The following is a 72,089-nucleotide window of genomic DNA, read 5'->3' as shown; positions in this document are numbered from 1 at the left end:
AATTTATGATTTGTTGGTTTTATTTTAACGTGAAAGGAGAAAGTAGCAGGAGAGAACAAGATGAGAGAAAATAAGCAACAATTGCTGCAAAGGATAAATTTTATTGATGCTACTTAATTATTTAAATACACTTGAAATTAACGAAATAGAAGATAAGTCTCCATTACTTTAGTGACTGACTCACACCTAATCATAATAAAGAGAAAATATCTTATCTCTTAACAAACTTAAATCTAATATCTTAATAAATTTAAAAACTCAAACAGCTACTGAGACATAATCTCAACAATGATAAACATTTTTCTGATCTGGTAGATTTCTACAATCCCACACACACCTATATCCCACATATCTACCTCTCGTATTTCTTTATTTCCCATTCCTTGCAGTTTGAGGAATCTCTGGGCAACATTATTAATGTTGGGCTAATGTCTTGTACTAGTGCAGGTCGTTATGTGTGTATAAGTGTTTGCAATTAATAAACTATTGTTTTCATTAAGATGTACTTTATGACTTCATGTGTAATATATATATATATATATATATATATATATATATATATATATATATATTGTATTGAAGTTTCGCGCTAGTGACAATCTTCATGATACAATTCGAGTAATATCTTAAATAGTTGATACTACTAAGTTTATATTCAAACAGAATTAAGAAGTAATATCAAAATGCTATATTTTTTTTTGATATGCCAAAGAAGATGCATTATAAGGGAGTGGGAGTACAAGGGGTACTCCAACCCATAATACAAAAGGAACAAAAAGGATAAGAAAACACATAGAATGCTATATAAATATAACATACATGCTGTTGATCTGAGTTGAAAAGTTACATAAGCAACCACCATGGTATTTGGTGGAAGATAAACTCAGTCCTTTTGTATTGCTTTTCTCCTTTTGATTTACCAGTTCTTAGGTCTAACATGAGTTTAATACCTATAATTTTGGTTAAAGTTTGCTGTCTAACAGAAGTTTATGTGTTCCTTTTTACTCGTTTCTATATTAGAGAGATGTACCTGCACGATATCTTCTCCGACTTGGTCAAGGAGAACATGAACTAGAAACTGATCTAGATTTTAGTCGACAAGGTCGTGTTAATGCAATGCTTGTTAGACGTCTAGAATTGCTTAGTGAAGTGGAGAGGCTAGCAAGGTCTCTTAATTTGCCAGAGGATGTGGGTTACACTTGTGAAACTGCAGGATACTTCTGGTTGCTTCATGTTTATTCACGCTGGGAGCAATTTCTTGCTGCTTGTTCTGAGAATAACGAAAAGCCAACATTTGTTCGAGATCGTTTTCCCTTTAAAGAGTTCTTCTTTGACACACCACATCCTGTATTTACCGGCGAATCTTTTGAGAAAGACATGCGGGCTGCTATGGGATGCTTTCGTCATCTGAAGACTATGTTTCAAGAACTCGAAGAGTGCCGGGCATTTGAATTACTTAAGTCAACAGCTGATAGGGCTAACTACTTAATGACCAAGCAGGCCAAGATTGTGGCAATGACTTGTACTCATGCAGCTCTGAAGAGGAAAGATTTCCTTCAGTTGGGTTTTAAGTATGACAATTTGTTGATGGAAGAAAGTGCTCAGATTTTAGAAATTGAGACTTTCATACCAATGTTACTCCAGAGGCAAGAAGATGGTCATGCTAGGCTTAAACGCTGCATTCTGATTGGTGATCATCACCAGTTGCCTCCAGTTGTGAAGAATATGGCTTTCCAAAAGTACAGCCACATGGATCAGAGTCTGTTTACTAGGTTTGTCCGTTTGGGCATTCCTTACATTGAGCTAAATGCTCAGGGAAGAGCCAGACCAAGTATAGCTAAACTCTTCAATTGGAGATACAGAGATTTGGGAGACCTTCCTATTGTAAAGAAGGAAGTCATATTCAATAGGGCAAATGCTGGGTTTGCTTATGATTATCAGTTAGTGGATGTTCCAGATTACATGGGTAAGGGGGAGACAACTCCATCTCCATGGTTCTACCAAAATGAGGGAGAAGCAGAGTATGTTGTCAGCGTCTATATATACATGCGTCTGTTAGGGTATCCTGCTAATAAGATATCAATTTTGACTACTTACAATGGCCAGAAACTTTTGATCCGTGATGTTATAAGCCGGAGATGCACTCCATTTGACTACATTGGTGCACCAAGCAAGGTATGCTCCTCATTCTTTACTTAATTAGATCTTAGATTAAATTTCTAAATGATTTCTTTGATGTAGTTGGTTTCAATTTATTATAGAAATTCTAGTAGTAGTAGAACATTAGAACTCAACAAGACAGATTATAGCAATGTTGTGATCTTAATCAAGTTATCTTTGTTTTCTTTTCATTTGTGCTCTCAGGTTACTACGGTGGATAAGTTTCAAGGTCAGCAAAATGATTTTATTTTGCTGTCTCTTGTGCGAACTCGATTCGTTGGTCACCTACGTGATGTAAGAAGATTGGTTGTTGCCATGTCACGAGCTCGGCTGGGTTTATATGTTTTTTGCCGCCGTTCCCTTTTCGAGCAGTGCTATGAGCTGCAGCCTACATTTCAGCTTCTTCTGAAGAGACCTGACCACCTTGCCCTTAATTTTAGTGAGATTACATCATGTACTGAACGAGATGTTGAAGATCCTGGACCTCATATACATCTTGTCAGTGGCATTGAGGAGATGAGTAGTATCATAGAAAGGCTGTGTCAGGTATGTCACTTCTTGTGATAATAGACCTTCATTTACAAGTACAATATGACACAGACATGGTGATGTGAATAACTCAGAAAATTATAGGGCACAGACTAGGTTTTTAGTACAGTAATGTTAATATAAAATGGCAATGTCGAGACACATAATTCATGTTTTGAAAATTAGCATGAGACTGTAAGTCTTATTAAATATAATAAATGGCTCTGGTTTATCTGAATATAATGTTGTTTTCATATGCATTGGTATGGGCTTTGAAAAATGGAAAGACAAAAGGTTACAAAATGCAGCTAGGACTAGGTGTAACCCAAGTGTTCATGAATTGTCTAATTACAAATACATGTCAGCGAGACCCAAATTCATAAACCTTAAGAAGTTAATTTCATTTATTCTGATTCTTTCCCTTTTTTTATACAACAAATTCATTAAGACAGATAAAGTTACAAAATATCAGAGGATAAGGAATCTAGCTTAATGTAAAAAACTGAACATAGAAGAAAGTAAAAAAGAGAAAATTTATGGAGCAAACTGCATAATTCTTCAATACATTAGGGAAACATCATTGATGACGTGGTTTACACCAAATAGAATCCTAAATGTCCCCTGTCCCAAATCAAGTGTTATGCCATGGAAATATCCTAAATGCTATGTTTGTTATTATTATATTCCCCTTCCCGACGCATCGCACTCGATGGTAAAAGGTTGGTTAAAGTCTGGCAAAACCAACACAGGGGCAGTAGTCATACGTTCTTTCAAACTTTCAAACGCTGTCTGGGCCTCCGGATTCCATTTGAATCCATCCTTCTTAGTCAGCTCCGTGAGTGGCCTTGCAATTTTCCCATAATCTTTGACGAACTTCCGATAATACCCGGTGATTCCCAGGAAACCCCGTACCCCTTTGACATTCTTTGGTACTGGCCAGCTAGTAATACTCTGAATCTTCTCTGGATCCATGGCCACACCCTCACATGAGACAACATGCCCCAAATATTCCACAGAATTCTGGGCAAACGAGCATTTCTTATGGTTGGCCACCAGTTGCTGTTCCCTTAGTTTCTCAAGTACAGCAGCCAATAGAGAGAGATGGGAAGACCAATCTGTGCTATACACCAGGATGTCGTCGAAGAAAACTAACACCCCTCGACGGAGCAGACTCCGGAATACTCCATTCATTAGTGCTTGAAAGGTCGAAGGAGCATTCATCAGCCCAAAAGGCATTACCAAATATTCGTAATGGCCTTCGTGTGTGCGGAATGCAGTCTTGTGGACATCTTCCTTTTTGACCAAAACTTGATGGTATCCCGATTTGAGGTCTAGCTTGGAGAAATAGCTCGCTCCATGTAATTCATCGAGTAGCTCTTCGATCACTGGGATTGGATATTTGTCAGGCACTGTGGCTTTGTTTAATTCACGATAATCCACGCACATCCTCCAAGACCCATCTTTCTTCTTCACCAAGATAACTGGGCTTGAGAAAGCACTTTGGCTGTGCCTAATGATACCTGATTGAAGCATTTCCCTAACTTGTTTTTCTATCTCATCCTTGTGGTGATGTGAGTACCTATAGGGCCTCACATTTACTGGGCCGTGGCCTTCTACCAGAGTAATTTGGTGCTCTTTCTGGCGTTTTGGAGGCAAACCAATTGGTGCAGCAAAAACATCATCGAACCCTGCTAGCAATGTGGCTAGTTGTTGCTCCTGAACCAAAGTTAAGTGGGATGCCTTCTTCTCGGTGCCAGCAGTAACATGGGTAATCACAGAAGTAGCCCGGTAACTCTCTTCAATTCCCCACTTGTTGTTGCCCAAAAAGCTCTGCAAAGCCTCTCCGTCTTTCTCAGTACAGTCGAGCCCTCTGAGACAAATCCATTTCCCCTCATACAAGAATTTCATTGTTTGTTTTCCCCAATGTACCTTCATCTCCCCCAAAGTTGCGAGCCACGCGATGCCCAACACCAAGTCAATTCCATCTAAATCAAACAACAGAGCGTCCACCTTAGTTTGGTAGTCATCAATTCCTACCTCTAACTGTCGACACTCACCCCTGGCTATGGCTCTGTAACCATCTCCCAAACGGATTCGCAGCACTGGGGTTGATTGTACTAACCATCCCATAGTTTCCACCACCCTTCGCGATACAAAATTGTGTGTAGCGCCACTGTCGACCAGAATCACCATGGGTACACCATGGATTGCACCCTGTAACTTCATGGTTTGTGTCTGGATTGGTTCAGCTCCCAATCGCATGATACTGCACTCGCCGTCTACCTCTGCCTCCGTCGCGTCGGCTTCAGGCTCTGGGTCGTCTCCTCCTTCGTCAAAATCGTCAGTCAGCATTATCCTGAGTTGCCTATCGGGGCACTGGTGCAGAGGATGATATTTTCCTCCGCATTTGAAGCACAATCCCTTCTGGCGACGATCCAGAAGCCCCTGGTATGGTAGGTGCCTCACTCCCCGATCTCGTGGTGGTGTGCGAGGGGTACCCTTGTCGTCTCGCCGCTCTCCCTTGTCTTCACGGTTCTTGACCATGACCCATCCTTGATTAGAGCTTTGACCCGGTGGGCCTGACCCGGAATTGGACTGTTGGGCCACTCGGGTCAAAGGGCCCGATCCAAAACCTGAACGAGAACCTCCTCCTCTTGCCCCAGAAGTGGGGTGTCCTGGACCATGGAGCTCCGTCTCCACCGCTCTAGCAAGGGGAATCAACCGCGAGCGTGGCAGAGATACTAAGGTGCGCATGCTTCGGACTCTTGCTCGAATGTCTTCCCTAAGGCCATGGATGAAGTACACAAAGTACTGTTCATCGGGAAGATTTGGAGCTTGAGATAGCAAACGTTCAAATTCCAGCACATACTCATCAATGGTCCCCTTCTGCTGAAGATCTGAAAGCTGCTCGAACACATCTCCCTTGCTTGCTGACCCATAGCGTTCCAACAATTCGTTGGTGAGCTTTTCCCAGGTCAAACCAGGATCGAGATGCAACAAGGAATTGAAGTAGTGGATCGTTGATCCTTCCATACACAAGTGTGCTAGGTTCACTTTGACCTCAGGACTCGTGCCCATGACATGGAAGTATACCTCGGCTCGAGCAATCCATCCTGCAGGGTCATCTCCATTAAACAGAGGTAGCTCGACTTTCTTAGCCGATTTCCTAAATTCATCCAAGTGTCCTCCATCAAGCCTAGTCCATCCAGATACATAAGAAGGTCCTCCGTTCTCCTTCTCCGATCTGACAGGGTTGGGGTTATCGCGGTTACTACCAGAGTCTTCCTTCTCTGGCGTTGGTTTGCCCACATTCTGCGCCAGGAGTTCAAGCAACTGCGCTTGATTGTTGTCAGCTTTCTCCTGCATCAGGACAAGGGTGGTACGAAGATGAGCTACTTCGTCTTCAAGCGCTGCAACCTTTGCATCCATTTTCTTTGCTGTTTTCTGCGGTGGCATCAATCAGACTTCCCGCACTGGTATCAGTCTCGTGATAATCTGGCAGGTCGGACCAATTTGATGCAGACCAATAGAACAGTAAAATGGAAATGTAAATTTAGATGATGAAAATGCAATTTGATTAAAAGATAACAGGAAAGAGATACAGTAGTGAATACTACTCCAGAGCTAAGCTCCTATGAAGAAAGCATAATTCTCCATCCTCTCTTACAATAGCAATGATCCCAGATCCCTTTTTTACTAACAGAATTTACCCTTTATACAAATATCCCCATGATTCCCGTAACTAACTTCCCTAGCTCTATTTCTCACACTGCCAGCTCACCTTCCTTCTAGGTGCTTCCATGCTTGCCCTTCCTTGCATACACGCGCCACACCTTGGGCCTTGGACTAATTGTTCCAGCCCACTTCTGACTTGGGGCCCTATCAGATGGTACTAGAATATAGAGTAATGTTACAACCTGCAATTAGTAGGGTGCTGCTTAAGCAATGGGTTAACCATTAGTATAATTACTAAAACCAGTTTTGCTGTCAGGTGGGAAACAACATATTCAGAAGTCATTTTGATATCCATAATCCATTGTTTTGGGTTTCTTAATTAGAGGTTTATTAGATATGATAGAATTAGTAATAAGTTAAGTTTAAATAATTAAAATTCATTTGATTATATATTCAGTAGGGTCTGGTTTAAAATGAGTGAACTATTTTGAAAAGGTCTCAAGGGTAAGTAAATTTTTTTATCAGCGTCAAGGGTAAGTAAATAAACCTTGACATACACAATACATGCATACATGTATCTATGGCTTCTATTCTACAAAAAAATAAAATACATATATCAATGACTTTTTTCTTCTTTTTCTTTTCCAGGAAAAGTTGAGATATCAGTTTGAGCAAAATGGATCTCATTTTAGTCACCCAGAACCATCTGTTAACACAACAGATGTGGTGCAAAACAGGCAGCAGATTGTGGACACTGATATGCCTGAACAGACAGATGATGAAAGTGAGGAAGCTACAAATGTTGAGAACCATGTGACTGGAGACGTGCCACCAGAAGATAGTAGCATGGAGGATGTTACTACTGGTGGTGGCAGTGCTAGTGTTGCAAATGGGAGCCCAACAGTATAGGAGCCCTTCAACTATGCAAACGAGCAATAGACTAAGCAGCATTCATTGCACATGTATTTGTTCACTTTCCAGAGTGACATCCCTATGGAATTCGTTGCTAAATTGACAAGTGTAGCTATAGTAACTGAGGTTTTGGATATTCTAATGTAAAAGGTTCCTTTTATGTATGTACCAGTTGTTGCCATTGTTGGTGTTCTTATTTCAGTGCTTTAGGGTTTTTCTTACAAATTTTGAGACATGTATGATGAATCTTTACCAAAGATTAGATGTTTCCTAATCAAGAATTCGATGCTTTGAGTAGAAAAAATGGCATACCACATGTTATGTTGTACAGTATTAACCTAGCAGTATGATAAGGCGGTGTTTTCCAATGTAGTATTTAATTATTTTTGGGAGGTATTTCTTTGCCTTCAGGGAGGCATTTTTTTTGTCAATGTATTCATGAATAATCTAGGCCTGAAAACAACATGGGATTAATTTTTGTGAACACTGAAATTACTCACCCTAAATAATTTTCTTTTAAAAAATTCCTGACACCATTATTTCCGAAGTTAAAATTTTTGAGGTGATCAAGTTTTTCCAAGTAAATTTCCAGCTTTTGTAATTGTGTAATATTTATTTTCAGGGATATGAATTTTCCAAAGAAATTCAAATTAAAGTTCCCTTTTGGAACATCCAGGAGACGAATTTGTTTTAGATATAGGAAAGCGTAATTTTGTACTACGTGAATTTGATAAAAAAAAGTGATTTTTGTTTTATTTAAGTTTCGGAAGTTAAAAATATTTCACTAAAAGGTTTAAATGTAAATGTTTTTTTTTTTTCGTACATTGGAAAGATAAATTGCACTCTACAGGGTTTGATTATTGAATCTCCCTTACCCAACCCATATGTCCCCCTAACTCTTACTAATACTATCATCCGGGGATAATGTAAATGTTGTTTAAGTGTAATTTCAAAATAAATCATCTTTGAAATAAAAGTAATTTTAAGGAAAAAGTATATTTGAAGTGCTTTTCTAAGTGTTGTTATGTTTGAACAAAAAAACTAAGTAGTGGAACAATAATAATATTTTGTGTGTTGTGTTTGGTAACTCTAAAATCATTAGAACAAAACCATAATTTTAATTACATATATAACCTTGATAAGCTAATTTTTTTTTTTTGGTTACAAGGAGGGGTAAACCCCAGAAAGAGACACTAAGGAGGGGCTCCCATAGAAGGAGAGTCTAAGGGCAGAGCATCCCTAGCAAGCAACATATGACAATCACCAAAAGGAGAGTCGAAGGAGTGTGACCCGAAAGGAAGAAGGAGGCCCGTCTTGGCCAGATAATCTGCTACAGCATTCGCCTCTCTAGGTACATGCTGGATCACAAGAGCCCCATGAGCTTGTTGAAGAGTAATAATCTCCTCCGCAATATGCGCATATTGGTGATTCCTCTCCATCCCAGAGTTCAGCAGGTTCACTACACCTAGGGCATCTGATTCCACCACTACCCGTGGTAAATCAAGGCTAATGATCAGGTCCACGACTTCCTTGATAGCTAACAACTCTGTTAGGAAAACATTAGAGGAACTAAGGGCACCCAAGTTGCGACTGAAACCTCTCACCCATGCCCCACAAGAGTCACGAATAAAAAGGGTGATTTTTCATAAAGTCGAAACAAACATAAAAATGAAAAAAATGTTTTTCTAAAATAAATTGACACAAACGCACTCTAAAGTAGCTTTTCCAAATAATCTACTTTTAGATTTTTTTTAAAATAATAAATTTTTGAAAAGCTGAAACAAACATAAAAATGATTTTTTAATTAAACAAGTGACTTTCTGAATATAAGCTTAAACAAACGCACACTAAAGTAGCTTTTTCAAATAACTTGCTTTTAACTTTTTGTAAAATAATAGATTTTTGAAAAGCTGAAACAGACATAAAAATAAAAAAATGTGATTTTTCTAAAAAAATTGAAACAAACGCACTCTAAAGTAGTATTTTCAAATAATCCACTTTCAAAATAATTATTTTTTGAAAAGTTAAAACAAATATACAAATGAAAAAACTGATTTTTCTAAAAATAAGTTGAAATAAACGCATTCTAAAGTAGTTTTTTTTTCAAATAATCTGCTTTCAAGCGTTTTCTTCTAAAACATAAATAAAAATGATTTTTAAATGGAAAACGTGATTTTTCTAAAAATAAGCTGAAACAAACGCACTCAATTTGACTTTTTTGTCATTCCTTATAAAAAATTATTTTACTTTTGAAAAATTAATTGATTTTATTTTAAGTGATTTTTTGAAAAGCAAAAATTTACTTTTGTCAACAGATATAATAAGTGTTTTTCACTTTAAGAAGTGATTTTAAACTATTTGGATGTTGTTTATCAATAGTATTTGCTTTCAGATGATTATTATTCTCTTAATTCTACATGTTTCGTTACTTTTGTTTCGAACTATATAGCTGTGCTCTTTCAAAAGAGAAATGATTAATGATACGAAACTGAAAATTTAACGAATTGAAACATGGATAATGTTTATTAACCGTGTTTGCTTTCAGATGGTTATTATTCTCTTAATTCTACATGTTTCGTTACTTTCGTTTCGAACTATATAGTTGTGCTCTTTCAAAAAGAGAAATGCTTAATGATACGAAACAGAAAATTTAACAAAGTAGGCTTAAAAGCACTTTTGGCCCCTGATGTTTTAAGTTTGTGCAAATTCTGCCCCTACTCTATTTTTGTCGATGTTTCTATCCCTCATGTTTTCAAACAGTGCACCGTCTGCCCCTCCGTCAGTCAGACGTTAAAAAAATAACGGAATGAGCTGATTTGGCTTTTTTTATATATTTTTTGGACCTGCCACGTGGAAATTACAAGTGAAATTGGAAAAATGAGGCATAGGAGACTCAAACTCAAGACCTGTAAGTAGCAAAACATGCATTTAAACAGTTCAGTTACATACATAATTGATATATACATCAAGCAAATTTAATTTATATCATTTCCTTGATCATCATCAACTTCATATACTCCTCTTCATCTCTCCAATCCACTCAGGAACCTCTTCTGATAAATCCTGACTGACGGAGGGGTAGACGGTGCACTGTTTGAAAACATGAGGGGTAAAAACATCGACAAAAATAGAGTAGGGGCAGAATTTGCACAAACTTAAAACATCAGGGGTCAAAAATGCTTTTTAGCCAACAAAGTAAAACACAGATGATGTTTATTAATAGTGTTTGCTTTCAGATGGTCATTATTCTTTTAATTGTACATTTTTTGTTACTTTCGTTTCAAACTATATAGTTGTGCTTTTTCGAAAAGAGAAATGATTAATGATACGAAACCGAAAATTTAATCAAGTGAAACATGGATGATATTTTGAAACATACATGCATCCTACATAGAACATACAATTATCAGTAACTTACGTACATACGATATGTATCTCGATACGATACAAATTCTTGAACATTTAGACAAATGTGTCTACTCCACTAGTCTTTGAACTACTATTGTTAGAAATTATCATTAGTCTTTGAACCACTACTGTTAGACATTAAATTTTGCATGCAGGAAAGAATTTTCGTGAGATGAAACTTTTCAAGAAGAAAGCAAAATTTATGAGAGTTTGAAGGATGTAAGAGAAGTAGAAATCTCTTATGAACGTATGGATTGAATCTTTTCTTTACTAATCCAATAGGTTGATGATTTTATCCCAATGAAACAATTTAAATTTACGGATGTGGTAATTCATATATTTTTCTTAAGGACTTTTGTTCATGTAGTGAAAGAATGAATACTTACCAAGATACAAAATTAAAACCTACAAGCATCGAACGAGATGCTCAAAATGGTAGTGCAAAGGAAAACCCAAGTAGCTTCTGTTGCCACAAAGTGGCTTAGAGGATTGATTGATTGTAGAAAAGCTGCATTAAATTATATGCTTGGTTTGAAGTGCTCGATTCTTCATTCTTTCATTACCTACAATAAAAACGTTCAAGTAATTCATGTAAAAAAGTTAATGTTTTTCTTAACACTTTTCTGAACCGTTGGATTCATCCAACACCAGTAACTCTACAACAAAGAGATTGAGTGGGATGGCTGCTGTAGAGGATCCATACACTTCCCAAATCATTTTTTTTTCATAAAAAGTTGATGGGAGAAAAAGAACGAGAGGGGTGAAGAGAATGGGGCATACATGAAAAACGACTAGAGATTCGTACACCAAAAAGTGAAAATCAATTACAGTAGATGCAGAAGCTAAGGTTATCAACGTCATCTAGATTCGAGTTTGGGGACAAAGAATCAATTTTGATGAAAGCACCCAAACCTCATTTTTGGAGTTTAAAACCAATTTGGAAGCTAAGGTTATCAGCATTATTTTTGGAGTTTACTATATTCTCCTATATATGTAAGTATGTAAGTATATATGCATTTATACATGCATTTACAACATGGTACGTACCAAGTTTGAGGAGCCCATGTCCTATAAAGATGACCCTAATACTAAGTCAGAGATCAAGATCAACAACTTTCCCACTGCAAGAGTTTTATCTGCACAATAAACTCAGAATATTAATAGAATGAAAAAAACATTTGCAACAAATATTTTATTTTGAACTCATACCTCCGATGCGAATAATAAACCTCACTAGCTGTGGAAACACAAAATAAGTCTCGATGCATATCTTCTTAGGGACCTGTAAAAGATTCTAAATTGCTCCATGTACACCACTCCAGTATAAAAAAACTAAAACAAATTCAGAAGGTCAAACTTGAACACGACATTCAATAATGTCATCTTTCTTCCAAACTTCACCTCCTCTCCTTCCATAACCCGTTTTGTCGTAGGATCAATTAGGTGCAACAGCTCCACAATAACACAAGGAGCCTCTTCAAAATGTATATGAATATAACATTGGAAAGGAGCTACAATAAGACTCTAAAAAATAAGCAAATGTTAGAGGTTAAAACATGCTAATTACAAAGTAGAGGGTGAGGATAGAGATACCTCTTCAACAATCATAGTGAGCGGTGAACACAGTAACCGATGTCATAGGATTATCTGCAAAACAAACACAAGTTAACCCAGAATAAAGTAAAGAAAAACCAACAAAATAGAAAAACTTACTTACCAATACTGCACTGACGAAATCCAGATACATTTTCGGGTTCAAAACCAGCTAGTCATACTACTACATTTGGCCATGCCTAGCGGTTGAAACTGGGTCTTCCTCATTAAGCAGCGCAGAAACTTTTGCCTGAGTCTGTAAATAGATATATAGTTCACATAGTTAGAAAAAAGGATGGATCACACAAGAGAAACATTAAAATGATGATTAAGATATCAATTACAGCTATGATTTGTCATTCATCCATTGACAATGGTAGTTTGTTCAGGGACAGGACTAGACAAAAATAAGTTTGAGGCCTGAAAATATATAAAAAATGACTAATGTTGTGTGCGCACACACACGCACATGATTGCACGTGCACGCACGCGCACGTTTACACACACATAAACTAAAAAATAAGTTCATTCAATAATGCTTTAATGTTACAAAATCTTCTTTCACTAGATGCAAGAATAGTATGTGGCTTAATATTGTTGGTTTTTATTTTATCTCTCCCCCACCATAATTTCCAACAAACCCTTGTGATTGGTTTAAAACTTGGTTCTTACAATTTTTGCATGCAATTTTTCGTAGTATATTACATCATATACTCTAATACATTCAGATGGTTCCAAGCTTTACATCATTTACTTACTCTATATTTTGAATCTAAGGAAGTAGAGTTATTAAATTTAATTGTTTAGATACTTACATCGTTTATCTCATATTTGGAATATATTGCAACATAACTTCTTAGCCAAAAATTTCTCTAAAGTTTCTTGATATTTTACAAGCATCTGATCCTATATTATGTTTCATCAGGTAATTTCTCTTTTGAGTAAAGAGATTGAAACCGGTATCTTGAAAGGTGGACAAATGAATGAAATTTTTTAGATAGCAAAATGTTCGGGAATACCTAAACTTTTTGTTGTGGTAAAAAAAAATGGACCATCCAACTGTGAACTGACCAAGAGAAAGGTTCTCTTTCTCTCCAACCCTCCTTTGTTTTCTTTCTTCTGTGCTAATGAAATTGTAGTGAACTTTCATTGCCAATGTATCCTTAGATATGTTGAAATTGAAGCAAAGATGATTCTTGTCCTAAAAAGAGTTGGATACAATATAAAGCAATGTATTTACCTTTTAATTAATTGTCTAAGTAGCCTTATGAAAACTTACATTGGAAAGTGATATTTTATGTCTTTCTTGACCAATTTTTGGATTGTGGAATGGACTAATGTTATTAATTATTTTATTCAAATGTGTTGTTTTTACCTGCATCAGGGCTTATGGGATCAAACTTCATCACAAGACTGGAAAAAAACTTGTTCAGGGTGGAATGGACACTGCTTATTGGACGCGCTAAATATTGATGGCCCTGTCAAAGTGCTAATACATTTTGCTGTTTACTTTTCCTCTTTGTTAGAGAATGTAATGATTCATTTCATTGAATGAATATAACAATGCAAATAGAGGCTTACAATAGAAGCTTCCTATTCTAATATTACATGTGAGAAAACCAAGGCTGCAACTTAATTATTGCTCGAACTAATAAGCAAATCGTACAATTTTTGGTTAAACAAAGACTCAATCAATAATTTGCAACCACAATATATTATTTTCAAGGTTTTCCTGATTGAGTTATCATTGTATTTATAATCATAGATGTTACATTAATGACATTAATGTAACCTACTTCTAATATCATTTATAGTGACGTCTATTTGAAACTGTAATTAGAACTTTAATTTTTGAAAACCAAAAAATTACAACATATATTCGTATAAAATATACTCGCTCCATTAAGGTTTAATTCTAGGAATAACACCAAGCTTCATTCTTATTAAAAACATACACTTCACCCACCTCAACTAAATATATGTTAATTAATGAAATATTATCTTTAACTTAAAATTAAGTTATTTAAATAATAAATAAAATGACTAAAAATATTTATCTTTTTATGTAGAAAGGTGCCTCGACGATCGCGTTTGCTCTCCTCTGCTCTGCTCCGACAAATTTTCAAATTCTTCATTTTTCTCAATGAATGGGATACTCAAGCACGATGAGAGGTGGAAGGTTCTTGAGAACGACATTCATAAGATTTACAACAGTGATACTCATGATCTTAGCTTTGAATTTCTTTACCGGTAACTTGTTATTCTTGTTTGAATTGTCTGATTCAGTTTACAATTTTTGTCTTTCTTTGTCTATTTCCTTTTATGGTGTCTTTCATGTCCTTGAATCATGTTTCAATCTTTGTCTTTCGTTGTCTATTTCCTTTTATGTTGTCTTTCATGTCCTTGAATCATGTTTCAATTTTTGTCTTTCTTTGTCTATTTCCTTTTGTGGTGTCTTTCATGCCTTTGAATCATGTTTCAATCTATGAGAAAAGGTTTTTTTGTTGTTAACTTCCACTATAATTGTGAAGCAGTGTTTATTTGTGGTTTAACTAAGCAACCAATACTATTATGGTTGGTTCGTTTTGATGTTGGAATGTTCAGACAGACTTTAATGTCATTGACGGTTTGTTTCTCAAAAAAAAAAAAAACCTCCACTATAAACTGTCTTAGATTGTTATGTTTTTTTTTTTTAGTGGGAAGAATTTTTTTTCATGTTCTAAGATAAGAACTCCATATGAATTAACACTGATCTTTATGTAAAAACTTATCATTTATTCATAACTGAGCAAAAAACATTAGCTTTTTACAATTCTTTGAGTTAGATAATAACTATATATAACAAAAGAACATACATTTTCTGTGATAGTCATATAAACTAGATGTCTTATTTATAGTAAAAAAAATAGTATAAAAATTAAAATTTTTCCTAGGAAATAATTTTTGTATTGAAACATGCAAATTATATGAAAAACCTTCATATTCTTCAATATGAATTACATGTGTCTTATTTATAATCATGAGTATAGATTAAAGAAATTAATATTTTATCTTGAAAGTAAATATTTTTATTGAAACATGTAAATTCTTTGAAGAACCGTCATATCTCCCTATTTTTTAATATATACATAATGGATATAAAATTTTAATTATGAAATATATATAATTTTTGAAAATAATTATAAAAATAAATAACCTATAATAATTTAACACTATTACATTTATGCATCCTTTGATAAACTTGAAATAAATAATTTAAATTCACTAGATAAATAATAGGAATTAATTAGTTAAGTCAAATATTTAGTATTTATATCTATTTATAAATTAAATTAGTTCATTTTTACTATAAAAAAGACTGTCGTGTGTAAATGTTATTTTATGTCTGATTTTTTAGAAAATATTTTCAAATAATATATATTAAAATCATTTATAAGATATCTTAAACTTTCCAAATAAAAAATTAATTTTTTTTGTTTATTTTACTTTTTATTTAAATATTTAAATGAATAAATCTTGAGTTGAATGGAATATTTGTTAAGCTTCTTTTTATATGAAGTTAAGTTCTTAGGAGAAGTTGGTATGGAGGTTCAGAGTTTATTATCTCCACTCTTGAAATATTCTTATGGTCTTGGGGATTCATCTGCTAGGTTAACGAGGACGCTCCACTCTACTTGTATCAGGCGTACACTTATCTTATTTCTTGGAGGTTCAATTTCCTTATGGGTTCGAGAACTAATCCTTCCAAACTATTTGTTAAGCCTATCCCACAATCGACTTCAAAGAAGTTTTTTCATCCCCATTTTGTTGGATCAATCCATAGGTGTTATGTGTTAGGTATAACTTTAAAGAAGGAAATGAGTCTGGTTTGATCCTATCAAGCAAAGGTACTCCGAGACATTGAGTTGTTGTAGAAAATACAGTCCTACATAACCAGATATGCGAACAGTCATCTGGCTAGGATCACTTCATGTGTGTTTATTACAATTTAATGTTTGTTGTGTTGGGCGTACAACTTCCTTTTACGAAGTTTGAAATGCAAGTAGTGGATTATCTTGAGGTCGCACCCTCTCAATTTCACATGAATAGTTTGGATTTTATTAGAGCTTTCAAATTTTGTGCCAATATACAACACAAGCCATTTATAAAGCTTAACCCACAACTGAGCACATTTAACTGCACCAAGCACAGACTGCCAGTTCACCTTGTTTTTGATGTATGAAGCAGTTCCTAACTCATCACCAAGAATTTTAGTAACACTAGCTATTTGACCACGTGGAGATATGATTATAAAAATCATACTCGTATCATTAAATTAGATACTATTTATTTAAAAAATAAAACTATGTCATCTCTATAACGCCCCGATTTCTGGACGGTCACTTTAGTAACCTTTTCCAAAAACATGGGTGAATTTTTGTCGAAAATTAAAACTTTATTGAACATTAGTTTAACAACATAAGAAATAACTAAAGGAGTGAATGAACTGAATAATTTTATTTAATTAATAAAAGCTTGAGTACATTAATTCCTTCAATATTAAAGACATAATTATTAAACTAGTGTTCGACCACCTCCGAGCCAATACAACAAGAAGGTCTCTAGGTCAGGTTCGAACCCTACAAGACAACTCGGCTCACCCCAAGAACAGGCTCAATTATCACACCCAAAACCCGACTCATAGTCAACGCGCCTCCTCTATGGTTCGTAGTACGTCATATCACATCATCTGCTCTCGCCGATACCATATCTGAACCATTAGTCACGTGGTCGATGTCCTAAGTCATTCCTTCATCCATATCAAGTAAATACAGAGTCGTATCCCGATTGACCGCACGTGAGCTCGTCATTTGGGCGTTAAGCGCACCAAACAACAAAGAGCAAACAAGTAAGGGCCAACTTTTAACACTCTTCACCAGTAAGGTATACTACTCTATCATTCACAAGTCATTTCTTAAGCTAACATTCACAATTAAAGGGAAATATCTCAAGTTCTAAGTTGAGTTAGTCAATCCCCGTGCACATACATGCAGACGCTTTGGATATCCACATCGCCAATCCTCCATGATCGGGGTTGACTCCCAGCCAACGAACCGCTGTCCCACAACTCCACAATCAGGGTTAGCCATTGCTAACGCACTGCCCCTTCATGTTTTGTCCCTCGTTCGGGTGCTCCCCGACCCCCGAACCTCGCCACATACCAGCCCAATCCAGGTCACTAGTCATGTCCCCCAAGCCCTGTCCAAGACACTTGGTAAAGACTCATGCCATGCAAGTTAGTCTTCATCACAAGGGTCCCGCCTTACATGTTCAAATCTTGAACATTATCACAATTATAAAATAGGGCCTGCTCATAAACAACAGCTAGCATTTATCACATCAATGATCATATATTATCACTAACATATATAATCATACACAATTCTACTATCATGTTCATCTATCACATATATCATATCAGGGTCATGCACAATCACATTCAAGGTATCTAGGCCTTAGCCGAAGTGCCCTTACTAGCAGGTTCATATATCATATAGATCCATAACATTTCACAATCATACATACCAAACACAATCAAGATCTCTAGGCTGAAGCCGAAGTGCCCTTACCTGGATTCCAGGTTAAATTGTCCTTAAGACTTTGGATTTGACAGGGACTAATACACTCTGAATTCCTTATTCACACGGGCAGAGTAAGTTACTATTTTAGTCGGTTTAAAGCGATAATATACCCTTTACCCATAGATTTCCAAAAACCTTCCAAAAACCTTGAAAATCCAAAGCCTTCTCTATCATAAGATCAAAGCTTCTTTTCTGAAAAAATTTGTATGAACATTGAGGAACATCTCAAGAAAAATTTGAATAAAAACACAATTTTCACAAATTTTTCTTTGATACAATTAAATGATCATTCTCTTCTGGATGTGGAAGATCAATTTTACATTGCAACCACAGATAAGTTGATGATTTTTTAACGCCCCAATTTCTAAACCGGGGATCACATTAGTAACCCAAACAAATATGAGGACTAACTCGGTTTTTTTTTTCTTTTCCAAAAGGTGATGATTTTCGAAATCACAAAGCCCACTATCACCCAAGTAATGGCCCGAGAAGTTCCCGGGTAAGTTGGTCGGGCGCAATGCCTCATTGAAAGCACTCCTTACCTAGACAGAACAACCTGAGTTCCTTCTTGAACTCAAATGGGGTTTTTTCCAATATCATTTTCCAATCATTTTCAAAATCGATTCTTTTCTCTTCAAAGTTTCAAATCTCGTCGGTTGCTTTTATCTTATCCAATCCAAAACCTTATCATCTAGTAACCGATATCGATATTCAAAATTTAAACGAGATTGTTACGATCATAATAATATAAAATAACCCGATAAAACCTAATTAAGAACCGCTAGCGTAACTTCCAAATAAAAATATCGACGTACGAAAAAAATAAAAACCATGATTTAAAACGAAATCCATAAATAAAAGTTATGTTCTTCAACCAACCAGCCCAAGAAACTCCTCACGCAAGTGTCGATCTTTTGTGTCGCCAAGTCAACAATCCACACCCAACTCTTCGCTCTCGAGAGGTTAATTTCCACCACTTGGCTCTCCATCGTCTAAAGCGTTAAGCGCCCACATACTCAAGTAGCAACCATTAAGGGTTAGTCCCGAAAATTCAAAATCAAACAAGATAACAAATCCCAAATTCAAAATTAATGAGAATGACCAGCATCACCTTGATCAAGGAATAAAATAAAGCAAGAAAAACAAAATGAAGAAAAAGAGAGGGAGAGAACTCGGAAAAATCAAGTGAGGAAATGAGCTTGTTGATGAAATTCTCAAATGCCTAAGGCTCTTTATATAGGTGAGGTCTTAAACAAAGCATTTAAGTAGGAATGAAATGAAATTTTTTCCTCCTCTTCTCCTCTTCATGGCCGGCCCCTCTCCCCTTCCTTCTTCCCCAAGTTTTTCAAATTTTCTTCCTTGACTTTAACCCTAAACTTTTCTCTTGAAATCATGTTTTGACCCTCTTAAAAATCAGCTTTCATACCTTAATCTTTAAAGCTTTCAAAACAGCCCCAAAAGCATTTAAAACATGGAATTTTCTTTCAAAAATGATCCTTGCACAAAGATGAGCATTGAAGCTTAATCCTTCATCTTTTTAGTCAAACCTCATTCCTCCTTAATGATCATCAAATTAGCCATTGACCCTAGGAGACGCACTCCTTAATGACAATCCTTCACATTAATTACATGTTTCCCTCTTAAAGAATGTTGATTACAAATTCAAAAATATTTTCTCCTCTTCCTCATGTTGGTAGACCATCAACATTAAATGGGAAATAAAATTCTTTTATTTTCTTCTTAATCAAATGTTAAATTAAAAAAAAAAACTTAGGTTAAAATCATTTAAATAAAATCAATTTTAAATAAAACGATTAAATAAAATCCTCACTCAAATAAAACACCGTTAGAGATTCAAACACAAGCCCGAGGGAATATTATTTTCAAAAAGATCCTTACAAAATCAATGCATTCAAAAATAGGCCCCCTTCATAAAGAAAGTCAAGGAAACACATGATTAATTGCATTATCCACCATGTTTCCCACCTTAATGTATATTTAACTTTCAATTTGAAATTCAAAAACTTCTTCATCCTTATCTCACAAAGAATTTCGACCAAGCCTACATCAAAGCCCCAAAATTATTTTTTAAAAAATATTGTAATTGATGAATTATTACTTACTTTCCTAGCAAAAAGTAATTAGAAATGGAAAATATGTATAACACGCATGGATACAATTAACAGATATCCGAAAACAAATATTTATATAATCAATTGGCTATATTGGAATCTAATCATGCTTGATTATTATGAAACTGTTCTAATACAATTTGATTTAAATAGATTATTTTTTTCAATGAATGGATAGCATACTTAATAAAAATCGCACAGAACAATGTTTCGGTTCAATGAAAAATAATCTATTCTTTGCGGTGAAAGAATATACATGAATAACAAAATTGAATATAAATTTGATTTGTTCAAGTGAAACAATTAATCAAATAGAGTGACTAATTCAGGAAAAAAATAGCATATAAAAGAGTAACTCTCTCTATTTGTAGGCTGATAGGAATCTTCAGGATTAATTCAAAATAATTCAATTACAGTGCTCTTGGACTATAAGGTTATGAATCTTTCATGATTCATTCAAAATAATTCAATTACAGTGCTTCTGGACTGTAAGATTATGAATCTTTAGGATTCATATTTATTACTATGGTACTTCTGGACTCATAGATAAATGATTCGAAGAAGAAAGAAGAAGAAAAAAAATTTAAAATTATAACATTCCAGATGGATGTGGTACTTACCCTTTCATTTGGGAATTAGGAATTATGATAACGTGTTGTGAATAAAGAATACACAAGTATGTAAAGAGAGATGGAGAGATGTATGAGAGATAGAGAAATAATCTTGATGAGGATACTCTGCTAGGTGCAAACTTCCTTGTATTTATAATATTAGGTTTGGAGTGTTGAACAAGTATACATGTGGGCCTGACCCATGAACTCTTAACTCTGATGAGCATCCGAATATTCATAACATTTCAAAATTATTTACTTAATAAACCATAGGTTAAAACTAATTAAATACATTTTATTATTTAAATAAACCCCATTTTATTTAAATAAAATCCTCCTAAGGAAGAAAATGGAATATTCCCCATGGAATATTCTCTAAGTACACCCAAAACCTCCTCATATGATGTGGCCCGCGAAATTGTTATCAACGTGGAGAATTGCCAACTCATCGCCGTTGTCGGGGAATTTTTGACCTAAAAAGTCGTTGTAACATTACCTTGGCAATATTACAGTCAAAACGCTCGTAATGTCACGTACATAGACGTCCAAACATTATTGAGGCCTAATATTGCCTCTACCAGATAACTGCCCTTTTAAAGACATTATTTCTCACATAAGCACAAACAATTCATATTCGAGCTTAAATAAGCTTTAGGTCCCTGAAATTGTAAAAATAATCAAAATCAGACCCTGGAAAATTTTTACATGAAATGTTGTCCTGAGAATTATTATTTTTAATCAAATTGGGTCCCCTACGCGTGTTCCAATCTTAGATGGCTCGAAATTTACCTTGTCATTATTTCCACGTGATTTTTTTTAATTCATATGTCTAAATTCCACCATGGCTTTTATTAACACATGAAGTTACGTATAAAAAAAAATTAAAACCTAAATGAATCTCTAATCAAAATTAAACAAATAATTTTCATCTTCATAATTCTTGTTCAATCCTCAAAACCAAATAAGAATAAGCATAAAGCTACCATGAGATTAACAAAATCCAGAGAAAAACAGCATGTACTCCCTCACCAAAGTCGGTTACTAGGTCCAGTGTTCATTGCAACAATTACCTACGATGTTGATTTTTGCTTCCTTATAGTTTCTTAAAACTGCCGTTCTTGAAGCCAAGGACATGATATGCATCATACAAAATTCTCTTGATGAGCAAAAACAATTGCTAGCATTATCCATTCAACAACAAGAGGAAGTACGTTCCATTAGCAACTTCTATTTATTTGGTTTTGCATAAAAATATTAAAGCAATAATAAAATTAAACCCATAAAAAATGAGAAGAAGAAGAATCACTGTATCCAATCCCCATAACCAAACAACATCATCATCCCCAAAACCAAACCAAAAAGAATAACAACTAAACCCCAATTGCAGACCCAACAACCACCACTCCCAATCTTAGATCCAACAACCACTACCAATAACCCTAAAAGCTAAGCCCCTGCTCAATCAGATCCATCAACAAAAATCAGATTCTTGGAGAGGGAGATAAGAAAGGGGAAGAGAAGAAACAAGGTTTAAACTTTCTAGGTCATACTCATTTCTAAATCAAACCTGTTGTTCCTATTTTCTTAGTTGTCCACATTTTAGCTAAGAAATTTTATCTGTCAAGATGTGCGACCAAATGTTGGAGCATCTGGTGCAACATTTACCCCTGCTTAACTGTTGTGTGTTGCGTGTTTATTCTAGAAGCATTGGATTGATTGGCGTGATCAACAAGTTAGGGTTGTTGAAGAAGCTTCCGTGTGTATATCTGAAAATAAATCAAGTGTAATCAAATCTACTGAAGAAGATTTGATTTGGTTTAAAGTGTAGAAGATTATATCTTTTTGTGTTCAAATCTTATGTGATAAGATTTGTTACTGGTTTAAAAGATTTGTTCCAGATTCAATATGAGGTGATTGTTTTATTATGTGAACAAATCTTCTTATTTGTTGCTGCTTTTGTTTTTGTGGAGAAAATATGTTTGAGATCAAATCTTTGACAACACGATTTGTTCATATTTAGTTAATGGACTCTTTGTTCGTTCAACCCATTGAAGATTAAGGCATGCAGAAGAAAGACTATTAAAGGACTGTTAAAGGACTATTTGGGCACCGAATAATTGTGCTTTAGGGTTGTGTTTTCTGAGTCCTTATTGTGTTATTTTGTACACCACTCTACTGCCTCCATTGAAATTCATTAGACATAGAGTTGGTTTGTTTAGTTGAGTTGTAATATCTTCAAACCTGTATTGTTTTTTGTAAGGTCAATCACTGTGGCAGTGATTGTGAGAAAGTGAGAGATGTCCCATACTTAGGGGGGGGGGGGACTAAGTATTAGGCAGGAAGACATTGAACAAAGGACTTGTTCATCTAAGACTGGGTGTACCAATATTACTAATAGTGGATTTTCTTTCTTAGGTGAAAACACCCCAGATGTAAGTGAGGTTGCACCAAAATGAGTTACCAATTCTCTTTGTTAATCTTTACAATTTTGTTATTGTTATTACTGAACTGGAATTTCTGTGTCCCATATGTTGTACGCGTTATCCAAGACATGTGTAGAACATATGTCCTGAGCGTGTCCCAGAATTTCAAAACCCACCAAGATCTGTACTTGAAAAAAAATCACATATGAACATGAACGAAAAAAATGAAGAAGAAGAAGAAAAGGCATGCATACCCAAAACCCACCAAGAACACAAAATCTTCATCCACTAACAACCTCTAGGTCTAGGTCTGTCTCTAACTTCCACGAGTACATTTTCATCCACCAACAATCAACACAACAAACCCACAAACCCTATCTTCTTCAGTTGGGTCTCTTCCAGATCTGGGTCTTTTCATCTGAGTTCCTCCACCGAAAAAGATAGAGGCAAAGATAACAACCCTAAAGCGCGAGAACGCATAGAAGGTTGCGTGATTTTGGAGAAAAAGAAGAAGAAGAGAGAGGGGAGAGAGGTGGTGCAGTCATAATTATTAGAGAGTGAAGGGGAAGAAGAAGATGATAGAGTAGAGAAGAAGAAGATGCAGTCTGGAGATAAGGAAGAGAATTAGGTTTTTAATTTGGTTTAATTTTAATTTGTTAAAATTATTCACACATATGCATTAAAAAAAATAAGAAATCCATGTGAAAATGATAACAAGGTAAATTTCAAGCCACATAAGACTGAAACACACGTAGGGACTCAATTTGATTAATTTTTTTTCAGGGACAACATTTCATGCAAAAAATTTCTAGGGATTGATTTTGATTCCCTTTACAATTTCAGGGACCTAAAGCTTATTTAAGCCAAATTTCAAATATAAATTAGGGGCATGTTTTACCATGTAAGTTTTAAAGAGGGTGTTTTGTTCTATTCCCATCTATTCCACCAATTTTCATGGAAGCAAAGTGTTCCGTTTCAGTAGCTTTTTATCCTGTTCCATTCCATCCTAAAAACACGACAAAAAGAAAACATAACCCATACATCATGTTTCGTTCCCTACTTACTTGTTTACCAAACGCTACCTTAACATTCAAGATTAGACACAAAAACTATTTCCGGATCTATTTTTCTGAGACACATCAAGGAATAAATAGCACTCTTGGACCTTAAAAATAACATTCTTAGTCTTCAATTTTATCCTCTATCAACATTCTTGTTCCTTCCGTTAATTTATGACGTTTTTGTCTGATATCACACATTTTAAATGACGTGAATGCTTGTTAGGAGAGAGACGAAGTTGACTTGAAAACACATTTGATCCCCTACTTCCTATGGTGCAAACGAAGTCCTTAAACCTTAAATATACCAAGAACTTCATCATCTTCATCTCTTTTTTCAAACATTCTTCATCATCTTTTTTCATTACTACCAGGAAAAACCAAAATATAGTTCCAAAAAATTATTCTCTAATAAATGGGTTCAGGATCAAAATCATCAATCCAAAATAATCTTCAAAGAAAAGAAAAAACCCATAAATCCCCATGTCCAAATACCAAAAAAAAAAAAAATAGAAAGCGACGAGGGAGGGAGCAACAACAACACAATAATTCAAAGAAGAAGGGTTAGGGAAGAGAAGAACAAGGGTAAGAGGAATGGTTCGATCTCAATCATGAAGATGAAACCCTAACCCCTACTAATGAGTCCCAAATTTAAATTGTGATACCCAAGTCTTCAATTCATTCTCACTCTTGTTTGTGATGTTTGAGAGCCACAAAATCTGAAGCCACATCCGATGATTTTGGGTTGTTTTGATTTTCTGGGTTTGAGTATGAATATTTGTTGAATTTGTTGACTATGTGCAAATGATTGTAACTCATCACCAGTTTTGCATTAAAAATCAATTATAGCGCTGATTGTGAATTTGACTTTCTATGTAACAGATGCTAATTTTTTTGAATTTGCGTTAGTGAAAGTGCCAAGTGGGATGCTTTGGTTTAGATTCAGTTAAACCGCCGCTAAACATAGCATCAACCATTGTAGCTATTAGTTTAGGGAGACCTAACTCAACTCAAAAGCTAGCTCAAGAGTTGAGGGTTGCTCTACCCTTTATAAGCACTTGATTGGCCACATCTCTAGCCAATGTGGGACTTCTAACACACCGCCTCACGCTTAGGGTTGGACATCTGAAGTGTGGAATTAACATCAACAGGTGACCCAAATATAGGGATCGAGTCTCAACAACAAATGAATCTAAGATAAACTCTGATACCATATGAGAATTAGAGAGACCTAACTCAACCCAAAAGCTAGCTCAAGAGTTGAGGGTTGCTCTACCCTTTATAAGTACTTGATTGACCACATCTCTAGGCAATGTGAGACTTCTAACAGTAGCTAATATTAAATCATTAACTTCAAGTCATTTAATGTGAGTCACCATGCTGATACGAAATAAATATTAGCGTCAACTTAGCTACTTAGCATCAAGTGGTAGGAGCTGGAGACATATGAATTGGGTAGGGGAGGTCCAGAGATCGATTCTTGACGGGTGCAATTTATCTTTCCAATGTACCAAAAAAAAATACACTACTTAGCATCAGCCATACACAAATTAGCTTTTTTTAGTGATTGTAGTTGTTTCTTCGAGGATGTAACGTCATTTTTCTCTTGTTTTGCTCTTTGTGCCAAAAGAAAATTTAATTACCTTTTATCATTCATTCTAAGTGATTAGTTATTATAAGTACAAAAATATGTATGTGTTGAGGTTAACAATATTGTTATTACAAGAATATAACTCTATTATTATGATTATGATTGAGCGTGGAGAAAATGGTTTAATTTGTTGTTACATATATAAAGATGAGGATACTTTATCTTCTCTTTCGTCCCATTCTTTATTCCCAAGGAGACTAAACAACATAAAAAACAACATAAAAAACTTCTATGAAAATAGTTACACATTCTTCATCTAAACCCTCTATTAATTATGTAGTAGCTACCCTATTTGATCTCGACATATGTTATTCTAATTATTTACACATTATATATCTTCTATTCTACAACCAATGAGAGTTTCTTTTCATTCCCTTCCTTTTCCATGCAAACAAATATTAATGTAAGCAAAAACCTTGGCAACTTGCTGGGGCAATTACTTGTCATCAGTTATGCTACTTGCCTATTTTTTTTTCACGGACCACACTCCCACTTGCACCCATTTTCAACAATTTAAATCTGGAAAACATTAACATACTATACCCTTCAAATATCTACTCTTCAACAAACAGAAGAATTCAACTCTACATCAAGACCAATGTTTTCTTCCTATCTCACCCTTCAAATATCTACTCTTCAATAAAATGTTCCTACACTGAAATGTATATATGACCAGCTAGTAATGTAACAAACATTACAACGTCGCATTAAAACTATTCTCCCTCCTTCTGAAGTTTCAGAGTTTCCCTCTTCCTCTGCATTATATCTTCCAAAATTCCCCTTTATTACTCTGGAATTAATAGTCTATCTAATCAATTTTTCTCACCATGCCTGGAATACTAGCAGAAGTAAGTACCCCCTAGCCTTGTCATTATCCTATGTTCCACTTTCATTTGATCTTTACAAGATTTTATTGACATAGTTTTCTTTTGTCTATATAGGTCATGTGGCCTATATTAGTGGCTAACAAGATCCTCAACAAGCAAATTGGAAGCAGAAATTTCATAGCAGATTATCCAAGTTATGCAGAACCCTTATTGGGTATTACAAGCCATGATCACTCATCTCTGAGCACTAAAAGCATTCTTAATAATCACCAGGATTCACAGAAGTACAAGTAAGAAGAAAAACATCATCTTATTTGCTACCTTTTTTATTTCTATCTATCTGATACTCTTTTGCAGCATCACAATAATGATACTTTGACACTCAAACAAAATATATAAATACCCTATAAACACCTTATGTTTCTTTCTATGTCTCTCTTGTTATCAAATCACATCATATACCACATTCATTATTCATCTCTCTTCTCTTCCTATCTCACTCGGGATGTCTACAAAGTGCGGATGTACACAAATCATTACTATTTGCAGCACATGCAGAAAAGCTGCTAGGCATGTTTGATTGAGTTCAATTCTGTTCTGGATTTTAATTGTTTTAATCACTCTACACTTATTTTTTCTTTATTCATTCAAGGGTTTTTGTCAGCACATGGAATGTGGGTGGAATTTCACCAGACGAAGGATTGAATATGGATGATTTGTTGGAGACCTGCAACAAGCCTTTTGACATCTATGTCCTTGGGTACTGTCTTCATCACAGCTTCAGGATTTCTGTCATACATGTTTTGAAATCTTTCAAGAATTGATTTTGAAGCCAAAATCAATTCAATTTTAGAAAGAAATTAAACTTCTCTGATTAGCTTCTGGATATTAGAATTGATTCTGGTGAAAGAGCCGTTCCAATCATTCTATAATTAGATGAGAAAGGGAAATGAATTATGCATGTAGCATCTGTCTTATGCTTGATTAATACTTATATTAACTGTTTTACAATATGATCAGGTTTCAAGAGATTGTGCCTCTAAAAGCAAAAAGTGTGTTGGGGTCTGAAAACAGCAAGATCTCTACAAAATGGAATTCTCTAATCAGAGAAGCTCTGAACAAGAGAACACATGATAATAAGGAAGGAAATCCAGCTCAGCAGTGTAGAGCCCCACAAGATTTTAATTGTATCATTAGCAAGCAAATGGTTGGTTTATTGGTATCTGTGTGGGTACGGAAAGACCTTCATCCATTCATTCAGCATCCATGTGTCTCATGTGTTGGCTGTGGCATCATGGGCTTCCTAGGCAACAAGGTGAGGTGACCTAACCTAACCCCACTTACTTAGTTGATATTACTTTTTAGCACTTGAAACACACTTGTATTTCTTCACCACTCATCTCATTATTGTCTGTCACAAGAATAGTATAAAATCAAGCATTACTCTTCACTAACTTAAGTTTTTGGGATAGTTAATAATGAGCTTCTATAACAAAGTTATCTAAAGTTCAATCCTTGTTAGCCTCACACTTTAAGCCAATGAGTTATTGCTTGAGGGCAGTGTTAAAAAGGGACCTATGTCATCTTACCTCATTTCTTGTCCCACCAATTAGATTTTGTAATGTCCATGAAAATGTATCATAGTAAGTTTGTAACCACCCAACCCATGTTTTTTAAGATAATGTGTCAAAATTTCACTAGTGAGACAGGAAAATAGAATTGGCCTCAGCTTTAACCCCAATGGGTTCTTGCTTGTTGGGCGTGTCAAAAATGGATCAAAATCATCTGGCCCAATATCTTCTCCCACTAATACGATTTTGTCATGTTAATATTAGAAAAGGTATTGTTTTAAGTTTGTAACATCCGCACGACAGCACCCCATCGTTTTTGAGTGATATGTCAAAATTTCACTGGTGAGGCAGAAAAGTGGGACAAAAGATTTTCATCGGTTGAAAATATAATATAAAATCATTCACGCGTGAATCACCACACATTTAGTTGGATAGTTGTTGGTTAATGACATTGTCAACATCAAACTTCATTGTTTAGTGTATTTTTTTTTTTTTTTACAAGAGGAAAGTAAAAAAGAACCATTGATTAGTGTATGATTGTCTTAAAAGCTAACATCTTATTTGTTACGTTGGAATCCTCTTTGTTTTTAAATTATTTTTCTTGCTTAACTTTTCTCCTTTCTGTTGCAACTCTTCTAACTTTGCAGGGTTCTGTATCTGTGAGATTTCTGTTACATGGAACAAGCTTCTGTTTTGTGTGCAGTCATCTGGCTTCTGGGGGAAGAGAGGGGGATGAGAAGTATAGAAACTCTAATGTTGGTGAAATATTTTCCAGGACAAGTTTTCCTAGAGGTCCTCTGCTAGATTTACCTGCAAAGATCCTTGATCATGAGTAAGTACTATAATAATTTTACAATGAGTTTAATTTTCATGCACTGTTATGTTAAACTTTTTATACTAACATTCAATCATTTCATGCCACATTAAATTAAACGGTTACATGATTTATTATTTTAATTAAAATTAAAATGTATTATACTTTCTAACGTACGAGGTAAACATTTGAAAATTAGTGTAAAGAAGTTTTGGACTTTGAGTTATATATACATTAAATCTTATATAATTGTTTGAAACCGTCCAACCAATCAGTCTCAATTATTGCTTTTTGATTTTCCTTTAACTATTAGGCTCCTTTCCAACAAATCATGAAAACAAGGTGCCAATATTGAATATGTAATTTGTGTATTTCTTCATTTTTTATTACTGTTAAAACCATTAATTTGCGCAATGAGGTATCTTTGTGGGTATTTTCCAGCTTTGAATTTGTCCTACTAGATTGAATGCAGCCAAAACACTTAAATATTAGTTGTTCTTTGCTGGTTTTCATTTTTAAAACTTACATTATGATCTTAATCATAATTAATCACCTATGAGAAGCTGTAATGAACTTGTTCTGCTATAGTGGGACAGGGAGACTAACAAAACGTTGCAGAAAGAACCAAAAAGAATAAAACAAGCTAAAGTAGAACAAGATAACAGAAAGAATAAAAAACCTTAAAGAGGCATATTTCAACTGGTAACCGATTGTGGTTATAGACATTAATATAATTGAAAAGATAAAACCATTTGACCTCTTTTATTTACTGAATAATCAAATTGAATTTACTTTCTGCCGACTTGCTCTTATATCACTTTTATTAATATACTAATTAACATGTTGCATTATTATAACCAATGAATTGTGCTGTGCAGTCATGTGATATTGCTTGGAGATTTAAATTACAGAATTTCTCTGCCAGAAGAAACGACACGCTTACTTATTGAAAGAAGAGACTGGGATTCCCTATTAGAAAATGATCAGGTATAAATATCTATCTATCAATATATATAAAAGAAGTCTCAGAAAAACTTAAAGACATTTTATTGTGGGAGATGAGATAGATAAATCCTGATTTAAAAATCTAATTATGAATGATTAAAATTAAAAAATAAATTCGGGTGACTTGTAAAGTGTTATATGACAGTTAAGTAAATATAATCTCAAGTATCCATATATGGTTGCGAGCTCAGAATTTAATGCCTAATCTCTCAAATAGAAACTCCTTCACCTGATATGGATGAGAGTACTTATTATTAGAAGAGACAGGAGAAGTGAATGTTGAATCAGATCTAACTATAAATTCTTAAGATTAAATATCAAATTATGTGACTTTTTAGAAAGCTATGTGGCAATTAAACAATCTTTAATATCATACATCTATATGAATGGTTGTATAGTTAGGATTTAATGCTCTCAAGTCTCATATTGAAAACTCCTCTTTGTAATACGCCCCCAATATCGAGTGTGTTTTACAAAATGAGAAAAGAAAAACTTGTTGCAATTTGTGACATGGAAGGAATGAAAATTTCAGCTAAAAATGGAGCTAGTGAGTGGAAACCTGTTAAGAGGATGGCATGAAGGAGCAATTGAATTCGCCCCAACCTACAAGTATTGTCTTAATTCAGACCTGTACTATGGATGTTGTTACCATGCAAAGATGAAAGCAGCAAAGAAGAGATCACCAGCATGGTATACGAGACATTAATATCACACAGTATACATGTATAAGCAATGATCACATGACGAAGATCTAATTAAACTTTTGTATTTTGGTGTTATTGATCAATTTTAGGTGTGACAGGATTATATGGTTTGGCAAGGGTTTAAAGCAAATTGAGTATGCTAGAAGTGAATCAAAACTGTCAGACCACAGGCCTGTGAAGGCATTGTTTACAGCACAAGTCAGGGATTCAGCAGCAATAAAAAACTTTCCAAGCTTGTTTCTATCAGAAAGATTTCAAAAAATTAAAACTCATCACTTTCAAGTTTCCCCCACTCATGATGAGTTTGTATGCCAAAAACAAGCAAGTTTCCACCGGTAATAAATCATTGGTGGCCTATAAAAAAAAATCATTGGTGTTCTTTTGTAAATACACATGGTTAGTTTTACAACTTATAAGACTATACAAGTTAAAGAGGAAATTCAGAAGGGACGTGAGAAACATGTGGCCAATGACAGAGGTTAAGTTTTTTTTTTTTGGCTGATAAGAATACAGTGAAGTTGGTTGTGGATTGTGGCTGTACATCAATAAACTATAATTGCCAAGTAATTTCTTGTGTTTGAAGCATCAACTCTTCAACTTAATTAGTTTCTTGTAAGTTTGTTCGTCGGACAAGTTTTATTTGTCTTTCACCCAATCTTTTATTAAATTAGATAAGTTTTTTAAACATAAACTTAGACCCGAAAAAGAAAGGTATAAGTTACCGGAAAGACAAATTGAATGTCAACTTCAAATTCTATCAATGAGTTAAATATATTTTCCATTCTATAAAAAAATAATTCTATCAACGCGAGAATTTCTAACTTCTATATTGATGCATTAAAATACGTGAAATCACATTTACGGTAATTCCAACTTCAAAACAAACATACACTGACTATATAATACCCCTTCCGTCCCCATATATAAGTCACATTTTAAGAGTGTTTTTGTCCTTAAATATTAGTCACTTTATAATATCAATGGAGCTGGTTGTTGACATCAGCTCCGCTGCCGAAGTGATGGCGGTTGATGTCCTTCCGGTGACCCACCCCTCACCCAACCGAGTTGTTGACATTCATGGAAGGTTTCTCAAATCAGTTGTTAGGTGAGTCTTCTTGGCGTGCCGTGTAAGACCCGATTTTAGGGCATATTATTCTAATAATAATATTGAATAATATTGTGTGAACTATTTGTGTTATATGAGATAGTATGCCTTTAGAAAGAGAAATTATTTTATTAGGGACATTATTATACCTTAATAATATCTAGATGACGATGTACTCCGTATTACGATCGTTTTGACTGTGATATCGCTAGGGTTATTTTCCGACGACTTTTAGGTTAAAATCGGTCCAACAACGGCGATGAGTTGGCGAATCGAGTCGGCGAGGACAGTTTCGTGGGCCACACCTTATGGGGAGGTGTTGGGCATGGTGTTAAGAATATTCTATGAGGGAATATTGCGTTGTTTTATTTTTGAAGGTTTTATTTAAATAAAATGAGTATTTATTTATTTAAATAAAATATATTTAATTATTTTTAAACCTATGATTTATTAAATAAATATTTTTTTTAAATATTTTTGGAGCCTTAATGAAGGCTTGGTCGAATTTGTGAAGATGAAATAGGTGAAGATGTTTTGAAATTCAAATTTGAGGTTTTATGGTGCATTAAGAGGGAAAACATGGTGGTTAATGCACTTAATCACATGTTTTTGACTTGGTTTTGTGTTACATGAGTTTTTGAGTGAAAAATCTGAAGAGAATGAGGGAATGGGCGGCCAAGAAGTGTGGGGAAGAAATGTGAGGTTTTCTTTCATGTTTTAAGGTGATTTATGGTGTTTATGGAGAAGGAGAAAATCAAGGAATGAAGGATTAAATCATGGTTTTAAAAGGGAGTTACATTTTGATATTTATGATATTTATATTCAGTTTTTTTTAGGAAAAGGCTGAACATTTTTATGTTTTAAAATAATTAGGAGAAAAGAAGAAAAAATTTGAAAACCCTAGTTGGGCTTGGGTTGTGGCCGCGGGTTGTGGGAAGAAAAGGGGGGAGGTTTTGCTCTTTCATTCAAGTGAATAAGGCTGATTTAGACAGGCATACCACACACCCATTCATTCACATATTTCACTCAGCAAAAGAAGAGAGAAAAGTAGGGTTTTGAGAGAGGAAAAGAAGGAGCCGCCACCCTAGGAGGAGGAGAAGAGAGGAGCCGAGAGAGAGAGAGAGAGAGAGAGAGAGAGAGAGAGAGAGAGAGAGAGAGAGATCAAGGGAGAAGAGAGGAACTTCGAGTAGAGGAGGAGAGCAAGGATCATCTCTTCATTCTTCATCTTTTCTTTCTAAAGTTTAAGGCAAAGGTGAGGGCTTTTCCGGTCTTGGGTAGAGTCTAGGTTATGTGATGCATGTTTTGGTTTGAATGCATGAAAAGCTTTCTTGTGATGATGTTTTGTCATCTCTCTAATATGTGAAACTTTGTATTGATCAAGTAGAGTCCTTTTGAACATGTTTTAGAGCCAAGGTTCTTTTTTTACCTTCTCTTAAGGTTGATGCCATGATCTATGAAATTCTTAGATGAAATCATGCTATACTTGATGAATATGTTTGGATCTATGTGATAGTCTATAACATGTATTTTAGAATGAGTTATTTGATGATAAATGTGTTGAAAAGCTTGTTGGATTTTTCATGTATTTGTTAGGAATAGGCGCATGTAACTTTCTTTTGTCTATGGATGCATGTGTTGATGTTAGTCGCTGGTCTTTGTACTTGATATGTGAAGAAGCATGTTGCCATCATTACTTGATTGAGTTGATGATGCTTGGGCCGAACCCTAATGGCTCTTCGGGGTTAGGTGTTGACTATGTTTATTGATGATAGCTTATTGATAATTTTTCTACTTCTGTGAGGAATGGGACAAAACCCTAAACCTCTTGATGACCATGATGTGCATGATAACTCATTAAGTTACCTCTATATAATGATATTAGTACTAAACCTAGAGATGTGAACTTCGCTTGCAAGTAGTGAATGTGTATGGCTATAGTGCTAGGGTATAGGCTATGGACCATGAGAACGATGGTGTCGTTAGAGACAAACGATAGACTTACACGCGAGGGAGTTTTTGTGGATTGACTGTGTGGTCTCCACGTGATAACCATGATTTAGTCATGGGATAAGGATTGACTGTGTGATCTCCTTGAGAACTTGTGGATTGACTGTGTGGTCTCCATGTGACTTTGGTTGACTGTGTGGTCCGCTTGTATTGTTCATCTGTGTAACACCCCGATTTCGGTGGCGTCACTTTAGTAACCAAAAGAAGTACTTAAGCGGAAAAAACGTGAATTATTTTTTTTCGACAATATAACTAAAGACAGAAAGCGATAAACTTCCCAACAAAAGATAAAAGAAACTACTATACAACTATATATACATGCCTCGCTAAATACAACCACGTCACGAGTAACCTCCAGTGACGGGTGACAGAAAGAGAGTAACGCCCGAAGGCAATATGTACAGTCCAAGATAAAAATACTGTGTCCGCAACACTAAACCACAAAATCTGAGAACAAGTTGGCCCAGCGGCCTAAGAGAAGACCCCCTAAATCCAACCAGCTCTCTGTGATCTCCATAGGAAACCACACAAAAAGCTACCGGTAGGAAACTACCCTGTCCCCAAAACTGAAGCATGACGGTCAGAGCATCGACACTACTCCTACACTATCCCTACCCGAGGAGCCCACACTAGCACTCGATCCTACACGCTAGCGCGGTCGTCATCCGAATCGGCATCCAGGACGACTAAGTCGACATACTCAACACTGCTCTCTCTGTCCACCCTAATGCGCTCCTGCACTGGCCTCTCGGGCTCGGGGCCCGGAACGAGATCCGCGACGACAGCAGCAGCAGTAGACGGACTAGACTCCGTCGAAGCCCCACCTACTGGCACCTCCTCAGAGGGGTCCTCATCATCCGAAGGGGATGGTGGCGGTGGAGGTCCTCCCAAGCCGGGTCCACAGTGTACTCCTGGAGGCAGGTTGAAGCTCACTATGTGCCTCCTCATCACTCCCTCCGTCAAGCGTCCGAATCGGTCGACATGGTCCTCCATGACCCGACCGGTGTAGGTCGCACGGTGGCCCTCGGGATCGACCACCCATGCACCTGGGTCGTCTTTGTAACACCCCGATTTCCAGGTGTCACTTTAGTAACCAAAAGTAAACTTTACGCGGAAAACAGGTAATTTTTTTTCGTTTGATTCCTTTTAAATCAAGCAATAGAGAAATAAAGACATAACCCCAACACTAACTAACCAATATACAAATATATACACATGTACCACCTCAGCTGCACTCTCCCGTCACGCGCACTCGCAGTGACTCCAAAGTAGTGTGCCCGTAGGCAAATAGTTACAGATCCAGATGTGTGAGTGAGAAAATCATAATTACAAACCACTAGGAGGAAGTCGGCCTCAAAATGGCCTAAGCAAAGACCCCTATGGTCCGACTGACTCACTGTGATCCCTCAGTAAGAGAACCACACAAAAGCCATGCGTCGGGAACCTACCCTGTCCCAAAATATGAATGACGAATCAGAGCTATTACAGTAACAACTAACTCAAAAGGCTCTAACCACCCATAACCCACACTACTATCATCGACCCTCCCTCGAACAGTCATGAAGTCCGGGTCCTCGTCGAAAGCTTCAGTAATAGTCGTTCCGCTCCGGGTCTTTCCCGCACAACGAATCATCACGAACCGGCTGACGGACGCCTGGCAGCAGGCCGACCGCCCAAGCACAAACATACAAACAAAGCCAAGGCGCTAGGGTCAACTTACAGAATACAATAGATATACAATCAACATGCGATAAAAGGGGTATATATATATATGTTGTATATATACATATAAGTTATGCACTGCTTACCCTAAGGTTTATACATAGCATGTTATCAAATCTCTTACACAATTCAGTCATAATAAGATGCATTGTGTGCCAGTGCAGAATATGCTGACACAAATCCGAATAACGTAACTCTGCTTGGCGACGGGACAGAACAACAACGTCACTCTGCTTGGCGACGGAACAAATCAACAACGTCACTCTGCTTGGCGACGGAACAAATCAACGACGTCACTCTGCTTGGCGACGGGACAAACCAACGGTATTGCCACTTATAGGCTGGGCACCTCGAGACGGTCGTAACACTGGCCTCGTGTTTAACCATTTCTGCTCGGGCGTCGCTTATCACCTTTGGCTATAGTCAAGACGATACAAACTCTACATGGTTTGACCATTTCTGCTTGCTATGCCGAACATCAACAGGCACGATGCAACTCTACATGGATGATCGTTACCTCCTGTTGTGCCAGATATAGTCAGGACCGATTCAACTCTGCATGGCTGATCGTTACTTCCTGTTATACCGAAGTACTCTGCTTGGCACTTCATCGCGTATATGCACGTGTGCAATATGATTATCAAAACCAGAGTCAGTGTCGGTCAATACAACACGACTTGGAGTTAGTGTCGGTCAATACAACACAACTCCCACCACAAAACCCACAAACAAAACCCAGAGTCTGTGCCGGTCAATACAACACGACTCGAACAACACTACCAGGAGTACTAGAGTACTCGGTGACTTTCAATCATCACCATAGCTCACCTCAGTGGCTTTCCCCAATTCCAAACTCTCCAAACCCACAACATAAGTCGACTTTTCCCCGCCTTTCGTAAATATTTTCCCCTTCAGTTCTCCTATGCTTAAACGTTAATAAAAATTGTTTCAATTCGAATTAGCCAAGTTATGAGTTTATTTCTCAAAGTCTAAGTTTCCCAAGTCTTTATTTTTCGAAAGCTCTATCATTCTAAGTTTCCAAAAATCAACCACCCAAAATACACTTCCCGGGGAAAGTCTAGGAATTCCAACGAATCCCAACAAATGGCTAAGTCTCAAACCCCACATTTGGACTTGCCTAGGGTTGTTCATCCAACCCGAGATATCAAAGATCACCAGATCAATGAACCTCCACTCCGAAGTTGCGTCGAAACGCTCAATTCAACACATCATCAATATCATAAGTTATGAAAACAATCATAACAACAAATCATCATCATAAACAACATCAGATAAAGCATAAGTCGAATTTATCGACGCCTATCATGCAATCATAGCTAAATATAGCAAGTTGCCCTAACCTCGAGCTGATCTAGCTTCGAAATCACAAGCTCCTTCACTCAAGTGCTCTGAACCTTCCAAAGTTCCTTCAACTGAACCTCGGAGAAAACAAAGCAGAATCCACACAAAATCGATTAGTTCGATCGCAATACAATACATAAACGATAGACAAAGCATCAAAGCTTCAGAATACGACAAACGGGTACGAAAGGACAAGTTTTCGAAAACGAAAAACTCCCCTCCCCTTAGGAAAACCCCACGGCCATAAGGAGAAAAGGGCTTCGGCTCTTTTTCTTCGATCAAATCAGTTTACAAGGTAGTTTTAGGGTAAAACTAAGGCAAAGAAACTGTCAGAACAATTTTCGGACAATCGGGCCGAAATACGACTACGCAGGGGCATTTTGGTCCAAAATAAAGGCTCAAAACTTCAAAGTTATCAGTTCTGAAAACAAATTTGACAGCAACGATCCTCATGATATCCGTGACAACAAATCCTAAAGGCACGAAGTCAGATTAAGTCTTTTCGACAATAAAGTTTCGAAATGTGAGACAAAAAGAGTTTTGAGTCAATTTTTCAGATCCTGGACAACTGAATCGCAATCAGAGTTTACTGACAGAGGTTTTAGACTCAGGGGAACATAAGGAACATAACCCAAGCGAGAAATCAGAGAAATCGGACAATTTTAGAAAAAGCTCAAAACTTAGAGCACAGAAACGACTTCAGAAACTCAGCAGAAACAGAAATCAGAGGCAGGATTCATGATAGTTACCTCGATACCTAGAAGTAGGGACGAACTGCACGAAGATTGGTCAAGTTTTCGCGGAAATCCCCTCCCCCCTTGCTCCCCACGAAATCAGCCACAAATGGAAAGAAAATGAGAGGATTTTGCTTTTTCGCGCTATTTATAGGCGGGTGAAATCGCGGGAAAATGAAAATTTCGCGATTCCGATTTTTGCAGCACGATCACCGAGAAATTCTAAGAGAGATTCTGGCGTCGGAATTCCAGAACTCAAAACAAATATCTAGGATTTGGGAAAAACGATATCGAAAAACTCAAAAGCGGTGTCGGTTAATCTGCCCCGAAAAACTACTTTTTGCTGTGATGCTCAAACGACAAAACTTCCAACTGAAGAAAGATTGGAAACGTCGAAACAAGTCTGGCAACGCGGACGGAATCTTCTTTAGAAGTCCCGAATAGAAAAAGTCTTCATCCATTGCTCGAAAATAGGGTTTCGAAGCAAAGAAATTAGCGTCGGCGGACATCCGAAAAGTGAAACCTATCGTGCGTACAGTCCAGAGTTCCGAAATGAAACGCTGGTCGATGGAAAAATAAAGAGAATCTTTAAATTTTCCCTGAGTTCGAAATCTCACTCAAAACGTTGCTTTAAGAGCGAAATAGCCTATTCTGGACACGCTCGCCCTAAGGCAAGTGTGCAGACGACTCGCACTAACTCCGAAAACAACTACGCAACATTCCTCAAGCAATTCCTGAACTTTCTTCTTCATTAATCTTCCTCAAATGTCAAACTCCTGTCACGCTTACACTGATTCTACGCGTGAGTCGGAAACTAGCTTGTTCTGAAAATCCAGGTCTTACAATACTCCCCTCCAAAAAGAAAGTTTCGTCCTCGAAACTCAGAGTTCTGAGAAAGTCCGGAATACAGTTCCTCGATCTTATCGTCCAATTCTCATGTAGTAGTGCCTGTGCCATTGTTCCTCATAATCTTTACTTAAGCAATCTGCTTTCCCCTTAACTGTTTCACTCTTCTATCCCCACTGCTAACTATCGGCGTCTCAAAAGACAAAACATCATTCAACCTCATGTCGTCTGACTCGATTACATGCGTCAGATCTCTGCTTGAAATGATATCGGTTGGCATTCCGTGCAGTCGCACCATCTTAGCCACTTACTTCTTTACTTTCGGTCGTCCGAAATTCTTCTTAAACTCGGTGCCTCTCTGTCATCTTAAGGTAAATACTCAACTCGTCCTCGTGATCTTCATCTACAGTCCAAAACTCCACTTGTCCGTTCGATAACTCCTAGACGAATCCTCCCCCTTGGAAAACCGCTAGTCCATTAAAACACCTCTAACTTCGTAACTATCATCACTCGCACAATGAAATCAATCTCCTACTTAGTCACCCTTCGAATTAAAAATCGACTTATGTCCTTATTTCTTGTCCTTCACTAATCTTATCCCCTTCAACATCAAGTTATCAACAACTTATAAGATAATCCTCTTCTTAATATCTAACAATCCATTATTATCGTCTTCTTCCTTAGAACTTCCCTCACTCAAACCTATTTACACTTACTGAAATCCCTAACACTTCACACAAATCGAGACTTATCCTCTAGAAGATTAAATCATAACTATACCTCAAGGGACTTAACTAGCCATTACATCTTCCGATCCTTCAACATTCTGAGATTTAACTCTTATCGTAACCGCTAACACCACTAAATCTCTTATGTGTACATGAATCTCAGCTCACTAGGTCAACCTTAGCCCTAGGATTCTCATTCAACTTTAGTAAAATTCACTTGTTACTCGTAATATGCATTATCAAAATCCATAAAAAAGTCCCATTGACTCTTATACTCTACGAAACTCGTCAAAATATAACAACCTCAGGTATTCATCTTAATACTAACACCTTCCTTTCTGTGACTCAATCACCATCTCGTCAATCAACTTCTTAATCTCTCAATCAAATTCTGACAAACTTCGAGTCCTACACCTTAGACAGACATTCATAGATTTAAAACCTACACCTTCACCAAGTTTGGTCCTCTAATAACATTTAATTCTTCAATACTTCTTAAATGAATATCCGTTCCTTAAAACTATAACTCCTTCACTTACCCAAACGACCTGATAAGTGTCGTCATGCTTCCACACTCACCACTTGATCCTGCTATCCATAATCATAACTTATTATGCTAACATCATTCAAATCTTATCACATGGTCATGATGTCCGCAACCTCATAATCAACATCAATCGATCACCAACCTTAACACTCCACACAACCCAGAATTCCCTTACTTCAAGATCTCTCTTATACTACACCTCAATGGTCTTAACCCGAAACTCACCTTCAGGTCTTCAATCTTCTAAGATTCAACTCCTATTGTCACACCTACAACCATAAGATCTCCTACTCGTACGTGATTCTCGGCTCTCAAGATTCAATCTTAACCCTAAGATTTCAATCCAACTTAGTAAATCTCACTTAGTAATCTCAGCATATTTCCTTGGAATCCATATCACCAACCTCAAGTATTCAACTTATGCTAAAACTTTCTTTCTCCAACTTAATCATTAATTCAACACTTTTCAAGCGAAAATTCATCTCTTAAGACTATAATGTCTCCACATATTAATCCAACGCTTAGCAAAACTTATTCCTCGAACTCGACTATAACAATCTAGTTCAGAGTTAATTCTTCTCAATCTCGCTACCATCAAACAATCATCTATAACCGGATATTAAATCCAACCTATCTAATCTCTAATAATCCCACGTCAGAAATCACATAACCTATGACTTCATAACTTCCGAGAAAATACTTAAAGATTTTCCAACATCAATTCTATTGGCTTAGTCTACCTCTACTTGGAGTAATCACACGAACTAACCAATCAATGTCTATACGAAAATCATCAACTTCCAAAGGTTCAAATCTTAATCTTGTACAATCAAATGCTTAACACGAACTTTCCTCCCAAATCCGACTAATCCTCAATCAATTCAAATTCATCTTACCCGTCCTTCTATCAAAGTCCATAACCAGCTGTGATTCCGAATATCACCCCCTCAATATTAGGTTGATCAGGCCTAATACATCGAAGGTGGAAATTTAGAAAAACCCACTGGAACAGTCAATGAATCCCTATCCTCCAGTAGTCACAAATATCCTAATACTAAATCCTTTAATGATCCCGCTACGGAACTACACACCCTCAACATGACACGTATACTACCTATAAGGAATCTCCCTAAGATTCGTTCTTCAGCTACTAGCTTCCTCATAATCGCATCGGTGGAAGACTACTTTCTAGACTTAGTGTGTTATTCTAAACCTCGTGTAACTTCTATAGTTAAAACACGAGCAGCAGTCAAATGAATTCTTAGTAGGTGTAATAACTATAAGGTCAAAGCTTAGCGGTAAAAACAAGTTCAGGCGTGTTGCACACGCTACGGGGGTAACGAAGAGTATACTATACTAGAATGAGAAAGAATAGTTAGAAGGTTACCATCGTTCTTGCGCTCTCCTCTGGTTAACCCCTCAGCTTCTTCACCGTCCATGATATAAACCCTTCCTTTAGCAGCAGGGCGCTTTCCCCTTACGGTGTTAACAAATGACTCAACCTTGGGTGTCTTGCAGTTGTTGGCCAGATGTCCTGGTAGATCACACTTGAAACACCTCGGTTTCCCCTTCGGGCATTTCGTGGAGTAGTGCCCAACCTCCCCGCATTTGAAACATGTTATCTCACGGCTTCCAGCTTGGCTTCCTGCTCCTCCCGCAGCAGCAATCGTAGGCCTGTACGGTCCTGGGGTAAACCCTTCCCCCGTAGGACGCTGATAAGGCTTCTTCATCTGTAACTTTCCTTTTCCTTGATAGCTCCGGGGACTCGACCTCATTGGTCCCCCAGTTCCAGCCCGATCCATCCTCCTATTCTTCATCAGCTCCACCTCGGTGGCCTTCTCAACCAAAGCTTGAAACCTCATAATCCCCAACGGTCTCACTGAGTCCTCAATGTCAGCTCTCAGTCCCCTCACAAAGCGCTTGCACATATAGGGTTCATCAACCTGATCACGGAAAAATCGGAAGTGTTTGGCCAAAGATTCCAACTTAGCAGCATATTCCGGAATAGTCATGCTCCCTTGACGAAGAGTCAGAAACTGCGACTCACGCTCGTCACGAGCACTATCAGGAAAATACTTCTCCAGAAAGGCGACACGAAAAGAATTCCAGTTCACCTCCACATGGTTTGCCTCCATCATCCCTCTGGCGCCCCTCCACCAGTACTCAGCATCGCCCAGTAGTAGATAAGTTGCCAGGCCCACCTTAGCCCCTTCACTAGTCTGTAGTACTTCAAAAATCTTCTCTATCTCTTGGATCCAGAGATCCGCCTCGTCCGGGTCAGTCCCACCTGTGAACTTGGGTGGATCCTGCCTTCTAAAATCATTCAATCCCCTATTCTGGTCCAGGGCTGCTTCTCTCTGAAGCCGGTGTAGCTCACGTGCGTCCTCAGCAGCACGCCTCTGTGCATTGTCATTCGTTTGTACAGTCATCGCTTGGACCAAAGTGGCTACCATCTCAGCGAGTTGGTTCGCGTTCACCATGTTCTGTATTCGTTTAGCAAACAGTCAGTACCAATCATAAGATAGTATTATGCATAGCTACACAATATGATTAGGTAGCAACTTCAATCAATTAAAGCGAAAATCGCTTGGCAGACAATCAAGGTTTTACTCTTTGCAGAGTCACACAACTTAGCACAGAAGACCTATTCCCCAAAGACTCCCAAAAGACTCGACAAGCTCTGATACCACAATGTAACACCCCGATTTCCAGGTGTCACTTTAGTAACCAAAAGTAAACTTTACGCGGAAAACAGGTAATTTTTTTTCGTTTGATTCCTTTTAAATCAAGCAATAGAGAAATAAAGACATAACCCCAACACTAACTAACCAATATACAAATATATACACATGTACCACCTCAGCTGCACTCTCCCGTCACGCGCACTCGCAGTGACTCCAAAGTAGTGTGCCCGTAGGCAAATAGTTACAGATCCAGATGTGTGAGTGAGAAAATCATAATTACAAACCACTAGGAGGAAGTCGGCCTCAAAATGGCCTAAGCAAAGACCCCTATGGTCCGACTGACTCACTGTGATCCCTCAGTAAGAGAACCACACAAAAGCCATGCGTCGGGAACCTACCCTGTCCCAAAATATGAATGACGAATCAGAGCTATTACAGTAACAACTAACTCAAAAGGCTCTAACCACCCATAACCCACACTACTATCATCGACCCTCCCTCGAACAGTCATGAAGTCCGGGTCCTCGTCGAAAGCTTCAGTAATAGTCGTTCCGCTCCGGGTCTTTCCCGCACAACGAATCATCACGAACCGGCTGACGGACGCCTGGCAGCAGGCCGACCGCCCAAGCACAAACATACAAACAAAGCCAAGGCGCTAGGGTCAACTTACAGAATACAATAGATATACAATCAACATGCGATAAAAGGGGTATATATATATATGTTGTATATATACATATAAGTTATGCACTGCTTACCCTAAGGTTTATACATAGCATGTTATCAAATCTCTTACACAATTCAGTCATAATAAGATGCATTGTGTGCCAGTGCAGAATATGCTGACACAAATCCGAATAACGTAACTCTGCTTGGCGACGGGACAGAACAACAACGTCACTCTGCTTGGCGACGGAACAAATCAACAACGTCACTCTGCTTGGCGACGGAACAAATCAACGACGTCACTCTGCTTGGCGACGGGACAAACCAACGGTATTGCCACTTATAGGCTGGGCACCTCGAGACGGTCGTAACACTGGCCTCGTGTTTAACCATTTCTGCTCGGGCGTCGCTTATCACCTTTGGCTATAGTCAAGACGATACAAACTCTACATGGTTTGACCATTTCTGCTTGCTATGCCGAACATCAACAGGCACGATGCAACTCTACATGGATGATCGTTACCTCCTGTTGTGCCAGATATAGTCAGGACCGATTCAACTCTGCATGGCTGATCGTTACTTCCTGTTATACCGAAGTACTCTGCTTGGCACTTCATCGCGTATATGCACGTGTGCAATATGATTATCAAAACCAGAGTCAGTGTCGGTCAATACAACACGACTTGGAGTTAGTGTCGGTCAATACAACACAACTCCCACCACAAAACCCACAAACAAAACCCAGAGTCTGTGCCGGTCAATACAACACGACTCGAACAACACTACCAGGAGTACTAGAGTACTCGGTGACTTTCAATCATCACCATAGCTCACCTCAGTGGCTTTCCCCAATTCCAAACTCTCCAAACCCACAACATAAGTCGACTTTTCCCCGCCTTTCGTAAATATTTTCCCCTTCAGTTCTCCTATGCTTAAACGTTAATAAAAATTGTTTCAATTCGAATTAGCCAAGTTATGAGTTTATTTCTCAAAGTCTAAGTTTCCCAAGTCTTTATTTTTCGAAAGCTCTATCATTCTAAGTTTCCAAAAATCAACCACCCAAAATACACTTCCCGGGGAAAGTCTAGGAATTCCAACGAATCCCAACAAATGGCTAAGTCTCAAACCCCACATTTGGACTTGCCTAGGGTTGTTCATCCAACCCGAGATATCAAAGATCACCAGATCAATGAACCTCCACTCCGAAGTTGCGTCGAAACGCTCAATTCAACACATCATCAATATCATAAGTTATGAAAACAATCATAACAACAAATCATCATCATAAACAACATCAGATAAAGCATAAGTCGAATTTATCGACGCCTATCATGCAATCATAGCTAAATATAGCAAGTTGCCCTAACCTCGAGCTGATCTAGCTTCGAAATCACAAGCTCCTTCACTCAAGTGCTCTGAACCTTCCAAAGTTCCTTCAACTGAACCTCGGAGAAAACAAAGCAGAATCCACACAAAATCGATTAGTTCGATCGCAATACAATACATAAACGATAGACAAAGCATCAAAGCTTCAGAATACGAAAAACGGGTACGAAAGGACAAGTTTTCGAAAACGAAAAACTCCCCTCCCCTTAGGAAAACCCCACGGCCATAAGGAGAAAAGGGCTTCGGCTCTTTTTCTTCGATCAAATCAGTTTACAAGGTAGTTTTAGGGTAAAACTAAGGCAAAGAAACTGTCAGAACAATTTTCGGACAATCGGGCCGAAATACGACTACGCAGGGGCATTTTGGTCCAAAATAAAGGCTCAAAACTTCAAAGTTATCAGTTCTGAAAACAAATTTGACAGCAACGATCCTCATGATATCCGTGACAACAAATCCTAAAGGCACGAAGTCAGATTAAGTCTTTTCGACAATAAAGTTTCGAAATGTGAGACAAAAAGAGTTTTGAGTCAATTTTTCAGATCCTGGACAACTGAATCGCAATCAGAGTTTACTGACAGAGGTTTTAGACTCAGGGGAACATAAGGAACATAACCCAAGCGAGAAATCAGAGAAATCGGACAATTTTAGAAAAAGCTCAAAACTTAGAGCACAGAAACGACTTCAGAAACTCAGCAGAAACAGAAATCAGAGGCAGGATTCATGATAGTTACCTCGATACCTAGAAGTAGGGACGAACTGCACGAAGATTGGTCAAGTTTTCGCGGAAATCCCCTCCCCCCTTGCTCCCCACGAAATCAGCCACAAATGGAAAGAAAATGAGAGGATTTTGCTTTTTCGCGCTATTTATAGGCGGGTGAAATCGCGGGAAAATGAAAATTTCGCGATTCCGATTTTTGCAGCACGATCACCGAGAAATTCTAAGAGAGATTCTGGCGTCGGAATTCCAGAACTCAAAACAAATATCTAGGATTTGGGAAAAACGATATCGAAAAACTCAAAAGCGGTGTCGGTTAATCTGCCCCGAAAAACTACTTTTTGCTGTGATGCTCAAACGACAAAACTTCCAACTGAAGAAAGATTGGAAACGTCGAAACAAGTCTGGCAACGCGGACGGAATCTTCTTTAGAAGTCCCGAATAGAAAAAGTCTTCATCCATTGCTCGAAAATAGGGTTTCGAAGCAAAGAAATTAGCGTCGGCGGACATCCGAAAAGTGAAACCTATCGTGCGTACAGTCCAGAGTTCCGAAATGAAACGCTGGTCGATGGAAAAATAAAGAGAATCTTTAAATTTTCCCTGAGTTCGAAATCTCACTCAAAACGTTGCTTTAAGAGCGAAATAGCCTATTCTGGACACGCTCGCCCTAAGGCAAGTGTGCAGACGACTCGCACTAACTCCGAAAACAACTACGCAACATTCCTCAAGCAATTCCTGAACTTTCTTCTTCATTAATCTTCCTCAAATGTCAAACTCCTGTCACGCTTACACTGATTCTACGCGTGAGTCGGAAACTAGCTTGTTCTGAAAATCCAGGTCTTACAGTCTTGATCAAGCATCTCGTACCTGGTCCCCCCCGAGGGGCTGACCATGGTAAACCAATCCCCCATACTCATCTGACAAATGGCGTAGTCCGCCCAAACACACACAGCAGACGCGAGGGTCAACTCCAAAGAATTATATAATTAATAAAACCAGATATAATTATAGGATAATAAATACTTGCCTCTCAGGCTTATAAGTTTTGGGATAGCTTCCTAGGGTTGCATGTATCACAATGAATATAAAGAACCATAAAAACAAGTAGCATGCCTCAAGAATAGGATAAACAGTTACCAATCACACTCAGCAACTAAGTCAGCATGTATGTTGCATGAAATGCAATGCTGGGTAACAAAATGCATTCCGGAAGAAGGATGGACATCAACGAGGCGGCCCTAACACCAGCCACGGTGGGTACCTTCCTGCTCGCGTGTCTCTTACACCACACAAAAGTAGTCAGATCAGCAGTGAACCCGTAGGTCTGCCATTCCGTCTGCTACTAAGGACCACCGTAGTGTCCTAAATATGGAAATCCGGGTCTTATGACCATTTTGGAATCCACCGAGGTCCGGTATCACGCCGTGTATTAACCTCAAAATGAGTGCATGAATGCAAGTGATTAGCCAAACAACGTCTCCGACCTCACTCGACACGTCGTCACGTGTTCTAGCTAACTTATTGTCTCTAAAAAGCCTACCCTAAGGCAAACGTCGATTCTGCGACAAAATGAATTAATCAAAAGAAGAAGAAGATACTTTGGAACTCATGGTTCCCGGCTAAACTTTAGATAGCCAATCAATAAACTGCTCATCGAGCGAAAAGGTACCGAAGTACTTGGAAACTTATAGTTCCCGGCTAAACTTTAGATAGCCAAACAATAAACTGCTCATCGAGCGAAAAGGTACCGAAGTACTTGGAAACTTATAGATTTCCTCAAAACTTGGACTCGACGACACTTCTCATATTTCCAAACTAATACTCAAGCTCTATGCTCTTATCTAAGGATGTTATTATTGTTCAAAGGATTTAGAAATTGATTAATGTCTTATGAATTTCCGTAATAAAATAGATTTCATTTAATCTTATAATACTTCCTAAGAGTTTTCAGAGATCCCATAAACTCAATTATTCCCTGAGAAGGTCTCGATCCATTAAAACATAACAAGGTCCGAACTCCGTTCGTCCTTCTAAACTTTCTCAAAATCTCATAAAAATTCGGCATGACTTGCCCGCAATCCTCACTCCTCAGAAATCTCAGGTGCACGTGGAATAGCATAAATAAAACAGCTCAGTCAAAAGCATAACAGCATATTCCAACACATCCTAAGTTAACCATGTAGCACATAGCATGTGAATCATTTAGCACACAATATCATGGCATCAATTACTCAACAAGGTCGGCCGAAGCCTCAGAGAACAATTCAGACATTTAGCAATTAAGTGCATAACACATAAATCAAGTCGAACTTGTCGAAACCTAAAGCATTATCTAGTAATTCAGAGAGTAGCCCTCACCGGTGGGTCTTCCAGCTTCTTCCTCGAAATGTTCTTCAAGCTCTTCTCCTTGATCTCTGGGAATCTCCTCAAACGAACCTTAAGCAAAAATCACAGAAATCACACCAAGAGTCAGAAACTCAGCAATCAAAGAGTCCTAGGGTTACACGGTACACCACTACCTCCGTGGTACGACAGTCTAACGCGTTAAGACAAGTTTTCGAAAAATCGGATTCTCCCCCCCCCCCTTGATATAGCTCTCGGCCACTTCCTTTAATTGGGAGGGTCGATTTTTCTTCGATCAAACTTGGTTCCTAGGTTAACATAAGCCGTAACTAAGACGGTTCTAAGCTCGGAAAAATTTTCGGATCGAAAACTGATATAGGGGTAGTTTGGTCATTATTTTTAGCTCAAAATTTCAAAATTGGATTTTTGAAAAACAAATTGGATGGGGACGTCCACAACGACGTTTATGACGACAAATCCTACTAGCACTAAGCCAAGTCGATAGATTAGCGCGTAAAGGTTGCGACTTTGCCGAAAAATGGGTATTTAAGGTAAAAATTGATCCCGGCGGCATTTCGTCGACATTCGACAAAATCTAATCCGCAGAACACGCTCAGGAGCATGCAGGGAAGAAGTTTAGACACTGAAATCAGCGTATTTGAACAGTTTTTCAAAAACCTCAAAATTTTGAACTCAGAAAGTCGTAGGAGAAATGGACAGAAACGACGATTCGAAGGAGAGTATAGTTTACCTACCTCGAGGTCTTCGATTAGTGACGATCGGTGAAGCAAACGGGCAAGAAACGACGAAGATCCGGATCTCTCTCTCTCTCTAGGAGCTCGCGGGTTTGGGGAGGGGAAATGGGTATTTTTGCAAAAAATCTAATTTTTCAAGCTATTTATAGGTTTTGGAAAAAACGGAAAAAAGATTTTTTTGCGATTCCGATTTTTCCTGCGCGTTCCTCTGCGCATTCTAAGATAGGTTCTGGCGACAGAATTCCAGAATTCAAAACAGGATTCTTGGAATTAAACCAAAAGATCCAAAATCGGCATAAGTCGGTGTAAGTCGGATTATCCCGAAAAACTACTTTTTGCAGTGATCGTCGGATGAGAAAACTTCCTTCCGAAGAAAGATTAGGAATGATGAGAGAAATAGGAGAACGCGGGTGGAATCTTCTTTTGCAGCTCCGAATAGAAAAAGTCTTCATCGTCTGTCGATCTTAGGTTTTCTCGAACTATCAGGGATTCCGTTTCGGCAAACTTCCGAGAATTGGAATTTGACGTTCGTACTTTCCAGGATTTCGCATCGAAATGATTGTTTAAGGACGGAAAAGAGAAGTTCTAACATTTCTCTGAGGATTTTTGGAATTAGTTTCCATCGTGTCCTAAAGCGTAAATTAACTATTCACTAATACCTTTGACCTAGGATTAAGCGTATGTTAGTCGTGCTATAACTCTTTCGGTTTTTCGATAAATTCTTGGACTTTTCCTGAACCTTTTTCCTTTCCAAATTTATCTTAATCAAATAACTCTTTTCTTTTATTCACTTATCCAAAGCGTTAAAACTTGGGCCTTACAATCTACGGATTATCGAGATTGGATCCAAGGTGTTGAGGTGGTTGTGTGAATGGTGAGGACGTTAGTCTAACTGAACCTTAAGTTGCTAACTCTAGAGATGAGTACTTGAGACCGATATTGATCTTATGATTATTGTGTAATTGTTTTATTAGTGATTGATGCATGTGAACTGACCCTCTATTATCTGTTATTTGTTTTGTTCTGGGGGGGCAGATGACCTTGACAAAGAGTGCGGTGCATTCTTATGAGCTGGTACTCCGTGACGAGCCACTACCGGATGACGACTACACTTTTGATGAAGAGGAAGAAGAGAACAAGGAAGAGGCCAAGGAATAGGGTTGGGTTGAGAGTCAGTCATTTTCTTTTTGGGTTGAGAGTACCGAGTTTGGGAAGCATTGAACCATTACTTTATTTTGGTTTGGATATTTTACTTTGATGTAATTTACTTTGATTCCAAACATATATTTCATACTATTTCAGATGGTCAACTGGAAAGTTTTGCGATGTCGATTATTTTCCGCGTTTTAAAAAGGTTAAGTTTCAAGAGTTTCGTAAAATTGAACGTTTGTCATTAATTAAGGGTTAATAATTGAATCGACGAAAATTCTTTACGAAATTCATGACGTTTTGGTTACTGTGTGACACTCGAGAAATCGGGGCGTTACATGTCGCTGCGGTGGATATCCCGTGGTTTTGGTTGGTGGGTTTGGTCTATGGTTCTCCTTGAGGGTTGCTGCTTGAGCTTGGTGTTGTTCTTGAGGCAGTGTTCAAGTTTTTATATTTTGCTTGCATGTGTGATCTTGTTTTATTTTTCATAGTGTGTTTCTATTTTATGCTTTCTACTGGGTTTTTAGGTTTTAGTCTCAGCTCTATGGCGTTTTGGGTATTGTAGTGTGCACTACTATACCTAGGTGATTTTCTATTGTAGGTGTCGTGCAATTGATAGGATTGTACCTCTTTGATCGGGGAGCGACCAAACTACCCTTGAAGTCAGGGGTAGGAAGAAGGTTAGGGACGCGGTGAAGTTGAGACAGTTGGAGAAGGTCCCGGGAGGGGCTCCTGCAAGGAACTCCAATGCCAAAGTAAGTAGGAGAATGAGAGTAGGAGAGTGAAGAGATGAAGAGATGAGAGTTACCTTCTAAGGTGGGGGGGGGGGGAGAACCCCCTTATATACCTGACTTGGGGCTAGGGTTTGGCCATGCGTCATGCATGGCCAGTGCACAGGCTCCTCCCAACCGTTGGATCCCTGTTAATCCAATGGTGGCAATAAGATCTTGTGGTCCGGAGCTATCCATGGAGTAGGCCTGGACCCTAGTTTTCTAGGGTAGTTGGGGGAAGTCAACCCCTAGGTTATGGGACCCACGGTTGTCCCTTGTGGGAATGTGGGTCCTACCGGGGCCACTTCTTAGGTTCCCAGAACACTGTCGTTGTTTTCGGCTTTAATAGGACCTCTACTATGGGTGTAATCGTTACGGGTTGTTTGCTTGCGGGGTTTTTAGAGGTGTTTGGAGGGCCTTTGTTATAGTGTATGAGTCTTTGTCAGCTTTTGTTGGCTTGGTTATTGTACCCATTGTTGATAGGGGATGTATCTCAACTTTATCTATATTAATTAATACTCCCAAAACTAACCTGATATCTTTTAACTTTCCAAAAAAAAAATCAATGAAACATTTAATCTCTTTTTCCCAAAACTACCCTCGTATTTAATATGAAAAGAGATAGTTTGAATTTGAAAAGTTTTTAAATTGGAGAGAGAAATTCATAGATAATTTACACAGACATCCAATTGAATTCCGCCAAATCAGAAAATATATTATTCTTTTAATTAAAATTAAAGTCAAATGTAATTATCTCTCCTATGTGGCATGCTTTGATTGGATGACTGTGTAAAACTATTTTACACTGTCAGTGCATATCCATTAAACTCTTTTTTTATATAAATTTATTGCTATTGCTACTAATAACTTTTCTTAATCCTAGAGAATTAAATCGGAGAGTAGCTGCTAAATGTGATATTGCTATTGTATATATTAAGCTATTGTTAAACAAAATTATCCATTGAAATGAAAGATGATGAAATAGCCAATCATCGAGCAAGTTAGTTACTACAGTAATGACACAGATATTTGATATAAAAAGTAAGAGCATCACTCGTTTGCCGACATAGCATGGAAAAGGGTTAGATATTTTTTTTCTTCAAGGCTATGAAACAATTGTTTAATCTCTTATTCCTTAGAGATATCATTCTATAATGAGGACAAATAAGTTTATGTATATTTTCCTGGCCAATTATATTGTAGAGTTTAAGGCATGCAGACTTTCAACACAACAATAAATAAATAAAAAAGATCTTTGTAATACCATAATGCTCCAACCCCATTTGCTGGGGATCAAGATTCGCATACTCAACTCCCACCAATACCATATTGCTGATTAGGGGTGTTCATAACCGAACCAATCCAAACAAAATCGACAAACCGATCTAAAAAAACCGAAATCCAATCAGACCAAAAACCGAACGGACTGAAAATTGAAAAAACCGAAATTATTTATTGGATCGGATCGGATTTTGGATTTGATTTCCAAAACCGAACCAATCCAATCCAAACCGAACATTCACAAATATGTATAATTTTAGTTATACATATATCATTCCATTTACACTTACATAGTACATATTTATTGTATATATATTGATTATATCACACATGCTTATTTATAAAATTACGTTTTAATAAAAACAGTTCAAGTAATTATTTGAACTATATACATGCATCAAAGTAAACAATTATAATCATAATTTAAAAATATGTTGACTATGTTATAATTTATGAATGTTATATTAATGTTATAAATTATGTATTGTTGTATTTATCATATATTATATATTTTTAAAATTTATACAACACAATTTTTAAGTACAAAAAAGTGAAAAAAAAAAAACCGAACAATCCAATCCAATCCAAACTGCTGTAGATTGGATCGGGTTGGTTCAGATTTGAATTTAGTAAAAAATCCATTGGATGACAAAAGCATAAAACCGATGATATCGGATCGGATGATTTTCTCCTCAAAACCGATCCAATCCAATCCGCGAACACCCTATTGCTGATTTATTTGATTACTTTTTGAAGAAAAGAGATGGTGATGTTAGATGACTTGCCAATAACAATAACCCAAATCCAAAACCTACGACTCTAGTTATTATAATTATTACACTTTTTCAAATAGTGTTTCTTTAATGCCTTTGCAAAGGACTAATTAATTTTATATGTACTTGTTTCATTCCACATAGTGGATGGAAATAAAGATGAGATGGAAAAAAATATCAATATCTTTTCACAAATAAACTAAGTTTTATTTTGATGCACTGATAATGTAAAGTTTTTTTACACCGTCAACTAATTAGATTTCAAAGATTTATCATGTCACTCAATTTAATCAATATCAATATCAATATCAATATATATTAGAAAAGAAGAATTTTCATAGTGACGTGTCAGCACCAGATTAATTCTTAGTGACGTGTCAGCACCAGATTAATTCACATAAAAATTATTCCACGTGTCAATTTGTTAGAGGATATAATTTTCAATTGATATATGTTTTAATTTTATATATTCTAACCTAATTAATTGATATTATTTTAGAAGATATAATTTTCAATTGATATATGTTTTAATTTTATACATTCTAAAATAATTGATTGATATTATTTTAAATTTATTTTTAGAATATATTGATTAATTTTTATTGAATTTTCGAATTTTTTATTAATTCGGGATTTTATGAGTTTTTATTGTGATTTGCTAGATTTTGTTAGTTTTTATGTATCTTTATTTAATACCTTTTTAAATATTAGATTTGATTGGGATTTAGGTTGTTTATTTCTTAATTTTATTTTAATTTATCTTATTATTTATTTTATTTTAAATCCAGGAAATACTTTATTTTATTTTAGATTTACTTTTAGAGTATATTAATTAATTTTTCCTAAATTTTCGGATTTTTAATTAATTCAGGATTTTATGAGTTTTTATTGTGATTTGCTATACTTGGTAGTTTTTATCTATCTTTATTTAGTACCTTTTTTAATTTTAGATTTGATTAGGATTTAGGTTGTTTATTTCTTAATTTTATCTTATTATTTATTTAATTTTACTTACAGGAAATATTTTATTTTATTTTACATTTATTTATAGAGTATAATAATTAATTTTTATTGAATTTTCGGATTTTTAATTAATGCAGTATTTTATGAGTTTTTATTGTGATTTGCTAGATTTTGCTAGATTTTGTTAGTTTTTATGTATCTTTATTTAATACCTTTTTAAATATTAGATTTGATTGGGATTTAGGTTGTTTATTTCTTAATTTTATTTTAATTTATCTTATTATTTATTTTATTTTAAATCCAGGAAATACTTTATTTTATTTTAGATTTAATTTTAGAGTATATCAATTAATTTTTCTTAAATTTTCGGATTTTTAATTAATTCAGGATTTTATGAGTTTTTATTGTGATTTGCTATACTTGGTAGTTTTTATCTATCTTTATTTAGTACATTTTTAAATTTTAGATTTGATTAGGATTTAGGTTTTTTATTTCTTAATTTTATCTTATTATTTATTTAATTTTACTTCCAAGAAATATTTTATTTTATTTTACATTTATTTATAGAGTATAATAATTAATTTTTATTGAATATTCGGATTTTTAATTAATGCAGTATTTTATGAGTTTTTATTGTGATTTGCTAGATTTTGATAGTTTTTATCTATCCTTATTTATTGTTTATTTTTAATTTTAATTTTATGAAATATTTTATTTTATTTTTGAGTTACTTTTAGAGTATAAATGATTTTTTATGGTATTTTTAGTGAATTTTCATATTTTTATTTAATTCAGGATTTTATGAGTTTTTTATTGTGATTTGCTAGATTTTGGTAGTTTTTATCTATCTTTATTTAGTTCATTTTTAAAGTTTAGATTTGATTAGGATTTAGGTTGTTTATTTCTTGATTTTATCTTATTATTTATTTAATGCTAATTCTTAGAAAAGGGAGTTGATTTGGTGCTGAGGGTCCACAAAGCTACCATGGACATGCAGAGATTTGATAGCTGCTATTTCTACCTCTGCCACATGTCGCGATCAGGACAAAGGTATGTCGTAAGATGATGTTACGTGAAGAAGAGTTTATCATGTTGTGATTGATGGTTTGTGTCATGTCAGTTTATCCTTTGTTCGTAATTCAATCCTGGATTCTTAAATTTCACATATTTTGTGTGTTTTGATCCAAAAGTTTACAAATTTTTGCATAGACCCTTTGACGAATCATTGTTGAAGACGTAATGTTTTGATTCTGATGTAATGTTTTTTCTATTGTTTTGATTCTGACGTAATGTTTTAGTATAGTTTGTAGAAATCCATGCGTGTGAAACCATTCTAAACCAGATTTTGGTATAATTTATAGAAATTTACGAAACTTAGGATAGCCTGAATTTATATTCATTTCTCAAATTTTGCCCGTTTTTATTCTTCATGTTTGAGCTGTGTGTATAAGCATACTATTTGCACTGTATGTGAATGATGCACAACTTACTATTTTTTTTAATGATGCACATGTCAGTCAAATTGATGAAAGCATATGAAGAGCTCACATTTAATCTTCATGAGTATGTTTAGCTCATTCTTAAGGTTGGTTCATGTTTTCCTCAAACTCATTAGTTTTGCATATACTCATGTTTTAGTATGTCAATTGGGTGACTTATCTTACTTTGATCTGTATATTTCCTTAAGTTCAATTTAAATTGATTGTTAGTATAAGTTTATTGGTGAAGTAACCACAATTATTTTGGGTGGGAGAATTATTTTGTTTTTTTTTCTCACATATATAGATAATTTGTTGGGGTGCGCACATATGGGGTAATAAACCATTTTTTGTTTCTCTTGACTGAAATGTGCCTTTGATTTTTTGTTTCACAAGGGTTCCACCCCAAGATTTACAAATACACTAAATACAATTCTTTCACCACAGTTCTTTCAAATTGGTGAAGGAGGGTATTTTATTATTCAAGACTTCATTTTGGGTTTCTGTTTCAATCTTCTTCATGAATTGATTTTGTTCTTCAACTAATTGTAAGATGTCATATGCTTCAAGGATTCCTGCTTTTCTCTTCTTAATCAGAAGCAAAAGGATTGAGGAAAAGAAAATCTTCTAGGGTGCAGAATATTCACTAATTGGAAAAAAAAATAACACGTGTCATTCTCAAATTAATTCTCATAAAAAAAATACATTTTAAAATTTTAGATTTGATTAGGATTTATATTGTATATTTCTTGATTTTATCTTAATTTATTTTTGATTTATTTTTAGAGTAAAAAAAATACATTTTTAAATTTTATATTTGATTAGGATTTAGGTGGTTTATTTCTTGATTTTATCTTAATTTATTTATTATTTATTTTTAGAGTATTAATTAATATATCCCAAACTATTTTTTAAAAAGAGTGAGTTTGAAAGCTATAGCTTAAGTTAATTTTGTAATATATTCCCAAATAATAATAATAATAATAATAATAATAATAATAATAATAATAATAATAATAATAATAATAATAATGATAACATATGTGTGCGGATATGGACCGGTTGGATACTATAGTGCCCATACCCGCACCCATACCCACTATTTTTTGCGGGTAATTATCTATACTCAACCTCATACCCATTTAGCGGTTTTTTACCATACCCATAGTGGGTATTTTTTGCGGGTACCCTATGATTTTGAGACCCATTGTCATCCATAGATTTAGATTTTGGCAAAGATGGATAGCTTCCTGTAATGACATTGAATTGTCTAAAGGTGGGGAGCTTCGAGTTGCTACCCACGTGAGTATGGAGACGAGTACATGTAATTTTTAAAAACGCGGGTATGGAGATGGTACTATAGTACCTACCCATTGTCATCTCTACTTAGTTTGAATAAACACAATAATATTATACTTTATGATATATCTTACACAATCCTGATTTGTGCTACTATCACATTAATTTTTTTTAAGATTAATATGTTGATAATTCCTTATATCTATGATTTGTGTTATCGTCTTCATATTTACGAAGAATGTGAAACGAGTTCCTCTTGGTCTCAATCGGGCTTAGAAGAGAAGTCTTTATCTCCACTTTACTCATCAATTATGACTTTTCTATTTCATTCGTTGTTTAATATTTTTTTAATAATCAAAGTATTAATTAATGTATCAAATACAATAGACATATTTCCCGTGCAACGCGCGGGTAAAAAACACTAGTTAAATATAAAATCAACTTTTTTCACATTCAAAAAATCTGATTAGCTGATAGTATAAAAAACTTTATACTGTCAGTGCATCAAACTTTTTCTCATAAAGTAAAATAAGTCACTCAAACTTTTTCTCATAAAGTAAACATCCCTAAATGAAATGCAAAAATGTAGTTAGCTTCTATTTTCATTTTACTTTTGACTTAATTGCACTTTTGGTCCCCCACGAATGCTATATGTGCTATCGGGGTTCCTAAACTTCAAAAATAGCATAACACATCCCCAACGTTTTGCTCCGTTAACACTTTTGGTCTCTCCCCTAATTTCCATCTAAAAATTAACGTTTTCTGAATTTTTTAGAAAAATCCATTCACTTCTTCATCTTCTTCATACACCTTTCCATCATCTTCATCTTCTTAAAAAAAATTACTAAAAAAATCAAAGTTCTTCAAATCTAAAAAAATCAAACTTGCGGCTAAATACCTATATCTGTTGTGTGTTTCTAGTTATTGGGTTTTTTTTATCAATCTAGTTATTGGGTTCAAAAATCTTTATTGAATATTTGGGAGTCACTTGTTAAATGAGGGAAAATTGGGCTTGCTGGCCCAAACTCAGAAAGACCAAAAAGGATACACCTACAACTAACTGCATGCATGTATGACTGTATGAGTATATGAATGTATGATGATGATCTAAATTCTAATTTCGTCTGAATCGAATTCATTAGAAGCAATGGTATTGGTAACAACATCATCTTCTTCATCTGAGCGTGTCCCTGCAATTGAGTTCCTTATCCAATCAGCTCAAGTAAATCAATCAACCACTTTTTTCATTTCCACTAATTCAATTCAATTCAACTCAATTCTATTATATATGATTCTCATTGTGATTTTCATTGTAGCTCCTGCAAGTTCCCCCCATTGTTAAGTACTCCGCATTGTCCTTGTTCGCTGATCGCTTCCTTCCTTCTTTACCCGCCGAGTAATTAATCTCTCTTCTCTCTATTTATTCATTCATTGCTTGCTTGTTAATTTTGCTAATCATTAACTGCTTAGCTTCATTCAGCTCACCCAACTGGTTATTGCAACCCCTCACCGAAAGCGCATTGCAGCTGTTTGTGCTTATGTCTCTGTGGATTTCAAGCAAAGTAAGCCTTCAATTTCAGTCATTTCGATCCAGGCTGGCACACTGTGACTCTCTTCACATACATCTGCAGATGCATGATACTCAACCACTCTCCGCTACTTGTTTGAAGTCGTTGGCCGATAAATCCATCAAGGAACAGCACTACACCACTCGAAATTTCATCGAAGCAGTAAGCAAACAAGCCAATCATTATTATCATTATGCTTAAATATACTTTAGGTCACCGCATTATTGCGAAATCTTGGTTATTTCGAGAACGGAAACATCCCCAAAAATTAGCAAATACTATTTCGAAAACACATTACTTATGTCAAACAGAAAATTAGAAGGGGCTAAAACCAATAATTCACAATAATGCACGACCAAAAACATATTTAAACCTTACTATTATTATTGTTTGTGATGATTTGATCATGAAGGATTTCATTTTGCATTCTCTAAAACTTTATCTGCAGGAGATGCTCTTCATGCAGGTATAAGTTGAAAAACTTGATGATGACTCCATGAGGTATCATCCGACTTTGATGTGGTTTGGTATATCGCCAGGTGTTGAATTTTGAGATTGGGACAACAAATATTACATTTGTGTACCTTGAAGAGCTTTGGATTCAATTCAAGTGAGTGTCACTGATATTCTTATGATGGATCAGATGTTTCTATACTGTGTCTACTCACTTTTGAATGGTTGGTTGGGTTTAGGGGAGTGACAAAAGTTGGTGAGCTGATTGACTTCGATGTTTGCATGGATGTTATGGATCTGCTCTATGAAAAGGAGGAGACATCGTTTCTTTATAGGTCTCCTCATTCCCTAGCTGCATCAATCTTGGTAAATTCCTTTGTTATTTCCAAATTCCAATTAAAATCTCATTTAAGCTTTTACTTTTAGAAAGTTGTGTAATATGCTTTTGCAGGTTGTGTCATACATAATAACAGTCCCTAAACAGAAATGGGAATTCCCGGTTCTTGCATGGGGTAAGAAACTTCATTTAGGTTCTAATATACTTTTGTTTAATTTAAACTTACTGATAATACAACCATAAGAACAAAATTCTCATGCTGAGGAACTAAGAAAAGGATTTTGTTGTCAGTCAATTTTGTGACCTCGTATAAGGAAGAAGATATCATGAAAAGGGTGATGGAGATTCTCAAGCATGTGCTTGAACCTTCTTGAGATATCAGGTTAGTGAACTTTAGAAGATTGAATCACTTTTGGTATCTGGATTCAGAATTGTCTTGAACTTTGTTATTTGTTAAACTTTGTTATTTACTAGTAGTCAAGTGCTCAATCTGTTCTATTAGTGCAGTGCTCAAGTGCCGCAATATGCTGAATTTGATTTCTAAGGTTATCTGTGAAATGTACATATTAATGAAGTTAATTATCTGTCAATATGCTCTATCTTTTGCTTAATGTTTTTGGATACTATACAGTATACAACTCTATTCTGTTAGTAGGTTTTCTTTCTTTCTATTTCTAGCCTTTTTGCTATTTGAGGACCCTTTCATTTTCAAAGTAAAGTGTCGTGCCAAAAGAAGCAAATAGTATAATGCAATAAAATTACGGATTATATATGCTAATTCCTGTGATTTGTTCGTATATCCTAATAATTGGTTGTAGGATGATGTCTTGAATGAGCTGAAACGTCACATTCTTGGTGGACTTTGGATGTATTTTGGGTGATCACCATCTAATTCTTCCTCCTGAATGGTGTTTCAGTTGGTGGCTGCATAAGAAATTAGACATTTAGGATTGTAAAAAGGTTTTTGGGGATAAACATTTAGCCATATTAGAGAAAAATCTTCAGCTCATTAAAAATTGAAGAAATATTACTCATTTACTCTTCTGTTTATCCAGACATTGTGATGGAAATTTGGTTTGCATGATTAGACCAGCTACTTGTCTTCTATGGCGTGTCAAGTCAGGTTCAATCTCCCTTGAGAATCTCATTTAATTCATCAGTTAACTAAAAAGAATGCTTTTAAAAAAGGACCTGGTCATGATTGATTTGGAGGAAAACTCTTCAATGGTGCTTGTGTTCAAATTCACAGTTTATGCAAACATTATATATCATCACTCTCAACATAATAAGTAGCCTCCAACTCAATAGGATGCCAAATAACTCTACCTCAAAGTAGGACACAAGAGGCTTACGAATTGATGCCTTTATACACCTATTTAGAACATTGAAACGTGTTAATTTTGTCACCTCAATCAATAACATTTTGTTTCTCCAAATTGATATAATGCTAGTCATGTTCACGTGTCATTTACCTAATAACTTAATCTTTTGAGATAATTAAATCTTAATATGGTATCAAAGTCTATATACTAAGTGATATAGAGTTCGATCATTGCCGCCCCTAAATCATTAAATAAAAAGTTGAATTTCAGGGTCAATAGGCATGTGCATTATTCACACTCATGGCTAAATAAGTTATTGCATGAGGGGGCGTGTTAGAAATATAATTATTCATGTATCAATTACTTAACTACTTTAACTTTTGGGATAATTGGTTCCACATGCTAATTATTCATGTTCAATTAATTGGTTCTTGACACATACTAATTAACTTGCTCTCTCTCTTTTTTTTTTTATGACATCACCTATCACAATTCTAATTTCTTTCTTTTTTATTGTCAACACTTTCTATTTTCTAATCATTTGTTTCTTTTTTATTCTAATCACTTTCTAAGTGTGGGTGAATTTGAGATCCGAATACATTTTTATCTTTTCCAATGAAGTATTTGCTTATCCAAAAAAAAATATGATGCACCAGTTAAGGTCGACATATATAAATTTATTTTTAGATATGGCGCAGTGGAGTAAAGGATATAGCGAACATCTAGCTAGAATTTAGGAGGATGGTTGCTGAAGGCTAAACATGCTATTTACATATCCACTAGTAAAGTGGAAAATGCTTGTGGAGATTTTCTTGGAGCACACAATTAATGATGTAGATAGTAGATACTAGATACACCCTGAATGTTTGCACAGGATGCAGATGAAACAGTTTCACCTTGCACCTCCTTATCAGTTCCCCTATGTATATAGGTTAAGAGCTTCTTAGTTTTATACGGTCTCTTCCTTGTATATATAAAGGAAAAGTGGATATAATGAGCCATTCCTGATAAATAAAAAGTGTATCATTCATCCATATTAATATTTCCACCCTAATTAGTAAATACACGTGTTTTTAGAATAGTTTTTCTATCAACATCATCACACATCATATTTTTCATTATTTTATCATCTCTTCCTATATTTGTCTAGATATGGATGAAAATTGATCTTTATTCAATTTTTCTGTCTAAGTAGAGATACATGTAGTGTAGTCAAACAAATGAACCGACGTTCATGCGATGTGGAGGGGTGAGTGAGACTAATTTTTCTTTTTAAGAGCAGGTGAGTGAGACTATTCATCCGTGTGAACTATATTATTATGAATGATGCTTTTCTTTCCACTAATTATACCCGTAACTTGTCAAGTCCATAAGATATTGATAGTACATAGACATTTAAAATTAAACAGGACACACATCTCATATACATTTATTTTTATCACATTATTTCATATACCATACTAATTATAAAGAAAAGATATTAACACTCATTCAAACGCTTTCTCATTCACTAGTTAAAATTCATGTGAGATTTACAAAATGTCTATTTGTGTTAGTGGTGGCACACACTAAACTCAAATTTTTATAATCCACTTGAGAGAAGATTCATGAAAAATGTACTTCTTCATATGAAAGCGCTTACATAACAATGTTTCAAAAATAAAGATCATACTTTTAATTTAATAAAATTTATATGAATTTCAACTGATAAACGTGCAAATGTTAAAAAGTTAGTATTAAAGTGGAGGCTGATAACACTTATGGTTTATTAATTTTCTATCATCTTTTCATTTAATATTTAAATTTATTACATTCAAAAAATATCTATATTTATTGGATTTCTACCCAATATTTCCCCACCTGCAAAGCCCTTCCATAGTTTTCTCCTTTCCATTGATATTGTCGTCTTATGATGCCAACTAGCCCCGATTTCTTATTGCTTTTACACTTGGGATTGAAAATTGGAACCGGACCCCAGGGCAGACACAAACCTGCGCCCAGCTGTCACCCGAACCCGACATCTCCTTCTTTGCTTTCTTTTCACCCAAACTAGTTCAAAAATTTCTTTACCACGTAAATTTGCCTCCTATTTAAAATGTATAAGAACACAGTAAGAGAGATAAAAAGACATGATGGATTATGCGATAGGATGTTGATTGCATTATGGGGTGTGTTTTTTTTTCTTGATAATTGATTATATAGACCTTGTATTTTCTTGATAGCATTTTCCTGCTCCAGTGATAGCTTCATTGGCTGGTGCTTGATGGGTGTTTTGTTATCTTATAATGAGGAGTGATATATATAATATATAATATATATCCAAATTAGAAGGATTGTTTCTCAATTCTTTTCCAATTACTTTGTTTTGTGGGCATAGGAAGGTTCCATATGCAGCTCAGGTTCTAAGGGAGGTTCGGGATCTTCTTGCTAGGAATCGAAGAATTTATTTGTTGTGGATTTGTCGTAATTGACATTCTGCTGCGGATTGACTTGTTAAGCATGACTCCAACTTTCCTTGGTGTGCATGTTGTTGTTAGACCCAATTCTGAGCTAGAACTTCTTCTTGAAAGATTCTCTAATTGTTCCGTAATTTGCTTGATTTTTTTTTATGGCTATTTTTCCAATGTACCAAAACAATTAAGAAAAAAGTAGTTCTTTCTATCACTATAAAAATGTATCCCCATCCAAATATAATTCTAGCTCCATCTTATAAATACCGGCCCAATAGAAGACAATAGTGATAAATTTATATGATGAGTGATATAATATGTAGAAAAATAAGAATTTAATGTTGTGCACTACAGTGTAAAAAAAAGACAAATAACTAAATGTTACATATTCAAACACATTTATATTTCTTTTTAATTTAATTAAATTTAAACTTTATTTTCTAATTTGGAGACTCGTCATTAGATATATGTGTAAAAAATGTTTACATCACGATGTATTTCCATTAAATTCAAAAGATAATAATAACAAGGAAAAATATAAAAAATAAAATGAATAACAAAATACGGTGCAGTCCTAACTCCCTCTTGCTGTTGTTCTATGGAGAAAAGTGAATGAAATTTTGCTGGGTACGTAAAGCTCTGGTATTCACCTTTCTGCAAAGAGACTGTTCACTATTTGTACGTCTCTCTTGTTGGATCGGGTGGTCTCTGACACAGTACTACACTGTTGTTTGGTTGGTTGTTCCATGTCCTTGTCCCCATGCCATGCCCTTCTCTTAAGTGTCGGAAAGTGCATGAAAGCACAATCTATCATCATGAATATGTTTGATCCAAATGTACCACTAAAGCGACTCAACGGAATAAAAAAATTAAAGAGGCTGGAATACACCAAAAAAGTAGGTGTTGTTTTAATTTTTAAGATATTATATTCATTCGTATTTCAATTCTAATTAAAGTCTTCTGTTATGGATAATCCACTCTTCCTTGCACCAATTGCTTGGATTTGACTCTACTGTATCACAAGGGAAAATAACAGGTGTGTTTGTACACACCTTCATTCATAATCAAGTTTGATCTGGAGATCTTTAGATAGTTACATGATTCGTCATACATTCTCATAGTATGATCAGTACGGTGGTACATGATGCGCAACTTGAAAAGCATAAGTACAATATAAAGGTTATCAATATTTAATACATCATTTGGGTTCACAATACATTTATTTATTATTTAATTATATTATTAGAAGTTGTCTAAATGATTCTAATTTTTTTAGGTTAAATCCCTCTAATCTCGGAGGTGGACTAACTCACTTAGGAATATAGTGATTTAACCCCATAAATCTATTTTTTTTGTTACATCGGAAAATCTCATGAATCTATTAAACAAGTCCATATTATTAAGCTATTAAATCTCATTTTACTTTCCATTTTTAAACTCATACACTCTAATTCTCACCCCCTTATATTTTCTAAAATAAATAACTTTTAGCTTTCACAAACACGGTATCACCTCCTCACTCTCCGCACCCTCTTCCCTCCTCAGTACTCTCCCATTCCTCTTCTTCTCACTTCACCGATCTTCTTCATTTTCTTCTTCGTCTTCAATCTCACTTCACCTCATCATCTTCAAGTAAGTTACCCGACTTCATCTCATTGCATTTTAATTTTTTTAATTTTCCCTTTCCTCTACAATGAAGCTTTCGCCATTGTTGCGGAGCTTCATTGCACCAGATTTTAAAACCCGATAAATGTTGTAGTGCTTTGAGTTTTAAAACTCGGTAGTTATTACGAGACGTATATACCGGGTTTTAGAACCCGATACTAGAATGGTAGGCTTGTTTCGTTATGGGTTTCAAGAAACGGTAAGTTTTAGCTAGGGCAGAGAAATGTTGTGTTTTGGGTTTTAGAACTTGATAGTGCATAAACAAATTCAGTGTTCTAAGTTTTAAAACACAGTAGTACCAAATACATTGAGTTTGAGTTTCGGATTTTTGAACTCTTTAATGCATAAAATTTATTTTATTATTCTGATATTTAAATTTGGTATTGAATAGGATTGTTTTGAAATCTAAAACCCATTTGTATTTAAATCTAATTATTTTTGTTTTGTTTTCTTTGTTGCTTGGTTTACCATTGTTTTGATTATTATTTCTGGTTTATTTTTTTATTGAATCGTTCTATCTCTGTTAGGGTTTCACTATCTCTGGCTTTCATGGTGGCAGTAGGCCTAGACTCTGGTGTCTCGCCAGCTGTCACAGTTCAAAGCATGATAGGGGTGAGGAGGATAGTGGGATCCGGAGAATGACGTTGAGGATGGGGCGGCTCAAGGGAACAATGGTGGAAATCTATCTATTACCTATCTTTTCATTGACGCAATAGCGGAATCAGTGGGATTTCTCCAGCTTAGAGGGTTATTCGCACAACATGGGACAGTCGTGAATGCCTTCATTCAACATTAGACGAAGATTGGAAGTTTGTTCCATTTCAGCTTTGTTCGCTTCTCATCGAGGAAGGATGTAATGCCTGTGATCAAATTTCTAAATGGTGTTCTGGCCGGTAGCATCGCCTTATTGCGTCGTTGGCTAGGTTTCTTCATTCTAGTGCAGAGAGTTTAGGTAAGTGGGTACGCAATGCTTCATTTTTGTCTAATAAGATGGGGAGTTCTTCGCAAGTCGTGAATGGTATGTAGAAGGCAAAAGGTCTTCGTGCGGTTTGCTTCTCTTCTAAGGAGGAAATAATGCTCTTCGTTTTCTCAAGGGTATGTGTAATGGCTTCAAGATTTTCGAACGATACTTTTTTTTTCAGAAATTGTTTTCGTTGCTTGTGGGTTAGAAGTAGAACACGTGCTGGTAGGTGGTCGAGTGTAGATAGATAGGGAGAATGTGTTGGTCCTTTCATCTTTTACGAAATAGGGGTTTATTGATAATCACTTTTTGGGTTTTATTTATGGATTGGCTTCACTAATTTTGTGGTTGGATTTATGGGAGGGGAAAATGTTCAAGTTTTGTATCAATGGTGTTTTTATTTCCAAGCTGGTTATGAATTTTTAGCCTAGTGTCTGGCTCACGATCTCGGTTAGAGGGGGGCTCAATGTGCATTGTCCTGGGTTCTGCGACATGCCTTCTGTGGTCGTGCCTTTTCGATTGTTCGAAGCAAGGCATGGAGAGTGGGTTTGTTTGTGCCTACTGCTATCATCTCCAATGGGTGTTCAAATCTACATCATTTCGTTATTTCTTCTTATTTGGTATATCTAGTGACTCAGACATCACTCCTTTTTGTCTCTCTAATCCTGTGGAGGCCAACCATGATTTTGGGTTAAAGGATTTACCTTCCTCTTTGTGGGGAGTGGAGGTTGCGTTCATTATGCTTGATTTTCTTTATTAAGTAAAACAGTCTCATTGTTCGGTTTTAATAATTACAAAAGGAAAAGTTATAAAAGATAATTATCTTATAGTCAAAGTCTTAGGAAAAAACAACAAAAGATCACAAGACTTGCCGATGAAGACACAAACTACAACGCCTATCAAGCAAAGCATTAGATGAAAATGATTTACTCTTTGAACAAGCTAAGATCAATAAACAAGCTTCAAAGGACTGATGTGTGAGAAACAAAGACCTCCAAGATTATCAAGTCTATATCAAGATAAAATTGGGTGAAAAATATCATGAAATCAAATAATCCTTAAAATCAACTCATCTACAAGGATGAAGAAAGAAATGAAAATACTAAGAGAAAAGGACCGCAAGAAGTCTCTTGAAGCTACAAGAAGAACACTTACAAAGAGTATGCTAAGAGACAACTTTAAAGTCAAAGGGAAATTCATGAAGAAGCAAGATATGCCAAAAAACATTATCTTCACTCAAGGAAAGAACATTATCTTCACTCATGACAAACTCATAAGTGAAAAATCAAAATGATCAAAAGCTATACAGAAGCAACAAATTCATATCTTCCTCAAGATCAAGAGAAACTGCACTTATACTAGGTCTACAAAGTTAAACTCTTATCATAAGAGACATTGAAAGAAGTCGTTAGCAAGGGAATCATGGTAAATTGATAGTGTATTGAGAAGTATGAAGGGTCATCCTTTGATAAAAAAACATAGTACATCAAAGGAGACATGATCACTATTCAGAAGGCAAAGCATTGAAAGTCTCGTACATCACTAATCTAGTACGCTCTCTACATGTGTACAACTCTCAAGGTAAAGTCTGCCAAAGAGACTAGGTATGTGAAAAAGCTAACTAAGGAAGATTATATTTAAGCCAAACAAGACCCGGTTTCAACTATGTGCAAATCGAAGAATTCCTCTCAAAATAATTTTTCAGATCTTGAGTTAGAAAGAGAAGTCATCAAAAAGAAGATCGAAGAAATAATGAAAGAAAGGATTGAAGCGTCATATCATCCATAAGTTCAAAAGAAAATATTTTTTGTATACAAAACTCAACAATCTTCAAGGCGATATGCAAACTTGAAGAACCTCATCGTTTGAAGAAGCAAGGTACCAAGAAGCTAAAGTACATCAAGCTAGAGGTACTAGTCAGAACGTCTTCTATTGAAATAATCTTCAACGCGCCTAATAAAATGAGAAGAACATTGGTACTCATATACCAATGAACAATCACAAAGAAAATCGCAAAAAGAAGATCAGTAGATTTGGTTGAGAGAGAACTAGCATCATATAACCCTATCAACTAAAAAGAAGTAGCTCTAAAAATCCTATGTCTACAGAGAAATCTATGACGTTACTCTATTGGGGAAGTCTCCTTGTCTCAAGTTGTCAACTGTCACATCCACTTAGAAGATTCATTAGACACTTCTAATGAAAAGGAACAAAAAGCTCAATTCAAACGTTTATTCAATGAACAAAAAGCTCATTATACATTTGTATCGATCAAATCTTAGATATTAGGATTGAGAGCATTCAATGTACATGCAGCTCTATGAAGTAAATACTTTAAAAGGTTGCACACTAATACAAATTAAATGCACCTTGCTCAAAGAATATAAATTGAGCATGCACTTCATCATTGATGTAAAGGAGGAGTCCCAATAATACTCCCTCGGAGGAGTCTTGACCAAAACTCAAATGCTTGAAGAGGCTGGTGCAAACAATACTTGGTAAGCTTGAAGAGACTTGGTAAAAAATACTTGGGGAGGATTCCTAGGGAAAAAAATCAACGAGTCTGGAGAGGCTTGGGAGATAATACTTAGTAAGCCTGAAGAGGGTTGTGAAGGTATGAAAAACGGTAGAAAGGGAGGGGTTTGAATAACGTTTTCAGAATAAAACTTCCACCTTAAAGATTTTGGCAAATCTTTCGAGAACAAATAAAGTGCTTAAGATAAGAGATAGAAAAGCACACAAGGATTTTATCCTGGTTCACTTGATGAATCACTCAAGCTAATCCAGTCCACCCGTTAAGGTGATTTCTTCCTTCTTAGAATGAAGGAAATCCACTAATCAGGTACTTGTTACAACTGCACTTGAAACCTACAAGTGACTAACAATACACTGACTTAGCTCACACTAAGATTCACTCTCTTAGTCTTCTCTAGGATCCGATCAAACTTGATCTCCTAAAGGTAACTAAACAACTGTTTAAGAAAGAATGTTTACAAAGAATTTGCTTCTGAAAAGCTAATAGTAAACACAATGAATTCAGATGAAAGAATGCTTAGAAGGTTTGAATATAGCTTGCGCGTGTGGGATTCTTCCAACCGCATCTTTCAATCTTCAGCCTCTATTTATACTCCAAGGATTAGGGTTTGAACGCTGCATGGGAATGCTACCGTTGAAGGGCAGTTCTGGAAATTCCAGCTTCTGCTGTGGCTGAGAATGTTAGGTAGGTCGTCAGGATAGTACATTTGCTTTTGTACTTTGGAAAGTGATTTGACCTTTAACCTAGTAGACTTCTGATCAGGGGAATGCTTCATGTTGGAACTTGTGAAGCTTGTTGATCAGAGTCAGAGGGAAGCAGAGATCCTCTGACCGTTGTACCTTCTGATTCTGAACTCAAAGGGAAGTACTTGGTCTTCAGAGCCATCTTGCTTCTGGACATCAGAGTTTCCACTTTTCAGCTTCTGGATCTTCAAAGTCTTCTACACCATCAGAACATCTGAACCTTCAGAGTGTCTGGGTTGTCAGAACATCTGGATTTTCAGAACTTCAAGTGACTGAGTCCATATCAGAGCTTGTATGGCTTCAGATCTTCTGAAGCTTTTCTACTGTTCAGAGTGAACATAGATGTTGCGAAAGCTTTGCTTGGGTCACTCTTTAAGCACAGTGCTTCTGATTTGTGTGAGATAAAATTGAGGTCAGAGCCTGTAAATAGCACACTCAGAAAAACACGTTAGAGTACTATAATTGTTCATACTAAAATGTTAACTTGTAATCTTCAAAACATAGAGTTGTACTACTCGATCAAAACTTGATCTTACAATCTCCCCCTTTTTGATGATGACAAAACCAAGTATTTTGATGAACAATTCTTAAACAATAAACTGAATTCACTCAGAGTTTAGAGAAGTAGAATTAGACTTATCCTGATGTGAATAGTTTATTTTACTCATTCTGAATCCAAGTCACAGCTTGATTCTGAGCATAGCTCCCCCTGAATCTAAGACTTAATGAAAACGTTAGAAATGTCTAGATTCTGAGCTAAATAATATAAGAGTTCAGAGTGAGAAAATATGACATAGATGAATTGAAATAATCAGAGCGCATAAGTATTCAGAGTCAACAATAAGTGATATCAGAGTCAAATAGAATCACTTCAGAAGAAGTGAAATGTATTCCTTGTATTTGCCCAGTGACACATCTATGGTCATAAAGGTGGAACTCTTAAATTCTCCAAAAGAAAAATAAATCACACTAACACAACTTACACATCAAAAACTGGGTGTACTCCCCCTTTTTGTCATAAGCAAAAAGTATGGGGTGTGAAAAACTTAGCTTGAAGTACAAGGTACTCCCCCTTAGAGAAGGTCTAAGTTTCAAAAGGATGGAGAAATAAACGATGCATGAGAGAGAATTAAACGAATTAAAGAAGGGAGTTAATGCAAAAGAAGAACGTTTACCACCGGCCACGGGAGTAAAGAGAAGCTTCAGTTACCAAGGACTTAACCTCGAGAAACTGTAGGAGCAATAACTTCCAAGGAGAAAAGGAAGCTTATATAAAGCGATTTAGAAGAGGGTAAGCTTCACAATTCGATCAATACCAATTAAGAGAGAAATGACATCATACAGAATGGCATTAGAAGAGCTCAGAAGGAAGGCTTTTGAGGAAGATATGTTCCTCAATATAAGGCATCCTGATGGTACAAAGACCATACAAGAGCTGACGAAGACACTGCTGGAAGAAGATCTTGGTCCAGAGATGGAGAAAGATCTGAAGGAGTTCCTCTGCTTCGTGGAGGAGATTCAGGAGCTGTGCCAGCTTGAGCTGAATCTGCTGGAAGAGAAGAAGACTGTGGAAAAGAGACTCAAGACGACAGAAGATAGTCTGGAGAGAGATGAGCTGAGCATCAAACTCGGCAACATAGAGTATTCACTGGATCGTCTGAAGAAGGAGAGAGTGGAGCAGCGCCAAGAATGCAGAAGAATGAGGAAGGATCCTCCATTCTAGATATAGGGAATAATGTATGATGTAATAAACATGATTGATATGAATAAAGAAAAAATTTGCAAACACAATGTTATATATATATATATATATATATATATATATATATATATATATGCAAATATATATATATGCAATGAGAAACGACGAGTAAGCAAAAATATAGCAAATAATGCAAATATCTTAAAGAAAAGAAAAAATAAAGTAAGAAAGAAAAACGAAAGAAATCCTAAAACTAGGGCTTGTCAGAGCGACGCAGAAGTTCTTGAATAGCTCGATTCATTTCCAACAGCAGAGTCTCATGAGAGTTGAGACGTTGCTCCATGATGTCAAGTCTGGAAGAACTTGGCTAAGTAGAGGTAGAGGGAACATCCTGAGCAGAGTGAGGAGCTTGAGTGGAATCAGAATCAGCATGTGTGAAAGGCACTGGTGCAAGAGCTTGACATCTAAGAGCTTCAGCTTCAACTTGTAGTCTCTCAGCTTCTAACCTTGCATTTCCAACTTGTGCAGCCTCTTGACGTGCAGCTTTTTCTGCTTGTTCTTTCTTTCTTCTTGCTTCCTCAACAGCTTCAAGTAACTTAGTTCTTTGCTGTTGTTCATGCAGAGCCACTCTTCTGTTAAACCGCTGCCTAGCAGCCTCAATCCTCTGATCCCTTTCCGCAGTGAGATGACTCATCATAACAGGAACTTGAGCAACTAACCAATTACTCAGATGATTCCATTCTTCAGCAACAGAGTCCGAGTTCTCACTAAGGTCAGTGTGACCTTGCACATTGCGAATCATCAGTGATGCTTCATGATTAAAGACACTGATGCACTCAAGAAGAGAGTTTGGCTTGAGGAAGGTATAGGGAACAATGGAGAGATTGGTTTCAGGAGAGGTGGGGTGATTGCTGCTATTTGCCTCAGAGGCACCTTGAGGAGAACCGACATCTAAAGTTTGCACATTTGAGGTGTGGGTCTCAAGGTTTGGTTCAGAGGTTTCAACTTGAGGAATTGGTGATCTAACTGAAAAAGGGTTAGATACCGAGTTTTCTGGTTCCGGTTGAACAGGTTGAGCTAAAGGGTCTGCTTCATGCAAAGGGTCAGCCTGGATAGGATGATCTGGGTCAACTAGACGTTCTGGTCTAGGTCCAGGGTATCTCCTAGGGCTAGGTACTGTGTGGTAGTACTCAGGAATGACAGACTCTTTCTCTTTCGCAATTTGAACAAATTTGCGAGTAGACTCAGAGTTGTTGGAGGGTGAGGAGTCAGCAACATTGGTAGGAAAAGATACAGAAGGACAGGGTGTTGTGGATTCTGTATCAGTGGTTCTGCGAACAGGACGTTCTGATGCTCTGGGGACAGAGTGATTAGAAGTTCTGGGTTCAGGTCCAGATTGTTCGAGAATAATAGGTTCAGAGGTTAGTGGGTTGTATCGAATGGATATGGGTGAGGTTGGTTCAGAGGGTCGTGGAGTTTGAAGCATATTCCAAAGAGGTGCTTCTTGTTGGGAAGGTTGGAAAAATGAAGACCTAGGTGAATTTGGTGGAGAAGTGGTTTGGTCAGCTGGTTGAGACTCTGGAATAGGAGTGAGTTGGGTGGCAGTGCGGTTAAGGAGTGAAGAGATGGGGAGTGCATCAAACGAATTTAAATCATCATCAGAATCAATAACAGCAGACTTACTTGATGATCGCACGGCAGACCGAGTAACTCTGGCAGAAGTCTCCATTCTGATAACTGCAGCAGCAGGTTCCACACGGGTTGGCTTCTCCACAATCCTCACTTGCTTCTTTTTCTTCTTTGGAGGAGAAGGAGCATCATCATTATCACCATCAGATGGAGCATCTGGCTTGGTGGTTTCCTCGTGCTTCCTCTTAGGCTTATCAGCATTCTTCTTCTTCTTCTGAGGAGCATCAGAGGGATCAGACTCTTCAGAGGATTCCTCCAAGATGATCTTTCTCTGAGTTTTCCTCTTGGGAGGAGAATCATACTCTGGTGCTGGTGGCAGTTTTCTGAAAAACTCGTCCACATCTATCTCGTACCCTTGTTTCTTCAAATCATCAATGTAGCACATGATAGCAGTTGGATCATCTGCTTGGGACCAGAGGGGGAAATCAACCAGAGGGATTCTTCTTCGTCTGACTTCATCAGAAGTGTCTTCATGTACAGGAGGAACCTTTGTCTTGATGAGTCTCATCTTCTTCAAAGATGTAGAGGTGAAGACATCACTAGCAATCGTCGACAGATCCTCTATGCATCCTGCCGTCATCAGATCTTCTACAAATTTGCTCTCAATGAATAGATCTGAAAGCAGTCTTCCAAAGGGAATGTAATTGATAGCAGACT

At 36.3% G+C, this 72,089-nt stretch overlaps 3 protein-coding genes across 5 annotated transcripts in view; all 3 read left to right on the top strand.

Moving 5' to 3' along the window:
- Nucleotides 1–7,667, top strand: part of LOC130737513 (uncharacterized) — a 14,741-nt gene extending 7,074 nt beyond the window's left edge. Inside the window, exons 12-14 of the mRNA XM_057589302.1 lie at nucleotides 1,021–2,175; nucleotides 2,365–2,706; nucleotides 7,012–7,667. Of these exons, the coding sequence (XP_057445285.1) occupies nucleotides 1,021–2,175; nucleotides 2,365–2,706; nucleotides 7,012–7,272 (1,758 nt within the window). The 3' untranslated portion in view covers nucleotides 7,273–7,667. The remainder of the gene's footprint in view (nucleotides 1–1,020; nucleotides 2,176–2,364; nucleotides 2,707–7,011) is intronic.
- Nucleotides 7,668–26,322: 18,655 nt separating this feature from the next.
- On the top strand, nucleotides 26,323–31,260 carry LOC130737512 (type IV inositol polyphosphate 5-phosphatase 9-like). Of its 2 annotated transcripts, none has more exons than XM_057589301.1 (8): nucleotides 26,323–26,620; nucleotides 26,714–26,889; nucleotides 27,252–27,359; nucleotides 27,620–27,914; nucleotides 28,818–29,002; nucleotides 29,863–29,971; nucleotides 30,522–30,679; nucleotides 30,792–31,260. In XM_057589301.1, exons 1-8 carry the CDS (start codon nucleotides 26,600–26,602, stop codon nucleotides 31,030–31,032), a joined length of 1,293 nt encoding a protein of 430 aa, XP_057445284.1. In that variant the 5' UTR covers nucleotides 26,323–26,599; the 3' UTR covers nucleotides 31,033–31,260. The 2 variants fall into 2 exon arrangements, with proteins under 2 accessions (XP_057445284.1, XP_057445283.1); XM_057589300.1 differs by having other exon boundaries at nucleotides 30,783–31,260.
- Nucleotides 31,261–57,106: 25,846 nt separating this feature from the next.
- LOC130735241 (cyclin-J18) lies at nucleotides 57,107–59,618 on the top strand. Of its 2 annotated transcripts, XM_057587318.1 has the most exons (10): nucleotides 57,107–57,228; nucleotides 57,323–57,402; nucleotides 57,487–57,568; nucleotides 57,638–57,736; nucleotides 58,023–58,040; nucleotides 58,114–58,184; nucleotides 58,267–58,393; nucleotides 58,479–58,539; nucleotides 58,656–58,746; nucleotides 59,183–59,618. In XM_057587318.1, the coding sequence occupies exons 1-9, from the start codon at nucleotides 57,154–57,156 to the stop codon at nucleotides 58,736–58,738; spliced, it is 696 nt and encodes a 231-aa protein (XP_057443301.1). In that variant the 5' UTR covers nucleotides 57,107–57,153; the 3' UTR covers nucleotides 58,739–58,746; nucleotides 59,183–59,618. The 2 variants fall into 2 exon arrangements, with proteins under 2 accessions (XP_057443301.1, XP_057443300.1); XM_057587317.1 differs by having other exon boundaries at nucleotides 57,487–57,736.
- Nucleotides 59,619–72,089: the final 12,471 nt, after the last annotated feature.

Source organism: Lotus japonicus, chromosome 2 (genome assembly GCF_012489685.1).
Source record: "Lotus japonicus ecotype B-129 chromosome 2, LjGifu_v1.2".
Taxonomy (NCBI): Eukaryota; Viridiplantae; Streptophyta; class Magnoliopsida; order Fabales; family Fabaceae; genus Lotus; species Lotus japonicus.
Note: the sequence above shows the minus strand (reverse complement) of the source record. Positions and strands in the feature narration are given on the sequence as shown.

What these genes read in the sequence shown, in the direction of transcription:
- LOC130737512 (XM_057589300.1), top strand. Translation starts at nt 26,600, where the DNA reads ATGCCTGGAATACTAGCAGAA. An exon ending in TTTGACATCTATGTCCTTGG is followed by an intron (nt 27,360 to 27,619) that starts GTACTGTCTTCA and finishes CAATATGATCAG; the next exon opens with GTTTCAAGAGATTGTGCCTC. An exon ending in TGGGCTTCCTAGGCAACAAG is followed by an intron (nt 27,915 to 28,817) that starts GTGAGGTGACCT and finishes CTAACTTTGCAG; the next exon opens with GGTTCTGTATCTGTGAGATT.
- LOC130735241 (XM_057587317.1), top strand. Translation starts at nt 57,154, where the DNA reads ATGGTATTGGTAACAACATCATCTTCTTCATCTGAGCGTGTCCCTGCA. An exon ending in TCCTTATCCAATCAGCTCAA is followed by an intron (nt 57,229 to 57,322) that starts GTAAATCAATCA and finishes TTTTCATTGTAG; the next exon opens with CTCCTGCAAGTTCCCCCCAT. An exon ending in ATTCCCGGTTCTTGCATGGG is followed by an intron (nt 58,540 to 58,655) that starts GTAAGAAACTTC and finishes TTTTGTTGTCAG; the next exon opens with TCAATTTTGTGACCTCGTAT.